Genomic DNA, 72,089 nt, shown 5'->3' with positions numbered 1-72,089 from the left:
AGAATACATAGAGCTGAGGCTGCTGTAGAACCTAAGAGGATGAAGAATCCACTGCTCCGAGGCTGTTGAAATATCTATAGATTTGGTCAGGAGCAGTCCGCCTCAAAAGGGGCGGGGGGAGGGGGGTAAGAGTTGAAATTGAAGAATGTCATTTGATATAGATAGACTGAGGATGAGGCAGGATGGGAACTCCCGAGAATCCATCCGAGTGAGAACTGCGGGAATAGATAGAAAAGCTGTAGTGTCCGAGCTTTGCAGCGAAACCAAACTGGTTTAATGTATAGAGAGAGAGCTTGTGGTATTATACTGCCATCCAGAGGTTATGATTGGAATTACATCATTGACCTGAGTGAATCAGGGTATAATCTAAGAAGTTATTACGATTAAAATCCTTGTCTATGTAGAACAACATTTGCTTATTCCTTTAGATTTGTATAATAAATATTCTAGACATGTTTAGGACAGATAGTCATGAATGGAAATAAGTTAACGCAATATTTAGATGTTATGGTTCGGCGCGTTGAATTCGTCTCTGCCAGTTGTGAAAGTGCAGCAACAGGAAGCCGGAAGATTGCGGTGCTGAGGCGCAGAGCACGCAGAGCCTGATGAAGCTGCCTGGTCACCATGACAACTTACCACTCCCCGCAGTCACTCAATAAGGGCGTTGCCGTGGTAACCATAGTCTGTGAGGCGCCGGTGGAAAAGTTACAGTACAATAGTGGAGTTGGAGAATGTTGTGACCAGTCGAGTCACGAGCCGCCACTAGTTACAAATTGAGTTTAGAATGGGCTGGATACGTCTTTAAAATGTTGAACGTAGCTGATGGAGGTCCAGGGCAGGATCTTCTGATGAAACGGTAATTGTGCTGGCTCTGTGGGAGCGGGGGAGGGGCGTCTGATTACAAGCGAGGAGTAAAGAAGGATTAAGCCGACAAAACTTCGTGGTAGAATTAAATAGAGCTAAGGTAAGGCAATCGCAGCCAACGGGAATGTCGATGTCATGTCGAAGGAGCTTGGAAGTTTAACGGAGGACCAGACTTTCTGATAAAGTTGCAGACAAGTTGAGTATTGAAGCTGCGGTTTGGACGGCTATGAAGCCGAGGTGGAGACCGGATGGAACAGGAAAGAGTAACGTTGGAGCTCTTGGAGCCGAAAAGAGAAGCTGACTGAAAAGAAAGATCACCTGAGCAGGTAAGAAAATGATTGATAATATCTTGGCAGCGATGTGCAGAGAAACGACCTGCGTGAGCGAGGCAACGAAGTTTAGATATTAGAGGTGAAGCACGAAACGACGGCGTCTAAGCGTTTGCTACAAAAAACGAAACACTAGACAGAAAAGGTGCAGGTGATCAGGTCTTAAATAGTAAATAGAACTAATTAACTGGAGATTAGAAAATTGAAAGATTAGAGATTAGCAGCCCCCCCAGCTTCACGCCCCCCGAACCTCGCAAGCTAACATTTAAATGATTACTTTTCACAGGTTTTTACAAAGGAGGACACGGACAACATGCCCGACATGTCGACCTGTTCCTATCCAATTTTAAATAACTTTAGCATAACAGAGGCAGAAGTGTTAAAGGGACTAGGAGCTCTTAAAATAAACAAATCCCCTGGGCCAGATGAGATCCTCCCAATATTACTCAAAGAAATGAAAGAAGTTATTTACAAACCGCTAACCAAGATCATGCAACAGTCTCTTGACACAGGGGTTGTACCAACAGACTGGAAAATAGCAAACGTAATACCGATCCACAAAAAGGGAGACAAAACCGAACCAGGTAACTACAGACCAATAAGCCTGACTTCTATTATATGTAAACTTATGGAAACTATAATAAGATCCAAAATGGAAAATTACCTATATGGTAACAATATCCTGGGAGACAGTCACCATGGTTTTAGGAAAGGGATATTGTGTCTAACTAACCTACTTGACTTTTTTGAGGATGCAACATTGAAAATGGATAACTGCAAAGCATACGACATGGTTTATTTAGATTTCCAGAAAGCTTTTGACAAAGTCCCGTATAAAAGATTAATTCTCAAACTGAACGCAGTAGGGATTCAAGGAAATGCATGCACATGGATTAGGGAGTGGTTAACAGGTAGAAAACAGAAAGTACTGATTAGAGGAGAAACCTCAAAATGGAGTGAGGTAACCAGTGGTGTACCACAGGGATCGGTATTAGGTCCTCTGCTATTCCTAATCTACATTAATGATTTAGATTCTTGTATAGTAAGCAAACTCGTTAGATTTGCAGACGACACAAAAATAGGAGGAGTGGCAAACACTGTTGCAGCAGCAAAGGTCATTCAAAATGATCTAGACAGCATTCAGAATTGGGCAGACACATGGCAAATGAAATTTAATAGAGAAAAGTGTAAAGTATTGCATGCAGGCAATAAAAATGTGCATTATAAATATCATATGGGAGATACTGGAACTGAAGAAGGGAACTATGAAAAAAACCTAGGAGTTTATGTTGACTCAGAAATGTCTTCATCTAGACAATGTGGGGAAGCTATAAAAAAGGCCAACAAGATGCTCGGATATATAGTGAAAGTGTTGAATTTAAATCAAGGGAAGTAATGTTAAAACTCTACAATGCATTAGTAAGACCTCACCTAGAATATTGTGTTCAGTTCTGGTCACCTCGTTACAAAAAGGATATTGCTGATCTAGAAAGAGTGCAAAAAAGAGCAACCAGAATTATCCTGGGTTTAAAAGGCATGTCGTATGCAGACAGGCTAAAAGAGTTGAATCTATTCAGTCTTGAACAAAGAAGACTACGCGGCGATCTGATTCAAACATTCAAAATCCTAAAAGGTATAGACAATGTCAACCCAGGGGACTTTGACCTGAAAAAAGAAACAAGGACCAGGGGTCACAAATGGAGATTAGATAAAGGGGCATTCAGAACAGAAAATAGGAGGCACTTTTTTACACAGAGAATTGTGAGGGTCTGGAACCAACTCCCCGATAATGTTGTTGAAGCTGACACCCTGGGATTCTTCAAGAAGCTGCTTGATGAGATTCTGGGATCAATAAGCTACTAACAACCAAACGAGCAAGATGGGCTGAATGGCCTCCTCTCGTTTGTAAGCTTTCTTATGTTCTTATGTTCTTAAGTATCTGCTTACTGTCGGTAAGCACCTATCAACCATGACTGGTTATTAGGGGTGTGCAGAAACTCACTCGTACTATTATCTAATTATTGTAATTGTTCACGAGTATAGTGCTAATATTGATGCATGAAATGTGTAACAAAAAAAGGAAAAATATACAGTATAATGTACTGCATTCCTATGATAAAACAAGCAAAAAAAAAACTGTGTGGACTCCACTTGGAGAATTGCTGGGAACTATGCTGCTACGTGACGTTTGCAATAGGTTTAGGGAGTCTCCTCATCGGAATAAAAACAGCATGCCACAAATAGATAAAAGGTAATTACCATTATTTAAAATTTAAAATAAATAAAAAAATGTTAATGTTTTTGGCAGATCTTTAGTTTGGTTATTTTTTCTCCTGGATTTGAACAGCATTTGGTTCAATACACTCAGAGCACATTGCGTTTGTAAAATACAGTTATTTTTCAGTATAATAAATAAAACAAATAAACAATAAAAAATAAACACCTTTGTTGATACCATCCAAGACATGCAGAAAAATGGCATGGAAAGCATTTATTAACTAGCCAACACAATGCTGGAAAAGATGGGCAAAAACCAACAAACACAGAAAAACACTGCTCAGAGCTATCATTGTGATCTTAGTTATAGCCCCATACCTTTAAAGCACATTGTGGTACATAAGTTTAATTAAAGGTAAAACAATGTTATGGCTGGGTTCGTTGTACAGGCAGACATTTTGTGTGCAACACGTGTTAGAATCTGAACATGTGTAAGGAGTGTGGTTGTGCACATGTACTATACGTGCCGTTTAGATGGTCTTTTCCTTGTTTGTTTTATCAGCTAAAATCATTTGCGCATGCTCGGGCACGCACAGTACATGGCGTACCACATTTTAATGCGTACCACAAAATAACAACCAACCCGGTACTGCTTTCAGTTTCCATTAAAGTGTATTGTGAAATATTTCAAAAATAATAATGCATGCTATATCATTCAATTGGTTACAAAGGAATTACCATTATGACTCAGAAAGTTCTGAGTACACAAGTTTTCAACATCTCTAATGCAATTAATATAAGTATGCTTTCTGGTTGAGTATGTGGTTGAAAAAAAAACAGAACCCAATTTGCACAGAAACTTAAATCAGGAAGGAAATGAGGAAGATTAAAGAAGTATCTGGGAGTCATACAGTCACATTTGATGTCATTGCATGTAGTCCAATTGATATTGTAGGAACCTGTCCCAGGCATGGGAAAATTCATTACAAGTGGTGACCTACTGGAGTGAGTCAGATTCGTTTACCCCGCATCACGGAGTATTGAATGAAGTGCAATGCGACAGTGATGCATTGTAGCAAGCTTTGATACAGCTACACCTTATTATTCCTGCAAATCTTCCATTAATATTAAGGACTGCCATAATATTTTTTAAGGATTGGTAATATTATTTTAAAAAACAAGTGGAAAAAATGGCATTAAATGTTCAGAAAACTAGGTGTATGTACAATAATTGATCATGATTCGCTGCAGTTAGATTCCCTGTGGCTCAGTTTATACCGCATTTAAATTATCTGGTTTTTTTTTTATAATAAATACCTGTACTGTAAATATATTTGAAACACTAGCATGTGTATTAATATCAATGTAAACTACTGTATTTAATATAGCACTTTAATACATTGTAGGCAATAATGCTTTATTCATAGATCAAGTTTTCATAGATTTCTGAGTAAATTTGAATTAAAGTCTAGACATTTGTAAAACACAAATGTAACACAACCTCAGACCACCACTTTTCATCTCCCATCCACTACATTCATGTGAATTTTGAGGTTGTTGCCATTACTGTACTCATTTAGACCTGCCTGTGTTTCAACCCATCAAGCAAAGTAGAGCTGGCCCAACCCTTCTGTGGCAGAGCAGGGCTCTGCCCTTGTAAATATTGGCAGGGATGGGGTTAAATTCTTCTCCCTGCCCAAGTTTATTGTGTCAGGTGGGAGTATTTAACAATCAATTAGCACCCAGCCACCTGACATAAAAGGAGGCCTCAGCTCCTCATTAGAGAGAGGTAGCTGAGGGTGGGGTTTTTCCTTTGTGTGCTGTGTGTGTTAATTTTGCAATCCAGTGAAGGCAAAGTGCAGCCCGGAAGCATTATTTTTGTAAGTTTTACTTTGTGTTTATTGTCTTTGTGTTTAAGAACCTTTTTGTTTGGCCCTCGTGCCGTTTATTTTGTGTTTTTTATTTAATAAAAGTCTTTTGTTTGAACTGCAGTCTGTCTCGGGGCCTCATCCCTTGCGCCATCCTGTCACACCTTCAAGCAAAAGCATTGAACTGGCTGCACTGTGTGGGTGTGTCGCCACTTGGTAGAAATTACAGGTAGTATACACTGTCTGAGTGATGAAATAGCATACTGTCCTAGCCATGAGGAAATGTATTACTGTAAATATTAATAAACTTGAAATTCTACTTCACAGAAAATCACATGCATCCTCCAGAATCCTGAATTATCCAGCTGCCTCGCTGTACCTATGATGTGATGACTCATAACAAGCATGACCTGTTTAAAAGTAAAGTGTATCATGAAACATTTGCTGCATATTAACAGTAACTAGAGGGTGCATTCAGTTACACTCTCACCTCTATACACACCTCAACATCAGACGAGGACACTAGTCTAGTGAATTGGGTATATAACTCATTTTTTCACAGCTAAAAGGTTCAGGGAAGTAAAATGGGTTTGGTGGTCTCATAAAACAACAACATAATTTGGCACAATTGTTAGCCTTGAAATAGCCAGGGCTGAATGGCAAATTTGTTAGGGGAAACTCACAGGGGATGTTCAGGGCTCAGTCGGCATCATTCTTGATTTTAGCCATTGGCATTTTCTCACAGCTTTCATGAGCTATAAATTCAGAAGCCCCAACACAGCAGAAAAAGGAAAGACAAGTAAAACCTGTCTTGGCGGTCTCAGAGTTCATCCACTCGAAGGGCTGTCTCATTATACACATTGCACCCTCAGATAATACAGAATTACCCCCAAATATTCAAACACATACATATGTTATTCGCGATCTTGTAATGGAACTTTCATTTATATACAGAGACATTATGTACACATACACACATTGTTATAGTCTGCTTACATAAGGGTGTATTTTCTTTACCAGTAGAACTCTTCTGCTTCTGGCTGAGGCGGAGCAGATTCTTGTGAAAGGAATGCTTTGAAGAGGGATCAGGGCCGTGGAGAGAGTTTAGGTGTGGAAGGACAGTTAAGTCAGCCCCAGGGCAACTGGTGTTACACAGAATTGAACACTACTACTCTTCAGCTCCTACAAGATAACTCTCTATTTTGTATGGCACCAACAAGTATTAAACTGATATAAGAAGGAATGTAGGTAAAACTCAATTTAATTAAAGCTCAAAATTCATAAACAACAAATAGATATTCAAAATGTGTATTTATTGCCATACAGTTACAATTAAAGAGGAAGCAGCTTCAATTTGTTTTGAATAGATTTCTTACTATTTGATGGCGTCTGAGTGGTTCTGCAATTCTGCATTTTTCTTTAACTCTGTCTTTACCTGGCTTGGAGCTTGCTTTGATCTTGGCTGGAGATCCTAACTGCCTGGACTGAACATCAATCAATCAATCTTTTTTATTTTAAATAGCACCTTTCATAGTGGACTATACAAAAAAAAAAAAAAAAATGATACATTAAATAGTAGCAGCAACACAGCAGCTAATAGCAGATATCCAGCATTCTTCCTCATTAAATTCAAATCATATGAAGATGTGACCTTTCAACTCTGCCTGCACCGTCTAATCTATGTTTAATTATATAATTGTGTACTTCAGATTCCCTGAAGGCAGATTCCCTGAAAATTGCCTCAAAACAAAACTGTGAAGAAAGAAATTGCACAATGGTGGCATGCTTTATTTACTGTAGAAGGTACCATCATATCAAACACTGAGATTGGACCAGATAAGTCAATACAAGGCCTGTTGGTTGGATCATGGGCATGTTTATCCAGCATTCCATTTTTATCTGCCTGTCATTAGAATACTGTTTTGCCTGTGCCCCGTTTGCATCCTTCGTATCAAATACTTTCAAATAGGAAATCCACAGGTATGATTATCTCTTTGGAATGCAGTGGAAAGCTCTGAGGCAAAACAGGTTGCTGTCAAAGATATTCAATCAGTTCTTCTCATGCTTGGATCAGAGTGGGTGTTTAATATTGATAGTGTTGGATTAGATCCATCTAAATTCAAGTTTACTGTGTAATTGCGCAAATATGTGCATATGCTCATGTAACGGAAGTGTTCATATGCGTGTGATAAGAGCAGTATTCTGTATTGCATGCTTGTATGTGGGACTACTTTCGAAAAGAGTTGAAGAGAAAGCAAAAAGTGAAAATGTATTCAAAATCCATTTTCAATGCTTTAATGATGAATTTAATTAATGTTACCATCACAATGTACCATGTATTTAAACATTTTAGCCCCCATGCCTTGTATTTAAATGGATCTTCCTCTGTTGGGGCATTCGGAGACAGGCGTTTTGTCTAAGCCCATGAACCTATTTGTGTGATTATACAGTACCAGTGTTTTGCTATTTCCCAATCAATGTTCGACATGTTAACCTGCTTCTTTAGGAAGGCGTTGAAAGAATATCTTTAAACTTCCCCCTTCATATCTTGGCTACCATGTAAATGTTATGGAAAACGTTTGAAAATATCTTATCTACTGTAGTTTCCAAGAATAATTGGCTAGATGTACTAAAATCTTGCAGCAAAATTATTTCAAAGTGTGCATTCAAGAGTCATTCTCACAAAAAAATTATTTAAATAATTTAGCTGTGACCATTAGAAACAAATGCTTTTCCATTTGAACTTAAACAGATACCATTTTGATACCATTCGTCTTTATTGAGTAGTGTATAAATCAATTTCCCTTGATGCATAACTGGAGAAATATATGATATTTTGTAGTGCATATATGAAATATTAATATTGTACAGACACAAATATTTCTCATAGTGATGGGTTGGAGGCTATTCAGTATTTCTTGGACAGGCGGGAGGGATTAACTCAATATCTAATAGACTTAGCAGAAGCAGTTCCTGTATTTATGGTTAGATTTGAGTTAAATTATAAATATATATATATATATATATATCTATAACAAAGGTACATAGACTGGATGGGGCTTAACTTGCATAACAACAAGCAGAGGTCCGTGTCAACTGTGTGCCAAGCCATTTTCTCAGAGGCTCTAGGCGACTTAACCCTTGGTTTACATCCTTTAAGGTTCCTTTCTCTCCTAGGCTGGTTCACCTGACTAGGCTCACCAGGATCATTGGTTTTATCACTAGCTGTACTCTTTATCATAACTACTCTTGATTATAACAGGGGTGCTGATATCCTGTGAACTGTGGTGTGCATCCTGTCGCTGGATTTCACTTGTCTGACTTGACCGGCTTCATAGGAAGTACTGATCGATGTGAGGCCCCTGTCTCTTCTCCCTCAAGCATCACTTTCTCCCTTGATAATTCTTCAGACCCCTAATCATTGTCATCTTGGTCCAGCCACAGGTACCCATCTTGCCCCAGAGCTCTCACTGCAGATCTTGAGCTCCAGAATTGGGTTGTCTGTTGTAAAGTAGTATTCGTTCTTGTGTCCATTTCCTTTCCTAAGTGGTTAACTGTGTTATCCAAACTTGAGTCATCTTCCTCATCCCCTCTCTGACTCTAGGGGTATTTTATTCGTATTCAACATACTGTGCACGTCTCAAATAATGACACAATCGGCAGGTGTTTATTTTTTATTGTTTTTTCTTGTCAAACATGATTTTCATGATTCCTTCACACATTTATATACCTAGACTGTAAATTGAACTGTACAGCTGGAAACTGATCAATGCACATTTTATGAGATAGTCAGTTGAAGCAAAACTGTATGAAGCTCTGAACAACTGATTTGTTCAGAAAAGAACCAAAGAAGAGCCAGTAAGTTTCACCAAGAAATGGGGTGCAAGCTGGAATTTAAAGTCAGTTATGAGTGGCTCGTGAACTTCAAGAAGTGACACGGGTAACAGCATCTTAGTATTGAGGGCGAGAAGCTGTCTGCAAGCAAGGGAGCTGCAGACAGTTTCACTGAGAAATTCAAAAATATCATACAAAACGAAGGGTACACGCCCAATGTTATCTATAACTGTGATGAGACTGGTCTCTATTGTAAAGTTCTGCCATCTAAAACTCTTGTTTCTCAGTCTGAGAAATCCACTCCAGGTTACAAGACAAGCAAGGAGTGTAATACAGAGTTGGCTTGTGCAAACATGTCAGGAATACACAAACTAAAACTGGCATACATTGGTAAAGCACGGCATCCTCTAGTCTTGAAGAATGTTTGTTTTGCAAACTTGCCTTTGGTTTATTTGAACCAGAAAAATGGTTGGATGAACGGCCATTTATTTCATGAATGTTTTACAAAGTATTTCGTACCATCTGTGCGAAAGAACAATCTGTCCCCCAAAGCCTTGTTGCAGATGGACAATGCCCCATCACACTCATCAGACAACTCCCTGGTATCGGATGTTGAGCGAATGACACCCAACATAACATCAATGGTGCAGTCAATGAATCAAGGTGTGCTTGAGGCCATGAAGCAACGTTATCACTAAAACTTGCTCAGGTGGCTACTAATGGAAAAGGATGTTGGGGGAAATGCACAGATGTTAGTTGTATTTTGGGATAGCTTTAAAGATGCCCTATACAGTGTTGCTAATGGCACAGCATTACTAAGGACAGTCTCCGCAAGAGTTGGCAAAAGCTTTGGCCACAGGTCTGCAAGGTTAGAAAAGAAGAGAACTTTCAAAACGTAACACTACAGCCTTGGTGCATGAAGGTAACGATGAGGATGATGAGGGGTTTAACACATCGTTATTCATTTCTGGAACTTATCTAGCTATGATGACGTGACGGAATGGCTGAACTGTGATGATGAAATGTTCGAGAGTCACACATGTCAGCCGCCTGGATCTGTACCGATTGATGCTGCTGAGTTGTTTGCGTGACAGAGCCATGTCTCTTTGGTATGGACTGAGTAAATACTGTACAATTAGAAATGTGCCTGAACTATTTTTGGAATGCTGTTTTGTAACTTGCCAACTATAACAGTACAGTAGTTACTTTGCTTTTCATACTGGACCTTTGTTTGCAAAAAACTGGTGGATTACTTGGACTGAGAAAGTAATGTAAGAACTGTTTTAAGAACGAGGTTTTGTAAATTGCCAAATGCTGTTTTACAGTGCTTTGAACTGCAGCAATTTCAACAGAGTGTCTTTGTATATTATTATTATTTCTTTATTTAGCAGACGCCTTTACCCAAGGCGACTTACAGAGACTAGGGTGTGTGAACTATGCATCAGCTGCAGAGTCACTTACAATTACGTCTCACCCGAAAGACAGAGCACAAGGAGGTTAAGTGACTTACTCAGGGTCACACAATGAGTCAGTGGCTGAGGTGGGATTTGAACCGGGGACCTCCTGGTTACAAACCCATTTCTTTAACCACTGGACCACACAGCCTCCTTGTATAGTAAACACTCAGTACTGTACTTTAGACAGATTTACCTGACATTGTTAATTTATAATGCCCCGACTAATAAAGCAACTACATTATAGCATACAACTCCTTCTGAGATAAAGTATTTCACATATCCAATGTATCCCTGGAGCCAATTCAATCGGATATGAGGATCTACTGTATTTATAGTGGGAGCCATACCAGTTGGTTTTGGTACATTAGCATGAACTCTTAGGTTATACAAATCCTGCAGTGTGATAAGTACCTGTGCACACCACCAGTGTAACAGCTGGCAGTAAAATCAAAGATAGCTGGCTTACAATACTTTAGGTCCCATGATCTAAATGCCTCTGGAACATTCTTTTAATCGCTCACGTAACCTGTTGCTGTAAGAGGCACACGGGTTGTATTTTGTGACCCAGTTGTAATGCTTCTGAAGACAGCTTTGAAGTTGTCAAATATTGACAATTCATGTGATGGATTTAGCCAGAACACATGGTTGGGCTGCATGTACGTAAGAAAGGACAAGGAGTTCAACTATAAATAAGACTGGTAGTACTGTTTGTGCTGGCTTGGAATTCACTAAAAGCCTGTAATAGATAGTGGGGTTTAGTTAATTACATGGTTTACAAAATTATGTTAATCCATTTGCGTGTAAGGCAGCAGCAGTTGGTATTTTTAAAATGCATTCTGAAATTATGAAACAGAAAAATCATGTTTTTGAAGCCTGTGTTTGACATAACTACACATGGAATAAATTAAAAAATATCCTTGAAAACTTAATTGATACATAGTGACCTCTATACCATCATTGGCTATTACATCATGCGCATAATACATTGTTTTTCCAAAAAATGTTAACAAAAAGGTGATTGAACCCCCTCATCTTAACCCCCACTCCACCTTATGTAATGAACTTACCCATTATTGGAACTGAATGTGAGGCATATTTATTAATTATGTTTATAACTGATATGAAAATGTGGCATGTTTTGATAATATACAGTATATTAACGTTAACATAACAGACGTTAACAGATATGTACATATGAAAAGCAATAACTTTAACTTTGCATCATAATATCCATGGAGTAATACCCTATGGATGTTCAATAGTGCCAAACTTGCAGAATGCAAATATGTTTGCTACCTAAACTCCAATCAAATAAATAAAATGATTAAATAATACTTTAGTGTGTGGTGCTTCTTTGCCTATGAGGCTGACAATGATTGGCATGTATAGGGTTTATTGTATCTCAATACAAAATAAACTTGATTATACTGCATCAGTATTTAAGCAGTATTAGCAATACAAGGCATGTCTGCAAGCTTTCTGTACGCCTCTTATGGAGAGTGTATGGGAATTTCCTGAAAAATTAATCTGTTCTATTACAAAAAAAAATCCATTACTGCTTAGCAAATTGATATTATTGTTGAAACTTCAAGAAAACGAATGTTTAGCTTAATAGCTTGATACACTATATTTATTTCACCATAAGCTCTCACATTTTGTCGAAAAAGTTATTGATGAAGCAAAATATCGCAACAATATCGATATCATGTCAAAATATTGATGTTGGTGCCCATCACTAGTTATAAATAGTTTTTCCATCACATGAAAGAGCTAAAGATCGAGTCTTAAGCAGCCCTCCCCTTGTTTAACACATTCTATAGTATTGTGTTTAGATGCGATTACATTTCAAAACAGCCTTAGACATAAGCAAAGATAAACATGCTATATGAAAATGTGCCAAAAATAACTGCAACTTTTTCATTTACATAAGCCTAAGAGATAAACAAGCTTCATCGATTCTGCTCTAGTAATTTTGTAATCTAAAAACAATCCAAAGTTATGAACGTCATGCCAGCCATGAATAAATAATTATTCCTCTAATTTGGACCATGTGTTTATGAACCTTCTAGGTCACATCTGTTTTAACAATAGGCCAGATCAAAGGCTTGGATTTCCAGGCAATAACAGCACATGTTCTTTTGGACAATAATTATTTCCGTATGAATTACGAGTTCATAGTATCCTATTGTTACTTGTTACCAGAATTTACCATCAAAACTAATTTAATGTATATTGATTGTTCACCGGAATCTTGCTCTTGAGTGTGGTTTGAGGTCATTGTTATGAGTACCGGTACTGGTAGAGTAGGACTAAGTATAAAATAGCCTACTTGTATTCACTTATCGGATATCTGTTTGTGATCATTGCTTCCATCACAGAATCATGCTTCATAAAAGACAGGAAAAACACAATTGCACGGTATGTGTTATATAGTATCAGTTCATCAACTTGAAAACTGGATTTTTTTTTTTTACAAGGTGCAAAATGCTATTTATTTTTTCTTTTATTCGAGTGCCCAATTTTTTTTATCCCAGATTTTCTCAAGCTCATCATGGGCCTGGCCAGTTGTAGCCCAATGAGGAGAAACAGTCCCTGCTGGTTTTACCTCCCTAACCCACTGAGTGTAACAGCCAATTCAACGCAGCCTCTGGAATCACCAATGAAAACCAGCAACTTCTTACAGTGAAAACCAGCAACTTCTTACAGTGAAAACCAGCAACTTCTTACAGTGAAAACCAGCAACTTCTTACAGCCAGGACACAAACCTACACTCCCGACTCTATGACTTACCCTACACCATGGGGCTCTGGGATCCCCAATATTGCTATCTCAAATTATCCCACAAACTAGGCTCATGAAGATACATGCACCAGCCATTGGTAGAAATGTCACCTGCACTGGAGAGGTAGGCATACTCCACCATAGTGCTTCACTTCCACATACAGCTTCCTCTTCTAACACAAGTTGTCAGAACATGGTTGTTTTAAATCACAAGCAGTGATGGGTACCCTTCGTACTGCAGAAAAACAAACCATTTGTTATGTCTTTTTGGGAAAGATTCATTTGCCATATATAAAACACATCAACAGCACACAATTCATCTTTATTGTTCAATTTATTGTTCAACAAGCAGATCACAGGCTACAGTGATGTCATAATCACAGGTTCATAGAGGATCTTTGTTTATTCATCGATCAGCCGTCCTGGCACTGCTCCCCTCCATCCACCCTCAGATCAGCTCTTCCAAATGCCCTTCATCTTCATCCATTTACTTTGTGTCTGCATGTGTTTCCAGTATCTGAGCATTCATGTGAAATGATGATTTATGATGCCATTCATTTACAACAGCAGGAAGCGAGTACAGACTTCAGCTTCAAAACTAGTAATACAATGCACAGCACTTTCTGGTGATCACACTTAGAACAATAAAGAGTTTGAATTTAAATGCCTGCCATAAAACACTGTGATGCCCTCAGCACATACTGAATCTAAATTATACATGACAAGTTGAGTCAAATAGTCTATTTTAAAGGTAAACTGCATGAAGGCTGATATTCTTTAAACTTTTCTGGTTAACAGTCAAGACGAGTTTTATGAATATCAAATTACCAGTATATTGTATTCATAAAAACTGACTTATCTCAGGCGTTAATAAAAATTGTTGGATTTCCTTGTAACCTCCAAATTCATGCGCCTCTGTTTTCGGTATAGTATTTACTGTATGATGTACAGTCCCTTGCCTACCATTTGCTGCCTACAATATTCTTGGGATACCAAATGTTGGGAATAATGGGCAGTAAATCCCCCATACCCAATTAGAAGTCAAAGCTAAGATTCAGGGGAGGGATTGTGAATGCTTGCTTCCTCCCTTTATCACTCCACCTATGTTATTTAAACCTCAGGTAAACTCACCTGGCTGTTGCTGATGCAATCCCGGTTGCAACCCTATTCTCCACCTCCCCGATCTCCACTTTGCAGGCAGTCCCCTTGATAGGGGGAAAGTGTGTAACTTTGTCACAGTCCACCCTGCTGACCTGACAGTGGCTTCTTTCTCCCCTTGAGTAGTCATAATCCCAACATAAAATTGTTTGTTATTCCAAATTGATACATTTAAGGGTATGTAAGCATTAAACAAACTGCATATATTTCATAAAGGACGATGATCTTTTCAGGGATAACAAGATATTTAGTAAAAATGGTACCCTGGGTTAAAGCTAACAACAAAAGTCTTTGGCACAGTACTTCACAATGATTGTTAAGTTAAGTGGAATACTGTAAAAAGCTTAGTTTCTAAATGATTCACCAACTGGTAACAGTTAGGGCCTTTTTACTGAAAAGAAGGGGGAGGGGTGTCTTATCATTAATCAAATAGGAATAGAATGGTTTCCAGTAATCACCCTACCCCCCATCGCCCAGGGTTAAAGTTTTTGTGAAACAAAACTGAAAGGACTGTATGAAAGTGATAATCTAGTGATTGTAGTGGAAGCTACTGCTGGAGACACACAATACAATAGATTGGAAATCCCCCCTAAAGCAGACCCAACAGGAGGGAAGGCAGGATGAAATTATAAAACCATAATTTGCATCTTGTCATGTGCAAATGACATACCTACCCAAAATAGGTCAAAGGTGTGATACAGTACTATAAAATTAATCTTTGGGCAATAAAATAAAAACTTTTTTTCGCAATACATTTGAGAAAGTAAACAATAATTTGTGCAATATATGGTTAATATTTTAACAAATATACCCTGGTATAAAGGAAATATATTTAATGGTTAACTTAAATTATTTGGGTAAACAAAGTTAAATATTAGACTAAACGTCTTTTACATCTTCAAATATTCCTGGATGTCTGTTTGTTTTGGTTTATTTTGAATTTTCCGGTAAGTCTGACCAAACTAAAGACTAAAGTTCTCTGTTTATCCACAGAGCAAGCAAGACCTTCCATCACACTGCCAATAAATCGTTAGTCCCCATTGTTTTGTGATATAGTGTACAGAGACCACCTGAAACTATATTTTTAATTATTGATACAGTGTGGGGTGTTGTTCATATTACACAAACTCATAATTGGGAAAACTCATAATGAGGTGAAAATACAGGAGAAGTAAATTTCTAGTAAACTTCTAATCAAAATGTTTGTTGTCATTTAGTTTATTTTAGTATTTATTACTTTTATTGTTTTATTTTGGATGCCCCTGATTGACTTTTGGTAATGGTAATGGCTATCAAATGATCATATCTGCAGATATATTTAGAGTTTCCTGCCTGAAACTTTGCATAGCTTTACATTACAATATGATACTGCCCTGAGGCAAGAACTTTAAACAGCCCAATGTTTAACAGTAGAATCTGTCAGTCCCCTATAGAATCTCTCGCTCTAGAAAGGGTAAACCACTTTTTTATGTTAATCTTTTACACACTAGGGGCCTCTTTTACAAAAGGGCACTAAATTTGGAGTTATTGCGCACCTAAAGTAATTAGAATAACGTGAGCGATAAATCAAAATTTTTTTAGTGTAAAATTTAAACTCAGTAGCCAAAAAGTACATGGAGATGTCACGGAAGCGAAAGGTGGAAGCAGAACACAGAAAATTCCAAAATCGTTAGCCAGATGATTATTTGTTCAATGAATAATTTTGACTGCAAGGCAACATGTCTGATTTGCAGTGCAACGGTTGCAGTTATGAAAGATTATACTATACAATATCAGTATTATACGCTGGACAAAGCAACATATTTTGAGTTTACTGCAAATTAAAGAAGCTATGGAGACTCAACGAAAGGACTTTTTAACTTCAAGAAGCCATGGAAAGTGCAGAATTACCTGGAAGAAACTAAATGGTGGGATTACAATAGAGGGAGCACCATATATGACTGAGCAAAAGAGTGGATTGGCTAGCAGCAGAGTGCTGGATAAAATTAAAGAAAGAAATGCAGCAGTACCCATTTTCTTACACTGGATTCTTCATCAACAGACATTATGTGGAGAAGTTGCAGAATTAGAACACGTTCATGAGCATTGTTATCAAGTGTGCCAGAAAAGAAGTCAAGTGTCCAGACAGAAGTCATAAAAAGGTACATTTCACATGGTACTGTTTATTATTTCGCATTTTCACAGCTCATAGTTTGTCAGTATCTTTTTTTCAGTGCTGTTAAAAATGTTATACTTGGGAATATAAGTTAAATATTGAGACTTAGCATGATATACTCGGACATCTTTTTTTTACTGTTTGAGATTTCTATTGAAAGTAAAATACTCTTCTGTTTCCTCCATTATTTTGCTCCCCTCCTCAAAAAACCTACCCTCGACCACACATCTCTCCAGAGCTACCGTCCTGTCTCCCTCCTACCCTTCCTCTCCAAAACCCTCGAGCGGACTGTACACCGCCAGCTCTCTGCTTTCCTGTCCAACCATTCTCTGCTTGACCCTCTCCAATCTGGCTTCCGCTCTGCTCACTCCACTGAAACCGCCCTCCTGTCTGTCACCAACTCACTTAAGTCTGCCCGAGCTGCCTCTCTCTCCTCTGTCCTAATTCTCCTCGACCTCTCTGCTGCCTTTGACACTGTTGATCACTCTATTCTGCTATCATCTCTCGCTGACCTGGGGATCTCTGGCACTGCTCTGGCCTGGTTCTCCTCCTACCTCTCCAACCGCACTTACCAGGTAACCTGGCGTGGAGCAACCTCCACACCTCATCCTCTCTTAACAGGAGTCCCCCAAGGGTCAGTCTTGGGTCCTCTCCTGTTCTCTCTCTACACCCGCTCCCTGGGCCCCCTCATTGCATCCTATGGTTTCTCATACCATTTCTATGCTGATGATGCTCAGATTTTCCTCTCCTTCCCCACCTCTGACTCCACCATCTCCTCCCGTATCTCTACCTGTCTGTCTGCTATTTCCTCCTGGATGCACTCGCATCACCTCAAACTCAACCTCTCTAAATCTGACCTCCTTTTCTTTCCCTCCTCCTCCCCCTCCTCTGATCTCTCTATCTCTGTTCCTCTGGAATCTACCACACTCTCTCCCTCTTCCTCAGCTAAGAACCTCGGAGTGACCCTGGACCCCTGCCTCTCTTATTCCCAGCACATCTCCACTCTGGCACGCACTTGCCGATTCTTCCTGAGCAACATCCGAAGAATCCGACCCTTCCTCACCAACTACGCCACCCAGCTCCTGGTCCAGGCCTTGGTACTCTCCCGCCTAGACTACTGCAACTCCCTCCTGGCTGGCCTCCCTGCGTCCGCCACCCGTCCGCTCCAGCTCATCCAGAACTCCGCTGCCCACCTGGTGTTCTCTCTGCCTCGCTTCTCCCACGCAACTCCACTACTCCGCTCACTCCACTGGCTACCGATCACTGCTCGCATCCAGTTCAAGACTCTTGTACTAGCCTACAGATGCCTTGACCAGACTGCACCCAGCTACCTCCAGACCCTCATCTCTCCCTACACCCCCACTCGACCTCTCCGCTCCGCCTGCACTAGAAGACTGGCTCTACCTCCTCTACGCTCCCCTGCCTCCAGAGCCCGCTCCTTCTCCACCCTCGCTCCGCAGTGGTGGAATGACCTTCCTACAGATGTCAGGACCGCCCAGTCCCTGACCACATTCCGGCGCCTCCTTAAGATTCACCTCTTCAGACAGCACCTGTAGAACTCCTCTGTTTTTCCCCTGGGACACTATCACCCTTCCTTAAATGTGCTTTATTTGCTCTTATCTGCCCCTATTTTACTGCATTTAATCCTGTACTTCAGAGTACTGTAATCTGCCAAGTGTTTAATCTGTAGTATTTGTAATTAATCATATCCTGATGTAACTATCACTGTCACTATTATCTGCTTTATCATTGAATTGTATTTTGTCACACTTGTACTTGCTTGAACTAAAGTCATTGTATTTATCTTGCTCTTAATTGTATTATTACTTGTACTGTGATTCTTGAAATGTATTTGCTTACGATTGTAAGTCGCCCTGGATAAGGGTGTCTGCTAAGAAATAAATAATAATAATAATTGCATTTGTGATATTGAAGTTTTTTTTTTGTCAGTGTTCTAGGAAAGCTGCTTCTAGTTAATGTGTTTTGTGTAAAGTAGTATATTTGAGTATATTGGCCTACATACAATTTATATAGACATTTTCACATACATTGCGATGTGTGTATATATATACAGACGTGCTCAAATTTGTTGGTACCCTTACAGCTCATTGAAATAATGCTTCATTCCTCCTGAAAAGTGATGAAATTAAAAGCTATTTTATCATGTATACTTGCATGCCTTTGGTATGTCATAGAATAAAGCAAAGAAGCTGTGAAAAGAGATGAATTATTGCTTATAATTGCTTAAGATATTCTAAAATGGCCTGGACACATTTGTTGGTACCCCTTAGAAAAGATAATAAATAATTGGATTATAGTGATATTTCAAACTAATTAGTTTCTTTAATTAGTATCACACATGTCTCCAATCTTGTAATCAGTCATTCAGCCTATTTAAACGGAGAAAAGTAGTCACTGTGCTGTTTGGTATCATTGTGTGCACCACACTGAACATGAACCAGAGAAAGCAAAGGAGAGAGTTGTCTGAGGAGATCAGAAAGAAAATAATAGACAAGCATGGAAAAGGTAAAGGCTACAAGACCATCTCCAAGCAGCTTGATGTTCCTATGACAACAGTTGCAAATATTATTAAGAAGTTTAAGGTCCATGGAACTGTAGCCAACCTCCCCGGGCGCGGCTGCAAGAGGAAAATCGACCCCAGATTGAACAGAAGGATAGTGCGAATGGTAGAAAAAGAACCAAGGATAACTGCCAAAGAGATACAAGCTGAACTCCAAGGTGAAGGTACGTCAGTTTCTGATCGCACCATCCGTCGCTTTTTGAGCGAAAGTGGGCTCCATGGAAGAAGACCCAGGAGGACTCCACTTTTGACAGAAAAACATAAAAAAGCCAGACTGGAATTTGCTAAAATGCATATTGACAAGCCACAATCCTTCTGGGAGAATGTCCTTTGGACAGATGAGTCAAAACTGGAGCTTTTTGGCAAGTCACATCAGCTCTATGTTCACAGACGAAAAAATGAAGCTTTCAAAGAAAAGAACACCATACCTACAGTGAAACATGGAGGAGGCTCGATTATGTTTTGGGGCTGATGTGCTGCGCCTGGCACAGGGTGCCTTGAATCTGTGCAGGGCACAATGAAATCTCAAGACTATCCAGGCATTCTGGAGCGAAACGTACTGCCCAGTGTCAGAAAGCTCTGTCTCAGTCGCAGGTCATGGGTCCTCCAACAGGATAATGACCCAAAACACACAGCTAAAAGCACCCAAGAATGGATAAGAACAAAACATTGGACTATTCTGAAGTGGCCTTCTATGAGTCCTGATCTGAATCCTATCGAACATCTATGGAAAGAGCTGAAACTTGCAGTCTGGAGAAGGGACCCATCAAACCTGAAACAGCTGGAGCAGTTTGCTCAGGAAGAGTGGGCCAAACTACCTGTTAACAGGTGCAGAAGTCTCATTGAGAGCTACAGAAAACGTTTGATTGCAGTGATTGCCTCTAAAGGTTGTGCAACAAAATATTAGGTTAGCGGTCCCATCATTTTTGTCCATGCCATTTTCATTTGTTTTATTATTTACAATATTATGTTGAATAAAAAATCAAAAGCAAAGTCTGATTTCTATTAAATATGGAATAAACAATGGTGGATGCCAATTACTTTTGTCAGTTTCAAGTTATTTAGAAAATTGTGCATTCTTCGTTTTTTGTGGAGGGGTACCAACAAATTTGAGCACGTCTGTATATATATATATATATATATATATATATATATAATTTTTACGGTGCGGCCCACCAAGTGAACAGTATTAACTTAAATGGCCCTTGCTGCCAGATTTTTCCATTCAAAAAAATTTTCATAACCAAGTAATTCAGCAAGATGTATTTATTTTGCGTTAGTGAATCAGTGAATCAAACAAACAAATCTGTTGAATTGATTCACTAAACTGAATGAATCAAACAAATTGAGTCAGTAAAAAGAATCGAACCGCACATCACTAGTTTTCAGGTGAGAAAAATAGGTTTAAATAGTGTGCCTATCAGTGGTGTCAAAACTAAATAATTATCGCTCACTTTAATGTGCACAATACAATTATCACCCTTTAAATATGGTGTGAATGAAGCTCATCTAATTATTCAGAGCGGGGTGCCTCATTTAACTACATTATCATGCATTACCATACACATAACATATTCATTCTGATTACCATAGTCTGTCACAATAAAATTATATGCCCACTATTTCGTGTGATAATGAATAAAATTGCAATAGTAATTACAGAAATCATGAACATGCACAGTAATTGCAATTATTGTGCACCATAAAGTTTTGTGCCCTTTCGTAAATGAGGCCCTAGAGGCAAGAAAGTGATGTAATTACCAACAAAAGCACAGAAATGTAGAAGAGAAAACACATGGAGTGAATTATCTGATTAATCTGTAGAAGATTATCTGAGTCAAAACAAAACTAGACAAATCAGTTAAATCACATTTCTTAATCATAGAGAAAAGCTGTCTCAATGACAACAGTTTTAAGATCGCTCTATATGCCAGACTTATAGGACAATAAAGTTACCTTTGAGACCCAGTCCTTGGGGTATAAAAGTAAGGACCCTCCATTGGAAAGCACTGGTGTCAAACTTTAATTAAAGGAAAGATGAATGTCAACTGGAATAATTAACCCAAGAGAGAATGAGTTGAAAGGATAGCGTAACGGCCAAGGCTAGTGAATGGCAGGAAGCAGACCCGGAGTCGGAAAGCTGTAGTTTTAGCACTGATTCACACTTTTATTTAACAATACAGGAACACAAACAAAAGGGTTAAACAAAAACATTTCAAAACAAAACAGCACCCAAACTGAGCTATCATAGTCCTGGGACTGAGAGCACACCCTGCTGCACTCAGCCTCTCCTGCAGCTAACCAACCCAAACAAAGGATCTGGCTTCCTTTATATAGCATGTGGCTGGGCTTAATTGATCCTTCACTGCCAGCCATATTCTGCACAAGGATTCGGCAGGGATGGAATTAAACCCATCCCTGCCAAACTTAAATACAAAAAATAATAAAACACACACAATTTACACAGACCTTGTTAACAAATACTGGGAAAGAAATGGACAGTGTTTGTAAAGAATGATCAGGTTAAAAGCTTGCAAAGTTGAGCTTCATGTAGAACGGAACCTGCCTGTGCTTTCAAGAGAAGAAGACTGATCTACAGAGACAAGTGGACTGGCGAAACTGGACTGGAACCGACTTTCTCTGACTCGTCTTAGAGCAAATGTGGATTTATGTTCAAGCTGCTAGCCTGTGACCTTGGATACAATAACAATCTCACAGGCTCCTGGTGGTGACTGCAGGTGGAAAAAGCAAAGATACAGAGGTGCAAAGACAACCTCACCACTCTTCCTTGCTCCACTATTCAATGACTCAATCCTCAACCAACTTCTAAGGAACTGGTTTAATGAGTATAAACAGGTTCACATAGCATTGCCATAGACTAGAGTACTCTCTAGGACATTAAACTGATTGATTGCTTGATTTAACCCTTTGATTGTTGCCATTGATTGATTACATAATGTAAGTTTGTGAACTGCATAACTGAATCAGTCCTTTATCATATAGCTCTTCTGTATTCAATAAACTGCTTCACTTTACCAGAGCTGTTATAAACTGTTATTGATACACCTTTGTCAATATATTTGAACTTTTGCAATATTGGGTTTCCCAGGTAATTTGAGGCTGCCATATTCCTTTGGACAGCTTAGGCCCAGGGGATGATGCTCTTAAATAATTTTACACCCTGAATCTTTATTACAGATCATTCTGAGTAAACATCGTATGATGGAAATTATTACCAATCTTTATATCAAATACATGGTTTGCAATTGGATTTTAATGAACAGTCTAGATGCGGGTAACACATCCTTGGGGTTATAATTAGGTGTTAAAAATGACCAACATGGTGGTCCTTTACCAGCAGTTATATCTACAAGGGTAGTTTACTAATTTGCTTCAAATTAGCCAGTGTCTTGGTAGCATGGATTAGGCTTTGATATAGTTCAAAAATGGAAAACAACCAAAGTATAAATATGGTTGTGGAAGGGTAGCCATGTGGTCAGGACAAGTGGCGGGAATACCAGAGGTAGTAGACAGGATTGCAGTTCAAAAGGTACTTTAGGTGCACTTTATTATTTAACAAATCCAAGAAAAATAAACAGTTAAACAAAACAGTACCAAGCAAAGGCTATCAGTGCAGGTCAGAGGGCACAGCCTGCTGCTCTCAGACATTATCTAAACTAACACTTTGGAGCAACTCCCATCTCCTCTTTTATAGAATGTGACCAGGTGTAATTGAAAACACAAAACTAAAAGATTATCAAACAAAATACAATGTTTACATGGGCAGGACCTCAGCCCTGCCACACTGGTGCACACCAAATACTGTGTATGAAATGTATGAACAACTATGCAAAATCATTTAGGCAATGTTTAAAAACAAACGGATTGTATATATAAAAATAAAATAAAAGTGTAAACAAAAGCAATTATTAAAGTCTACAAAAGTGAGAATTGCAACATGTGTCTTCTTTCATTCTAGGGTTTAGATTTCAAACAGCTGGACTTTACACGCACTGAATTAGTGAGCTGTTGTATTTCCTAGGGGTTATTGCTATCAGAGTTTATCACATGAATAACAAAAATAACATTAGTTTGATGTAAACATCTACCAACCAACTATCTACTCAAATAAATAAAAAAATTCAAGGCCAAATAAAAGTTAAGATTTGTTTCCTGTCCCCTCCTTTACTTCAATCTGCTTGGGTGTTACTGAAAGATAAGATAGCGTTTTTGGCATGTACTTTTTGTCCCCGCTTTTGCTTTTCATAACTAAAGCAACACCCTGTTTGGAGGTGAAACTACAAACTGAACTCTTCAGTACAGTACTATATTTAATAATAAAAAATACAGCATAGAATTTATATATACACATTACACCTGAAATGTGTTGACCAGCATTCAGACTCAAAAGCAGCAACTGGTAAAATCTACATGGAGGCAGAGAAAATGCTTCATAAGACCCACAGAGCCCTCGAATTCATCCCCTACCAACTACAATCAGATATGATTTGCATATCATGAAGTAACTTTATTACGATCACTGTTTAGATATAGGAATTGACTGCAGTCATCATTTTCGAGAAAATACTGTATCATATACCCTATTCCCACTCAATGCTTGATGAATCCACATGTTTTAGCTTGCAATCAGTGTCTTCTTCGTACACTCTGCATTTTTATTGCAATTTCCCATTCCATATTCTAAGTGGATGAGGTGTTTATTCACCATATATTTATATATACAGCTCTGGAAAAAATTAAGAGACCACTGCAAAATTATCAGTTTCTCTGGTTTTACTATTTATCGGTATGTGTTTGGGTAAAATGAACATTTTTGTTTTATTCTATAAACTACTGACAACATTTCTCCCAAATTCCAAATAAAAATATTGTCATTTAGAGCATTTATTTGCAGAAAATGACAACTGGTCAAAATAACAAAAAAAATGCAGTGTTGTCAGACCTCGAATAATGCAAAGAAAATAAGTTCATATTCATTTTTAAACAACACAATACTAATGTTTTAACTTAGGAAGAGTTCAGAAATCAATATTTGGTGGAATAACCCTGATTTTCAAGCACAACTTTCATGCATCTTGGCATGCTCTCCACCAGTCTTTCACATTGATGTTGGGTGACTTTATGCCACTCCTGGCGCAAAAATTCAAGCAGCTCGGCTTTGTTTGATGGCTTGTGACCATCCATCTTCCTCTTGATCACATTCCAGAGGTTTTCAATGGGGTTCAGCTCTGGAGATTGGGCTGGCCATGACAGGGTCTTGATCTGGTGGTCCTCCATCCACACCTTGATTGACCTGGCTGTGTGGCATGGAGCATTGTCCTGCTGGAAAAACCAATCCTCAGAGTTGAGGAACATTGTCAAAGCAGAAGGAAGCAAGTTTTCTTCCAGGACAACCTTGTACTTGGCTTGATTCACGCCAAAGCTGCCCGATTCCAGCCTTGCTGAAGCACCCCCAGATCATCACCGATCCTCCACCACATTTCAGTGGGTGCGAGACACTGTGGCTTGTAGGCCTCTCCAGGTCTCCGTCTAACCATGAGACGACCAGGTGTTGGGCAAAGCTGAAAATTGGACTCATCTGGGGGTGCTTCAGCAAGGCTGGAATCGGGCAGATTTGTCTTTGTGAAGGACGCATGAATCAAGCCAAGTACAAGGTTGTCCTGGAAGAAAACTTGCTTCCTTCCTTCACAGCTGTAATTGCTGCCAAAGGTGCTTTCACCAAGTATTAACTCAGGGGGGGGAAGATTTATCCAATTATGATCTTTCAGTTTTGTATTTAATATATAATTTTTTTCTCAATAAAAACTTTTCCCCTTAACAGTGTGTAGGTAAGTGGAAAAAAATCCTAATTTAAATGCATGAAACCGAGGCACCGACACAAAATGAAAAAAGTTCAAGGGGGTGTAAACTTTCTATAGGCACTGTATATTATATAGGTAAAGGCATCAAGTGCATAGGAGACTGACTGCACGTGTGAAACTAGTCAAACCCGTGTGCTATTAGTACTGCCTTTTCTTTCTCCAGTCACCATATAATTAGAAATCTTGGTCCAGCTCGAGGGAGATGGATGTATGCAGACCAACTTCTATGTACACACCATAGTATTATGACAAGGGCTCAAGAGGATTCATAAAGAATTTATTTTTCCCACAAAAAGAAAATAAGTTGTTTACAAATATATACACACACATTATTCGCTCACAGAGAAATAAATTAGAGCATACAAAAAAAGTACTTCATACACACACAGCACAGTAACAAACAGAATGCATTGTGTCTTTGCGTGTTGATCTCCGTGGCTTGTAGGCAGCTGGTGTTAAAGCAGGCAGTACACCAGGAGGAGCTCAGTCAGAAGTCCATGTGTAGTTAGAAGTGCCATCCTTCCTCCCAGTTGGCTAGGGTCACTCTGGATCCACAAGGCTGCTCCTTCACCGAGCATACAGTAGAAGCTCCAAAGGACTTCGCAAGTGCATTTCTGCTTCGGTCCCCCTTGGGTATGTGGCTCAGTTTTTTGAAGTGCATTATCCTGATTTAATAGTGCAATCTAAAATGGGGGGGGGGGGGGGGGAGGAGGAGGAGAGAAGTCACTTGTTAGTAAAGCACTACACGGAGAGTTAGATTATGCTTCCTTTAAATCATTCTTATTATAGGGGCAGCTTATTTGAATTTGCAAATCTTCCGCCACTTTGACCCGTGATCTACAATGGGGCGACATGATTTTGTGCTTTCTGGATGATACTTACAGCTTCAGGATATTGGCTTCATACTTCGTTCCATTCATAAGCCACAAACTTTACGTTTCAATTTCACCGGTGTACTTAAAGCAATAGGAAGTTGCGCTTTACCTTTTTCTCGGTTTAACTTCCCATCCATCCCGACACTTGACAAATGTTATCTCATTTCCAGGTGTTATCTTGGTTGCAGTTGGATCTTCAGCACAGAAAGTGAACCTACAAATATAGTAACAGTATTTAGTGTTGAACAGAGAAAAGCAGTTGTGATGTTTCCGAGCATGGACCCTCATGACTTGTATAAATGTGTCCACAGAATGACAGTGAAGAGGTTTTCCCGGCACGCTGTTTCTACTCACTTTTTCTGGGTTTCTCCACACTTGACACGAATGCGCCGCACCTCCAGTACCTGGTTCTCTTTAGTTCCTCCCGAGTACAATACAGACTTCATCTTTTTCCATATCGAGAACAAAGACTTAGGAGCTCCTTCCCAGGACAGTTTGATCTTGAGCAGATCCCCAATGTCTTCTTCAGTGAAGACCAAGAAGGAGTTGGTAAAATTCAGGCCAATCTTGTCAGGTCTGAAAATATATATATTCTCACTAAAGTGGCTGCAAAAAGTTGCATAGTGCAGCTGGAGTTTGTTTTGGCACTGCGTGCTGATGTGAATCTAAACAGTTTCAAAAACAAACATGTTTGTGGTTATATAGTTATGTCTGAAGTATAACTATTCTCAAAGTGTGTTGTGTGCATAACAAATTGGTAGGCACCAAAATTATATTACAACTAGGAAGATTTGAAATGGTCTTTTGTAAAACAAATGAGTCCTCATCAGGTACGGATACTTACAGGTCAACACTGTGGTCTTTTGTGTCATTATGGGCACCATAAAGTTTAACAAAGAACGTTGGGTCTTTGTCCTCCCCATCGGCTTTGCTAAAAACGTGCATCTTCATCTGGTAGTGATAACCTAAAAGAGTGAAGGGGAAAAAAAAAAAAAAAAAAAAGTACAAAATGTTATCAGTTTTGTTACAATACAATGTTTATTTTCATATTAAAATGTACTCCTTTAAAAAAAATTAGGGTTCTATTTTTATTTAGATCATTGACAACTGCATGCTATACTGTAGTATCTACGCTATTGCTGCATTGAATGCCTTGCAAAATAAAAACATTTGTACAAGAAGTCTTTGTGAAGGTCTTTTGTTGTTGGAACACTAATGAGATTAACAGCTGTAAGTGTTGAAAAAATCTCTTAATTTAGTTCAGTTTAAAAGGAGATGCAGTATGAATATTTTATAGGAACAGGAGGTGGCATTTCTCGCTTTTTCTTATTAAACTTAACTCATGCCTTATTTACAGCATAGTAGAAACATTCAGTACATCGACAAATGCCACAATTTAAATTGTATAAATATGCATCTTCATGCACACATGCCACTTCATACCAATTTTAAAAAAAGACACCACCGTATTCCTTCAAATTAAGTTAGAGTACAGTATAGTGATGCATGCAATTACTACTGGAAATGAGAAAACACGCATTACTAATGCTCTGTGTGACAGCAGACGGCTGCAAACTGCCTCCACACATCGTTTGGTTGTGTAACTGAGGTTGCATCTTCGTAAATGCAGCTTTATTTTGGGTTTTATCTTTTCCTCAAATTCAGGGTGGTCTTAAATTTGAAGGAATACGGTACACTGATTTGCTTACCTCCAAAAGGCATATCTGCCCGTGTTTTGAGGTACATCTTGCTGTTTCTCCTGTTGCGCATCTTCTTGATATTGTAGCCCAGGTTGTTGCATCGGTTTTTCCTGCAGCTCAGGCAAATCCCTTTCTTGAAGCGGCTGGGATCCGTGCACCGGTATGCAAAGCTCTGGTGATCTTTATTCAGAAGTGAATCTATAAAAAGATGCACCGAGCGCTCATGCTCACATTTTACAGCTTCCCCAAAACCTGAAACACAAGAATACAACTGAATCAGCAATTTAGAAAAGAGCTTAAGTTACATTTCAGAACCAGGTCGATTGAGTGCATCTTCAGAGTACCGATTCAAAGCAAGGCATGAACATGTAGCATCTCATTCTTTCAGTTACTTTCATCGCTAGTCTGGTGGCCAGTTTATCCAGATGCACGCTTGGAGTGGAAGGGATTTGTTTCAGATATTTAGAATGCGTTTGTTTTAAAAAAAAAAAACAAAAAAAAAAAACTGATGCAGAAGTTCGAACATCAGACCAGCATTGTTGGAATAATTTTCCCCTACAGTACCTTCTACTCCATTTCTATGAATCCCACTTTTGAAAATGGCACCTCTATGACATACCCAAGCAAGTACCTTACTCTTTTACAAGTCTACAGTAGCTATGAGACAAGACAGCTGTGAGGCTTTTCTTGCAATTACATTTAATTAGTGTAGGAAATTCATGGAGCTTTGTGTTCTGTGTTGAACTCTCAAAGGCATGCAAAGCCAAGTGTTTTAAAATTACAAGATATAAGGAAGATATGCCTACCTCCGTAAGCCATTGTACCCAGTATGTCCCTTAAACCACAGCCAGGTTGGCTATCCCCTCCATTAGGATAAATGTCAATGTGACCCACAGGTTGCTGGATGCCAATGCTGACACCCAAAGCCTCCCTTGTGTAGGTGTGCAGAACATCCACAAAGTCAGCGTCATCAGGAGACAGGCGACTGTCCGAACCGACCCCTTCAAACATGGGGCCCGCCGGGTCCAGTCCTAAAATCAAAACAGGGCTTTCCATCAACAGCTATCCTTTAATAATGCCTTCCCCTTTGCACAGCCAGTATAACCATGTAAACTTGGTCATCGAGGGAATCTGCATTTGAACTATAAATTAGAATAATTCTCAGGTTATAGGAATATGCACACAGCGCAATATGTGCCTTCACTTTACCTGTTATTCTGCCGATTGTTCCATTCACATAGTTACCAGCATAACCAGCCACATGAGCTCCCAGGCTGTACCCAATCATGTGCACGTTTTGAAGAGGCAAGTTCAATTCATCCTGCAAACATGAGGCAAGAGTTTTAAATTGTAAGCTTCAAAGGGGATTTCACTCATTTATATTGGCCACCCACATAAGCAGATTGCAGCTGCCAGCATCAAGATAAAGCTACACAGCTGTGCGCCTCATGCACGCAGATGAACGTCACCTGTTTCTAAAGACGAGAATTTTGTTTGTTAGGTCAAGCTAAAGCACATACAAATGAATAAACAGTTTTAAACAGATATCTGGACCTGACAATGCTCGGGGGATGGCGACAGAGTGTATTTGGAATGTTGCCTCCAGCACATACCTTTTACAGTAACTTTAATAAACCTACAAGACAGATTTTACTTATTTTATATATATATATATATATATATATATATATATATATATATATATATATATATATATATATATATATATATATATAATAAAGACATACATACACACTCTAACAAAACCTGGTCATACCTTTAACCATTCGAGGAACTTAGCAATGTCATGCCCGACAGTTTTTGTGTGGTTAACAGCATCTGGATACACTTGGTGGGCAAGGTTGATCCAGTCAACTACAATGACATTGGCTTCCTTTTCACGTTCCTGAATAGCAGAAAGCAGCTTTTGGAGCCACTTTTCAACCATACCACTCATCTGTAAGACAAAACAAATAACTAGTACAGTTGTATTCAGAGGCTTAGGATGAGCAACTTGGACAACAAGACAGTAGAATGTTATGACAGCCAAGTGTATGTGTGCCAACCGGCTGAACAATTACCAAAGGGCGAGCCTACATCCATATCCATGATAGGGTGCAATATAGTTGTTTTTTTACAGAGACTCAGGTAGAATAGGTAGAATGTCCTCTAAATAAACAGATTATGCCAAGAGATTTATGTATTTATTTGCAATTAAAACACATGACACCAGAAGTGCAACATTTAGTTGAATTCTGTAGAAAGTAAATTGCATGTTCTTTTATCAAGTGGACCTTGTGACGCAGCAAGAAACGTATACTCACAGTCCACCCATGGATCACTAGGATAGTCTTGGCTGTTGCATTGAAGCCACATTCCTGTAGACTGTCATTCTGGCCAGGGTTGAGATAGCAACCAACATCCTCAGGGTCAAGAGACTTCTGAAGGCAATACTTCACATCAGGACCAACGACATCTTCACTGAGGTTTTCATCCTTCAGCAGATCAGCAATGGTGCCATCTGTAAAGGTAGCAACCCATTATAACAACATTTCCCAAGCAAACCAAGTCTACAATAGCAATGAGGATGGTAGAAGTAGCAAAGATAGTCAATGATACAAGATAGCAATACCGTCACCAGCTGAATTCTTTCAGTGTCTATCACTTGTAAAACATTAGAAGGGGGTGGGGTGCTAGAAATTCTGTATTGTAGCTTATTTTATCCAACTGAGATCAACTTTATTTGCACTATATTCATAGTAGCGAGGTAGTCTTTTTCATTCATTCAGTGCCCAATGAGAGAACAGGCACGTCTGGGGCTCTTATAAAAGGTTCAAATATAAAAACATTTTGCCCCTTTAGGGATGCATGACCAGACTTGAAAGAGCTGGACCTAAAGGGTCAGACAAGAACTGTAGCCAATTTCCCTTGTGGGTGGGTACACAGCTGGGTCGAGGGGAAGGCATGCATGAGCCACCTGCCAGTACGGCTGTAGCAAGGCTTGTGTTCCCTACAAGACAGCCAATTATCTGCTCAGCCAAAGAACTACACAGGCTGGGCGGCAGCTGCTGCAGCTTCTATGGAGCACGAAATACATGAAAAATACAGGATTCATCATTAAAGCATAGTTTTGTTTAACTCTTCTTGTTATGGGTTGAGCAGAAAGGGAAACAAAGTGAATTACACTACAGAGCATACAACTGGTTACAGCTACTGTATGGCTTTAACAACTGGTTTACAAGTGTCGCTTCTATAAAAATCATAATAAAAAAGTGTACAAGTACAGTAAAAGCTCACTAAAGCATAGAAACTGAGCATGCAACAGCTTGCTATAAAAGTACGATAAAGCTTACAGTTCTGTTGATAAAAGCATGGGCTACTGTGTAATCACCATGGTGATTTATGGTTTTTTTTATGTAAAATATATTTAAACAATTTAATTGGTTCTCAGCTTTATTTTCTTCTAATTATTCAGTTCTGAAGGAATCAATACGGAATATTCCATTCATATAGTAACTAGCTATTTTACAGTATTATAAAGCTCAAGGTCCACCAGGTAAATGTTTCTGCATGCAGCTGCAAAACTGATGAATTAATAGTCCTTCCTTAAAAGTAACTAAATATTGTATGCTTGTGACCTTAAATCTAGCACTGAAATACACATTACATACTTTGTGATAACATCCAGACTACATAGCAAGTTTCTAAATAGCATGGAAGAACCCTTAGTAATGCTCTCGGAAGGCTGATATTTAAAGCCATCCTTATTTAGCAGAAATAGATGGATAGCTTTAAATATCAGTGTTACTGACTTGGCGTTTTTAGTTCTACTTATACATATAGATTTAATGTACTTCATCTGTTGGAACATTTGAAAAGAATAGCTGTGACTTGAAATGTTACCTTGATATATTACTTTATATGTAACTACATGCCAAGTTTTTGCAGTTAAATTCTGAATCACAGATTCACCATACCATCCTGAAACATCCAATAAGTATAACCCTCAACAACATCTCAGTATTTGTTAGCCGGACTGCATCTCCTGATCTGTCTGGTTCAAGCACCAGGGGGTGACCACAAAAGAACTGACAACGCCTAAATGCATCATCACAGTTTGCACAAGCAGTATTTGAAGTATCTGCCAAAGTTGAAACCTGTTTTAGTATCCAAAAAGGCTATTCACTTTTTTTTGGTACAATTACATAAACAAGCGTTTGAGGTGAAATACAAGAGGAAAGCATATGGATAGGATTTGCATACTAAATGCAATTAAACTACCGGTACCCGGTCTGCACTAGCAAAACGTTGCGGCAACGTTTAAACAACATTGGTTACATTTAAACAGCATGTGTATTATTATTATTATTTTAATACAAACCCAAGCTTACACATTTAACAAAACTGCCTTTAAAAAATAAACTATAACCAGTCCTAGTACTGAAAATTCCAGGTCAGAAAACAACACTTTGTCTCATCTGGAGTTACGAGTCAAAAAAAATCACAGCTGAGCACAGTTTCACAGGTGAGCGCATCCTTATTCAGTAGCAGCGATTAACAATCCTTTCCTTTACCTACAGTCTTACCTTTAAAAAGTCCCTCCTTCTCAAGGTCAGAAGACAAGACAGCGGCTACACAAGTTAAAAATAAAATCCACAATGAGAAGGCAAGTTCTTTCATGTCTTTCCTCAGAGGAAATTTACGTTTCTTCAACTTTAATAAATACGAATGTTTTAAAAAATATATATATCTTCCAATAATCCTTTGGAATAAAAGATTTTGATTTCCCCCTATGGACACGTTGTGCTATGTTAACTGCTAAGTGCATGAACTACTGCCAGGGTTCTCGCTGGAGTTTTAAATAGTTCTTTTCTTGATCATCTGATCATCGGCAGACACATTTTCCCGAGATTGTGTCATTTCATTGGTCAAGCCCCCAACTTTTACCCAAAGAAGGCGGGGCACCAAAAATGAATGAATTTGCACTCACTCACAGACTAAATTTGGAGTTAATAATACGTTATACGCTGCTCTGTTGATAAAATAATGGTTTAGATAGGTTATTATTTATCTGGAGTTATTTTTTCTTAATCCCTTAAACAAAACCAAGTATTTAAATAGTAATACAATTGCTACAATGAGCCGGTTGGTGTACTTTTATTTAAAACGAACAGCGGTAACTTTCCAAGATAAACCTTTGTCGGTATGTGGGACACGTAGTTTAACATTCAAAAAGAAGAATGACTGGCGTTTTGTTTTGTTGTTGTTCACCAAATGAGATTATGGCGTTTATCAATTCCAAATTACACAAAACACAAAAACAAACCAAAAAAACCGGCATAATATGCTTGGTGGGTATGATATTATGTAGGCGTATTATTAGAGTTTCAAAGGAATGTATTGTTTAATGCAGTTTCATAACTGAAATAGGATAACTTGCGCAAAAACATCAGTGTGGTTTTAACAACACTAATCCCGAGCAGTAACATAGGCCAGTACCATGAGAATAAAAGCGAATGTATATGCCTGTCGACTGACCGATAGTTACCCCACTATACCTCATTCATTGACAAGCAGGGGTTAGCTCCGGTTTCAAATGCTGCATGGCGGCCTGCCAGCATAGGATCGGCCCACTACTCGTTTAGATGGAGGGGGGCTGGCGCTATAGAAACTCAACAATGCATCTTCTGTCTGGATTTAATACACATTAATTTCATTTCATTGTAGGGAAAAGAGTACCTGCACGTTGACTGAGCCCCGTCAGATCACCCCATCGCATGACGTCATCACTCAATATACTCACACTCCCGAAAAAAGCGATGAAAAGAACACATTTTAAACCAAAAGAAAATACATATCTCCATTTTCCACTTAATGACACACAATTTATTGAAAAGCACCTATTTTAAAACAATAAAAATAATGTTAAAGAATAAAATACATAGCTTTGTTATATAAGTTAAAGTATAATTATTTCTTATTTATTTATTTCTTATTATTATTATTATAAGCAATTGCAAGAATATAAAGCATTAAAATAACTCTTAAATGGACCCAGATATGTACATGCAGTATTACATTAATATATATATATATATATATATATATATATATATATATATATATATATATATATATATATATATATATATTCTTGCAAGTTTCTGTGAGTCGCTCACTTTAATTAAAGTTGATGTAAATTCCCATTCCTATTTCATGCTGGTAGTACTTAAAGATTTTAAATGCTTGAAAGTAATAAACATATATTTTGATTGAATTAGCTATTTTCTTTCTAGTAGCGTGTTTTTAGTGAGCACCTCACAGGAAAATTCTTTTAAAAAAAATAATAATAATACCTTAATGCTTAATTCATTAGGATTACATATGTTATTGCTAGATCTTTTTTCTAACTACCGTGCCTGGACGTGCATTCCTACAGGGGGAATTTCCTGTTTTTTTGCAATGGCATCTTTGCATGTGAAGTTCAAGAGACAAAATGTATTTTCATTACAAAACATGACTATCTGGTAGGACTAAATTACAGAAATCTCTGCAGCCCTTGTTTTCTGGTAGTTTTAGCCATCATGGCCATTTCACCGGTAGAGTGCAATTGTTCCCACCCCTTCAGGGTCTTCTGTCCTGTCAGTAACCAACCAGCTGCTTCCCCCTGATCACTGACATGCTTTTCAACCAGTAAGATGCATGACCCAGAAGACACTGCTGGGGTGAAATGACCCAGAAAGTGTAAGCATAACAGATTTCCTGGATGGGAAGGCTAGCAAACTAGAAACTTTCTTTACCTAGTGTAGCACCAACTGGCATTTAAAAAAAAATAAAATACATGTTTGTAATATCATAATGTTTCTATGGAAACTGCCCATTTGACACCTGTATAGTGAATGGAAGGTATGCTTTATGAGAGTATTTTGTTAGCTGCAAGCACTTTAAATTCATTCAGGTTAAATAGTTGATCATCAAATGCACATACTGATTGTATTAAATTGATCTTACCAGAATCAGATCATAAAAGTGCCACCACTGAAATCATTCAAAATTGACTCTTTAATGACAGCTAACAGTACATATGAGTAGATTATCAGCCGCTGTTTAGATCAGTTTTTAAGGTTACATGCATCAAGGTTACATGTATCTATTCCGTTGCTGTCATTTTTAACCTATGTAACAATGGATCAAATATAATGTGAATCCTAAATCTATGTATCACTCTCATAAAGACTTGATACAATCAGAAATGTACTTGATTGTGAAATGAATATTCATTGAGCAGTAATTTTGGATACAGAGATGGTGTACAATGGCCTTTAGGCACACATTTTAAATTAAAGTATGTTCTTTCCTATTTCAATCTGATCACAAATAAAGAACACTCAATGCAATGTACTGTACTGTATGTACATAATCGTATATATCTATATAATTATTTTTGCCTGGTCACAAATTGCAGTTACAGGGGTGTAAATGTGTGTGCTATGGTGCTAGATTCTAGGTCCAGGGTACCTCATATAGTACCAGCAACATTAAATTCTAGTGCTAATGGACATGTTTAATTTTTTTGTATTTATTTTTTTATTCTTTGGCAGCCATAGATAATAATAGTTTCTCATTGGGTCTCAACTACCCACATGACCCCCCCACACTCATCCACATTTGTGTTGTGTGGGGCGGGGGGGGGGGGGGGGGGGGGGCTTGATTAGGACAGGGTTTGATTGGTGCTAAACTTTCAAGATAGTTTAGCACCAATTTTCAAAATGATTTGTACCCCTGACATAATGTACAGACTGGATATTGTTATAATACAACATTAAGAAGGCAGGATTACTGAAAATCTTTATTGACCTTGAATTGCCATTCAGAATTTTAAATCTGAATAAAGCAACATTTTTAACAGATCATTCTTAATTCAGGATGTGAGCTTTAAAAAATGAGATTCCATTAAGAAATGAGATTCCATTAAAAAATGCAAATACCCACTCAGAATGAAATCTCCTCTCCAAACCTCCATGTGCAAGGTAAGCTGCAAAGAGTTTGTGTTAATCTTCTTTGCTGTATGGTAGATTTTGTTATTTTTAAGCTACTTATATACATTGTTATAGCAACCACATTTTTTAGACTTTGAATTAAATACAGTAAGCAAAGCTAAAGAGGCCATTAAGAGGGTTTTATTGACCATACATGTTAACTGTAAATGGGTTGATTATAACTATTTTGGTATTCAAAATGAAATGAAAAGTAATATTGTGTATAAAAAATACCTGGCTGGTTTCTTCACATGAAGTATCTATAACCTCAGACCTACGGTGAGACATGACAAGGGTACATTTCACTATGTGACCCCTCATTACTGGAATGACTCTCGCAAATACATGTATATTAAATCTCTGTTCACACTACATATATAATGCAGGATCATCACGTGTTGAAAGAGTGATTGTACATTAATAAAAACTAAAAATTCTGTTATTGTGCTTACGTCTGTAGTGTGGGAATTCAGGACATAAACTAAGCAATATAAACGAAGTAAACTTAAAATTATATAAACATTTACTTTGAGAGAAAACATTGAATGCATTAAATCAGACAGACACGTATCTCAGTCCAGTACTGTAAACACACTTCTCACTTTTAGCCACTGGTTACACAGATTCATATATTAAAACATATGGGACAGTGAACCACCAGTAAAAATATTGTGGTAGTGTAGCATGTTGCCCCTCCTTCAACCCACCCTGGTGGTTTGGAGGAAGACTGAGCCTGGGGACCCGGTGGACCAGATAGAGGTCGTTGGCAGTGATACCAGACCATTGGTGGTCACATCTGGGGCATCTCCTGAGGCTGGGGGAATGGGACAGTTTCAGAAACCTGATAGATGTTTAGGGACCCTTGGAGCAAAGGTCAAGCGATGGATAATAAGCTGAAGCCAAGCTTTCCAGCTTTGGGGCACTATGCATAGTGTGCATCAAGGATGACAGCATATAAATATCCCCATCTTGTTACTTGACCATGTTGTCATAAGTCTCCTCACCTTGTAACCTTGCACTGCTCTGTCTACACTATTAATGCTGTTTGCTGATTGAAACATGATAAAACCTGGACTATTACAAATGCACTAGAGGAATCAACATATCAGTGTTATTCAAAGCAGCACCTAACTCATCTAGGGACATTATCATCACGGCAATACCAATCAGGGTTACAAAATATATGATTTGCCCTGAGAAGAACAAAATACATGTTGGGAATGAGTTGAGGTTTTCACTCTCCTAAAACACTATGGGATGTTTTTCATTTCTGTCTAATGCCATGATGATTGCAGCTAAACATATAGTATTTTCCTTATTTCAGATAAATATTTTCCATAACACACAGGAGGTGGGTTTAGGTGTTTATATTGTAGTAATCTGACTGATTCGCACCTTGTAGAGACATGGGAGACCAGCAAAAATCCTTGGTGAAAGTGAATTAATTTCTTAAGAAATGCTGCCATCTAGTGGCAAATTGTAACCAAAACACACAGAATATTTAAAGTCAGTATTTCATCACATTTCTAGTGACGAGGTCTCAGGCAGGTTTTCCAGCCTTTTTCTTAACATATACAACATCAGGGGTATCAAAATGTGTTACACTTTATTCACTTTAATTTTTGCCCCTGATGTCCTCCAAATCCAATAAAAAAACAGAAACAATGGTCAAGTTCCTACCATGCCACTGCCTAGCCTCGAGCACCAAGCAGGGGAGGTTACCCACTTATTTATTTACCACTACACCATCGGACGAGGGAAATCAAAAAGTTTTACACTGGGGACCACTACAGCTTTAACCAACAAGGGCTGATACTGAGCAGGTGTGTTAGCTACTGCAACTGGATCAAACAGTCACAATATTTGTGAATAAAATGCTTGAAGCAGACACCAAAATCTGACCACATGGCACATCTGTCTATTAGGGGCACACACCTTTAAGAAAGAATATACTTTTAACAACTATCTGGAAATATTAATTCACTATTCAACCACCTTCACTGTGTGCTTTAATAAAATGTAAAAAAAACAAAAAAAACAAAATGTATATTTATTTAAAAAAACAACGTTTTTTTAAACATTTTGTCTGACAATGATTTAGTCAGTATTAAAAGACTCTGTGTTTGTTTATATATATATATCTTACTAATAAAAATAGAGACAAAAGCAGTAGCATTAGATATCACCAGTCCGTTCAAACTTCTTGTTTTTCCACCTGCTGTTCTTTCTCTGTGCTGCTGGTGATTTCCTGTTCCTCTGTGCTCCTCTCTGGCTGGGTCTTCACAGCAGGGTCGGTATTGATGGGAACAGTTCTCTCAGTCACAGCAGGCAGTGCCAGACATGGCGCTTCAATCTGTAGCTGCCCGTTGGACAAGGAGCAGGTCACCTCATCAGGGTTCACATCTTGTGGCAGCTCCAATTCCTGTCTGAACTCCTGGTATTTGAAGGCGTAGCCACCTTTTCCATCGTCCTCTTTCTCTTCATGCTTTCCGGTCACTCGCAGTTTCCGTCCCACCTGTTTCACGGTCAGCTCTTCGGGTGAAAAGTCTTTGGTATCCAGCGTCAGAGCAAAGCGGTTTCCTTCCTTCTCTGTCTTATAGGGGATTGGCTTGGCATCAAAAAGCTTAGTGCCTTGAGCAATAGCCTCAATCTTTTTAAAGATCAGCTGATGAACTTGATCCATGAAGTCCATACTTCTCTGCATTTCCTCCATTTGTCTCAGGATGTCATTCTCCATCTGAATGAAGATGGAGCGTGTCTCTGGCCACAGTGTGCGCACTGGCACTGGCCAGTGGAAAGCCATTGGTGTGCAGAAGGAAGGCTGGAACACACGAGAGCACTGCAAATTCTTTGAGTATTCCTGGAGTCTTGTAGCCTCTTGCTATAAGATCTCAGTCTTTGTAGCTTCTGATGTGCTAGTTTGAGTCTGTCTCAGCAGTCAGAGCTCATAGCTTTTATACCCTCACACTGGGAGTTCCTGAACTTTCTGCATGTTACTTACCGGGATGTTATACTATGTGTCCTGTCAGAGAGGAATGATTTACGTAACTTCTGTCATGGTCTAAAACTGATAGCTCACTGCACTGCCAGCTCAGTTCCAAATGCTTCTGGCATTCAGAGGCGTTCTAATTATAGTGAACACAGTGTCTTTTGGCATCACTTCCCAGACAAGCTAGATCATTTTACAAAATGTATTTTATAAATTTAAATACATGTTTGTGATATCATAATGTTTCTTTGGAAACAGCCCATTTGACACCTGTATAGTGAATGGAAGGTATGATTTATGAGAGTATTTTGTCAGCTGCAAATCATTCAGGTTATTATTATTATTATTTATTTCTTAGCAGACGCCCTTATCCAGGGCGACTTACAATCGTAAGCAAAAACATTTCAAGCATTACAATACAAGTAATACAATAAGAGCAAGAAATACAATAAAACAAGTAAAGTACAAGTTTGACAAACCACAATTCAATAATACAGCAGGTAATAGTGATAGTTACATCAGGATATGATTAAATAGTGATAGTTACATCAGGATGTGATTAAATACAAAGTACTACAGGTTAAAAACTTGGCAGATTACAGTATTCTGAAGTACAGGATAAACAGTTGATCATCAAAGACACATATTGATTGTATTAAATTGATTTTACCAGCATCGGATCATAAAACTGCCACCACTGAAATCATTCAAAATTGACTCTTTAATGACAGCTAACAGTGCATATGAGTAGATTATCAGCCTGTCAAAATGGTAACCTCAAAATGGAGCGAGGTAACCAGTGGTGTACCACAGGGATCACTATTAGGTCCTCTGCTCTTCCTAATTTACATTAATGACTTAGATTCTGGTATAGTAAGCAAACTTTAAATTTGCAGATGATACAAAAATAGGAGGAGTGGCAAACACTGTTGCAGCAGCAAAGGTCATTCAAAATGATCTAGACAGCATTCAGAACTGGGCGAAAACATGGCAAATGACATTTAATAGAGAAAAGTGTAAGGTACTGCACGCAGGCAAAATAAATGTCCATTATAAATACAATATGGGAGATACTGAAGTTGAAGAAGGAATCTATGAAAAAGATCTAGGAGTTTATAAAACCTAGCTATAAAAAAGACCAACAAAATGCTCAGATATATAGTGAACAGTATTGAATTTAAATCAAGGGAAGTAATGTTAAAACTTTACAATGCATTAGTAAGACCTCATCTAGAATATTGTGTTCAGTTCTGGTCACCTCGCTACAATATGCAGCAGGCTAAAATAATTTAATCTATTCAGTCTTGAAAAAAGAAGACTGTGTGGCGATCTGATTCAAGCATTCAAAATTCTAAAAGGTATTGATAATGTCGACCCAGGGGACTTTTTCGACCTGAAAAAAGAAACAAGGACCACAGGTCACAAATGGAGATTAGATAAAAGGGGCATTCAGAACAGAAAATAGGAGACACTTTTTTTACACAGAGAATTGTGGGAGTATGGAACCAACTCCTCAGTAATGTTGTTGAAGCTGACACCCTGGGATCCTTCAAGAAGCTGCTTGATGAGATTCTGGGATCAATAAGCTACTAACAACCAAACAAGCAAGATGGGCCAAATGGCCTCCTCTCATTTGTAACCTTTCATTTGTAATCAATCTAAATTGTGGCTGATCTAAAAACTGTGGAGGTATTCAGATCTGCCACAATTTAGATCAATTGAATAGAGCTCCATGTGTCTAATCTAAATAAATCCACTTTCCCTTATTAAGTTGTCTTGAAAATTAAATATCCCAGTATAAGGGACATGCAGTATGAAAATAAATGTTATTTACGTTTAAAGGAAAATATAAAATAGGTTAAATTTAAGAAAGTGTGATAAGCTACATGTTGTTGTCTTTACTAAATAAAATAATTCATGCATTATTATTACAGGACAATGGAACATAGGACCCCTTATTCCAAAAGGCAGTTTGTTTTTTATGTGCTTCAGAAAATTAAATGATTTCATTAATTTATAATGATCGTCCTCTTCTCTGTGTTATGTATAGGAAATGTGTGTTCTACATACAATTTGAGACTTAAAGATCTGTGTCTTATAGGGGATTGGCTTGGCATCAAAAAGCTTAGTGCCTTGATCAATAGCCTCTTTTAAAGATCAGTTGATGAACTTGATCCATGAAGTCCATACTTCTCTGCATTTCCTCCATTTGTCTCAGGATGTCATTCTCCATCTGAATGAAGATGGAGCGTGTCTCTGGCCACAGTGTGCGCACTGGCACTGGCCAATGGAATGCCATTGGTGTGCAGAAGGAAGGCTGAAACACACGAGAGCACTGCATCTTCTATGAGTATTCCTGAAGTCTTGTAGCCTCTTGCTATAAGATCTCAATCTTTATAGCTTCTGATGTGCTAGTTTGATACTGTCTCAGCAGTCAGAGCTCATAGATGTTATACCCTCCAACTGAAACTTCTGTCGTGTTCCTAAACGGAATGTTCACTGCACTGCCAACTCAGTTCCAAATGCTTCAGGCATTCAGATGCGTTCTAATTACAGTGAACAGAATGACTTATTTTGGTATAGAACATGTCATGGTTCAGTTCAGGCAGATCAGGGCTTTAATTTAGTAAATGCTAGTTATTCTTAATATTGTTATATTTGTTACTGATTTGTTTGATTTGGGATATCCTCAGTGTTTCTCATTTCTATTGACTATTTTGTTTGAAATCATTTAATTTTCCTTAATATCTCTACCATTTACTATGGTTACATGTTTAGCCTTTCCTGGACCTTTGAGGGGGCAGGGAGTCGTTATCAAGTTTACCAAGAGATCTTCATTTGATGTGGAGGTGTTAGGGTTTATACTGCTTATATTGGTGTTGTTTTCGTTTAGCCCCTGAATAAATTACAGGACCATGATTAAGAAACCTATTGTTAGACGACTAGTCAGTGTGTCTCTGAATTTGTAGTTTTAAGGTGGTTACTTAGTCTGTATGTTAATGATGGCAATATGACCTTCATATTCTTGTTGTTTTCGTTTAGTTTCTGAATAAATTAATCAAGGAAACCTTTTTGTCAGAAGACTAATGAGAACGTTAGGTTACGGATGTAACCCTGGTTCCCTGAAAGAGAAGACGACCACCAACAATCCTTTTATATCATTTTATATCAGAGCTGTTGATAGGCCCCTCCGGGGAGTGAAGTCCTCGGTCTCGCCTTCCGAGGGAACAGAGCTCACTTCCTCTTTTGCTTCGAACCCATGAAGGCGACCGATGCGACCTTGCAGGTTGGTGGTGGTCTTCTCTTTCAGGGAACCAGGGTTACATCCGTAACCTAACCTAATACAAGGTCCTTGCTAAAAACTACGTATTCACAGCTATTCATTTTTGTAAACCTTTTCTGTAACAAAAGGTCTGTTGGTGCTTGTTTTGCCTCCTAGTCCTTTTAGACCATCTTGTACAATATTAATTGAAAATTGTAAAAACACTGTCCAATTAAAATAAAAATTAAAAAAACACCCACAAAATTATACCAGCAGAGCTTGTAAACATTTACAATATTTGGAAACATTATAAAATGAGTAAAACATATTTTCATGAAATTTACTATAGACTATGTGTATTTTAATCAGAATGATTTAGTTCCTATAAATTCCTATATTAACCAGATTTTGCTTAACTTTTTACTTATAGGTAAATTTTTCATGATAAAATACATTTTGTAGAATTATCTAGCTTCTCAGGAAGTGATACCAAAAAAGACTCTGTGTTCACTATAATTAGAATAACTCTGAATGCCTGAAGCATTTGGAACTGAGTTGGCAGTGCAGTGAGCCTTCAGTTTTAGAACATGACAGTGATGTAATCATTCCTCTCTGACATGAAACATAGTGTAAGTATCCCAGTAAGTAACATGCAGAAAGTTCAGGAACTCCCAGTGTGAGGGTATAAAAGCTATGAGCTCTGACTGCTGAGACAGACTCAAACTAGCACATCAGAAGCTACAAAGACTGAGATCTTCTAGCAAGAGGCGACAAAACTCCAGGAATACTCAAAGAAGATGCAGTGCTCTCGTGTGTTCCAGCCTTCCTTCTGCACACCAATGGCGTTCCATTGGCCAGTGCCAGTGCGCACACTGTGGCCAGAGACACGCTCCATCTTCATTCAGATGGAGAATGACATCCTGAGACAAATGGAGGAAATGCAGAGAAGTATGGACTTCATGGATCAAGTTCATCAGCTGATCTTTAAAAAGATTGAGGCTATTGCTCAAGGCACTAAGCTTTTTGATGCCAAGCCAATCCCCTATAAGACAGAGAAGGAAGGAAACCGCTTTGCTCTGACGCTGGATGCCAAAGACTTTTCACCCGAAGAGCTGACCGTGAAACAGGTGGGACGGAAACTGCGAGTGACCGGAAAGCATGAAAAGAAAGAAGATGATGGAAAAGGTGGCTACGCCTTCAAATACCAGGAGTTCAGACAGGGATTGGAGCTGCCAGAAGATGTGAACCCTGATGAGGTGACCTGCTCCTTGTCTAACGGGCAGCTACAGATTGAAGCGCCATGTCTGGCACTGCCTGCTGTGACTGAGAGAACTGTTCCCATCAACACTGGCACTGCTGTGAAGACCCAGCCAGAGAAGAGCACAGAGGAACAGGAAATGACCAGCAGCGCAGAGAAAGAACACCAGGTGGAAAAACAAGGAGTTTGAACGGACTGGTGATGTCTAAAGCTACTGCTTTTGCCTGTATTTTATTTATAAAATAAATGTTATATACTTTTTTTATACTAACTAAATAATTATCAGACAAAATGTTTTAAAAAAAAGTTTTTTTTTTATAAATGTTTTGTTTTGTTTTGTTTTGTTTTTTACATTGTATTAAACCACACAGTGAAGGTGGGTGAATAGTGAATTAATATTACCAGTTTTAGTTGTTAGTTGCTAAAAGTATATTCTTTCTTAAATGTGTGTACCCCTAATAAAAAGATGCGCCATGTGGTCAGATTTTGGTGTCTGCTTCAAGCATTTTATTCACAAATGTTGTGACTGTTTGATCCAGTTGCAGTAGCTAACACACCTGCTCAGTATCAGCCCTTGTTGGTTAAAACTGTAATGGCCCCCGTGTAACACTTTTTGACACCCCTGGTCCAGTGGTGTTGTGGCATATAAAAAAGTGGGTAACCTCCCTGTCAAAGACGGCCGGAGTGGGTGGCATCAGACCAGAAAGGAATACACAGACAGACGGTGGTGATGAGGAGCTGAGTGCAAATGGTAGCACTCAGCGTTTATTAACAAAGTAAAAGGTTGTAAACAGAACACAAAACAGGACACGGCACTTCACGCCAAAATAAAGAGACAAACAAAACAGACCAAACAGACAAAACACGATGAGCTTCTTTTACCAATTATTACTATTATTATTCTTCTCTTTACCTCCGTCTCCAGTCCCGTTCTCCACTCACCGAACACACAACCCCGGGTGAGTCAAACGTGCATCTCTATATACTGTTGTGCTGGGATTCAATTACTAATTAATTATTCACTTGAATCCTAGCACGTGAATTAATTCTGTGCAACCCCGTGCTCACATACTATACTTTAAATGCACGTGAAGTGATAGTGCAATCCCGTGCCTAAATATAATTATACAATTTAAATACTCGTGCTGCACACACCCATTTATATCCCGTGTACCAACTACAATACACCAACATTTAACACACCACACGCAACATACAACATATAACACAGAAAATACACACAGGGGCGGGCACTTCGTCACACTCCCCTGCTTGGTGCTCGAGGCCAGGCAGTGGCATGGTAGGAACTTAGGTTGACCATTGTTTCTGTTTTTTTTTTTAAATTGGATTTGGAGGACATAGGGGGCAAAAATGAAAGCCATTAAAATGCATTTCTGGCACTACATTCCACAGGGACAGTGACAACACTTTTAAAAATGGTTTTGTAAACAGCAAAAACTAAAGAACACTATCTAAGACAAACATAATTCACACTGAGAGAAGTATTCCCATCAACACCTACACTGCTGTGAAGACCCAGCCAGAGAGCACAGAGGAACAGCAGCGCAGAGAAAGAACAGCAGGTGGAAATACAAGGAGTTTGAACGGACTGGTGACATTTGTATAATATTTGTTATGAATGTGGAACCTGCTAAATTATTATTATTATTATTATTATTATTATTATTATTTACCAGTTACCAGTAAATACTGGGGTTTATGGACTACACGTACTTTAATTTACATTATAACCAAATCATGTTTTTGTTTGGTTTTTTAATAAAATAAATATTGTTTTGACAAAAAAAAAAAAAAGAAATGCCTCTTAATTTTATACGTTTACAAAGTATGCTAAATCATAGTACTGTACCGTACTTGTCAGTTCACTTAGCTTAGGTGCTTCTATTTTTTTCCCAAACCTGTTGGGCGTGACTTGCCATTTTCTATGGCAATTACTGTATCTGGTTGCCTACACATTTCTTTGTCAGCTAAAGCTCCTCTATTGTTTTGCGCTGCCGCTGCTCCAGCTCAGTACCTCTTGAGAAGCTGCGCGGCTGTGCAGACTTTTAAGCCAGTGGATGCGTGACCTGGTGACGTCTTTTCCGGCTGAGTTCACGCAGACGATGAATTTGGACAGGTTTTCCGCAGAATCTGCGCAGACTTAGCAAAGTCTGCGTATCGTGAACGCAGCCACTGTAAAATAAAACAAAAAAAACAAAAAACAAAAAAACAAACAAACCCCCCCCCCCCTGCAACTTATGTGTTGATAAAGATTGACATGTACGTTTTAGCAAGACCAATCAATCAGCAAAAACTGTGTGCCTGGTCCTTCCTTCCTCACGTGATCGTGCAACATAAACCACACCTCTTTGCATCAGTACGCTGTGACGCTAGCGCGCAGGTTTTCTTCCCATCATTCCTGGGCTCTCTCACAGATTGTACGTCAAGATGGTTCCTCCACTGCAGGTCTCGCCGCTTATCAAGGTATGCATTTGAACAGGGGATTGTGAGTTACAGACAAGTTAACTATTTGTGATGTTGCTGGGATCGACTACAAGCTGTTATGTTTCATTCACACATCAATCATTTTGTGGTTAGGCTCAGAGATCAGGCTCAAGCTAGGCCACGAGTCAGTAAAGTGATACCAAGGTCAGCCTGAAAATAAAGTATAGACGTTATGTAATGTCATAGAGCTGGTATGTTTGTCCGGTATTTTATGAATCCGCCTTGTCCAGAGATAAATAAATGTGCCTGTTTTTGCATCAAAATGTGTTCATTATAAATGGTCGTGAGTCGATTGGGAAGGAAGGTCAGGAAGCTAGTGTCAATGTAGCAGTGCTACGCAATATTCTACCGTTAAAGACCGTCAAATAAAATACTGTACTGATTTGCTTTACTGGAGATGCCATTTTATGCATCATTGAAGGACACATTGTTTCTGGTCATTTCTGTTAGGTCACCTTGCTGGCATCTTGTCGAGATGTGGTATATAGATATGTTGTTTATACAGAAGGAAATTCTGCAGTGAATACTGGAAATGTGGCAAATCTCACTTCATTAAATACCCGTAGTTGAATCTGTGCAATGCATTCCTGGCAAAGCTCTGAGTACTATACATAGCAAACTAGAGAACTACTGTAATATTGACATGCATCAATAGAAGTTATGAAGTCATTACTGCGTCCAATACTCAGATGTGTGTTTCGTGTTTGTTTGTTTGTTATCCACAACATTCAATTGAGCTCTTTTTCTAATATGTTGCATATGTCATAACTGCAAACGGGAAAACTGAACAACATGAAGATGTAATACTAACCTGGGAAATGTATTAATACCAAGAAATTAATACATGATTACCCTACTGTAAAATATAAACCAACTGTTTTTATTAAACAAATTCTAACCCCTACTCCAACAACAAACCAAAAAGGCTGTGAAATATTGAAACCTTTCTGTTAACTAATTTCAGACAGCCAGGTGGTCAGCCTTGCTGGTTGGAATGATCTATGGCAAGAAGAGATATGGTGAGTCTTAGTTTCATGTCAAAAAGCTTGCATCAAATGTCACATTGTATTTACCATTGGAGAACATCAAGTAGCCACCATGGAACCAGACAAAAGTGGTGCAAAGCACAGAATGCAACACTTTATTTATATAAATGAACAGGCTTGCAAACCCTTTATCCTGTTTATACTGCTGTTCATAAGCACAAGTTTGGTTGATTTGATATTGCAAGGATTTCTGTACAAAAGTACTTGACCAAGCTTGATAACGTTTGTGTTACAAGTTATGAATTGGCTCTCTTTTGATGTCTCTCGCCTGATCTTGATGAAACTGTGCAGGGATGTTTGTTTTGAGATGATTTTCTACAGAATGCCTTTAATGTGATGGTTATTTGCTTGGTAGAGGATTTGTACAATCCCATCATACATTTCTGTATTGGTTAACCTGGGTATGTGACCCGGACTTTCACTCACTGCTTATACACAGGGCAAGCTCATAGTGACAGTGGGTAACACTGTGTATTCAATTGCTGAAAAAGGCACTGATTTGTTCTCTAAATCACCCAGCTAAATCAGTTGGCTGGTCAGAAAGAAATACAGTAACAGGTTAACAATTGTTTTTTCCTTAAAATTAAATCAAAATAAATGTATATTCATGTGTTCCTTAGAGTGCAGTGTCTTCAGTAAAAATCAATTGAAATATTAAAATGCTGGTCAACCCGCACCTTCTTTTATTGTTACAGTACTCATGCATATAGGCATTTGTTTGGACCAGATCAATGCATAAAACATATCTTAACCTGATGACATTTGACTTGAATGTCCCATGTGAATGTTACTATAAATGTGTTATTTGCATGCGAGACGGTACAAAAGACTGATCGTAAAGTGCATCCACCATGCATATGTCCTTCGCATCCATAAGTGTAATGGTTGTTATATTTGTTACTCAAACATTTCATTTACCACAACATATCAAACACTAGAATTTATTTGATTACTTCCCATTAAAGCAAAATCCTTACTGTTAATGTAGTTTCTGCAGCCTTGGTGTGTGAAGCATATACCCTTATTTAGCTGCATTATGTTTTTCACAATGTAATGCAGATTACCTGAAGCCCATTGCAGAGGAGGAGAGGATAGTGGAGGCTGCAGAGAAGAAGCAGCGTGAAGAAGCAGAGCGCATTGCAAAACAGCTGGCAGAAGGTACCCTTTCTTGCACTCTTAGAAAATGTACAGGGATGTACAAATACAGGCCTGTTTTTGTGGAGTTATGTAAAACATAACTGTGGCACATGGACAGACAGCCTGCAGATAACCCTGGGGATAATAAACAGGTCAAATTGCAAACAGATTTAAAAAAATGTATGTATAAACTATAATATTTGTGCCTATGAAGAAATCTGGGATTATTACCTTAATTCACAATATATTACTTTACATGTAGTTAAGTCTAATTTTTATACATTTCCATTCTTTACAGCCAATGAAGACACCATCCTGAAATGAGCTGTGAATGAAAAAAAATATTTTCTCCTTTCTTCTCAACCAGAAACTTTGATAAAAAAAAAAATGTAATGTTTTGATTTCATAACTGCCTATCGCTACATGTATAAAGTAAAAGACTAGGAACAATAAATCTTTCCAAAACAAACTTGCATGTACTTCAAAACCAGAACTTTTGTTTCAGTGTGTGTTGGACGGGTAGATTCTAAGACCAATTTGTCTCTTGTTGTAAAGGCATGGCTCACAAAGGGTTAACCTGAAAATGGAAGGCGGCACCTCACTACTGTTACATATGCACCAAGAAACAGTCTCTTTCTAAAATGACATTTAGCCACAATCACATTCCAATCCTGTCCATAGCCTTATCCTTTAGAAATTAATACCTTACTATTTCACCCTCCCAAATTATATAAAGTAATGTCCCCAAAATGGTCTGATAAATGCTACAATAGCTTTTAAGTAGTTACAAAAAAACAACTGTCAACAAAGCCAGGGGTTCCCAAACATTTAATCGAGGCCCACTTGCTCAGTAACATGAGGCACTGCGGGCCACTTTTGGCACTTTAAGAAAAATGACATTTTAAACCTGTAACTCTGTAAATAGACTTAATCTAAATTTTTTGTATTTTTTTGTTCATTAGTATTTTAGTGTTTTGTTTATATATATAATTATATTATATAAGTCGGTCAAGGTATAAAGTAACCAAGAAAATGTATTAAATCTACATTTCCGCAGGTCAGTTTCTAACATAACCAAGGAGATGTTAGTTAATGCATATAGCTTAAAAAAAACAAAAAAAAACAGTTAATGCGAACTAAAAAAAACCCAAGAACCGCTGCGACAGCTTGCACATCTGTAATTAGGCACATGGGGGACCAAACCCAACATTGAAATGGTCTGATAAGTCTTGATTTCGCCCATCAGCTCAAACAATAGAACTGCTAAATCTACACATGAACTGTAAAAATACATTGAATGTCGTTGCTCCTGTGGCCCACTCAGGACTACATCCCACAAGTTGGGAACCCCTCAACTAAGCTTGGTTTATAGTATGAAGGGTTTATCATACCTCTAAAGATTAAATGATGTGGCTTTTTATTATTTACTGTAGTTTTCAGTGTGATTTTTGTATAGTTTATTTCTTCTGTCCCTCCTTGATAAAGTGCGGTTTTATAAAAACATTTATTTTATATCAAGTTTTATATTGTCACACTAGCATTAGCCTGTTCACAAGGTATACTGTCATTGCCAGCACATCACAGTATAAACCCAGCACAAACTTAACAGTATGATGAGTAATTGTTTCAGTTCAACTTTATTTTATATTTGGTAGGTTTATATTAGACAATATGTGCTATATATATAACTATCTTCCCTGCCCTTCAACTATGAAAAGTGCATAGACTTATCAGGAAGGAGGCATAATCCCTTACTAGTTGCTATAAATCCCAGTATTTAGGTCATTGGCCAGTATAAGAAACTGCTGCGTTGTTTGTTTTAAGAGGACTGCCTTAGCCAACAAGATCTAATGAATACACCAATATATAATTACCAGAAGACAAATAAAACACATTAAAAACATCATCAATTTTTAAAGCAGTGCTTGAAAGGAAACCATTTGGTACAGATAAGATGTCTTGGAGATATATTTGTTGTAGAAGTCCAAGGCTTCTTGTCAACTTCAGGCTTTAACTGTCAGAAATTTAATTAATGAAAGCCATGTTTTCGATTGCTTTCCTAGAATCCATATTTTAGCCAATTTTTTTGCTGGTGCATTTTCATTTTAAAGTTTAGATATGAATTGAATTTTAAATAATCGTACAAATTAAATTGAAGATAAATGAATAAAAGAGTAAATGTTTCCAGGTGGTGTGATCCCTAACTAATTCCAAACAGTAATCTTAGTACTGATCACACAAAGATGCACTTAATGAACATTGTGATCAAGTACCTTTAATAAAATGGTTAAATCTAGGTAGCCCCCAGGTTAACATAGTAAAACTGAACCCTGTGCATTAAATATTGACCTTCACAGCTTAAATATGATTACATTCAGCAGCAGATGCTTGGAAAGTGCTGATTGTTTCTGATGGATAAGAAGATTTATTATTAGCTGGTGATTCACAGCTTGAGACTATCAGTCCTCCTTCCTACAACTGCAGGGCACATTTGTCCTAGGACATGCATTCAGAAAGATTCTACATTAAGCCATGATAATATTTAAAGGATCGGTGTCTATGGTAGGAAATTGGTCCCCTGCACTACGTTTCTATGGATACTTTTAAATTTTGGTAAAACTGGTCAGCCAAGTAACATTCTTTTTGTTTTTGGTAAACAGCCACTGCAGGTATGAAATGTTTAGATACCCACAAAAAAGATAACTACAAGTTATTATATAAAAAAAATTAAAACAGTGATAAGACACAAAGCAAAGGACAAGAAAAAACAAATGCATTGAAAGTTTTACATATTTATTTTTTCAGTAACATGTTCACTTTACATGACACAGATATACCAAAGTTATGCTAGTTAACAATCATAGCGGCCTTGTGAGTAAATCTGGTGTTATCAGGGGTGTCATGGTGTGGCGTATAGGGAGGGCAAATGCCCCAATAAAGTACCTTTCTTCCCATATTCGGAGCAGAAAATCAAAAAGCATCTCTTCACACCTTACATCCCAATATGTTCTCAACGCCTTTGGTTTATAGATTATGTTCACATACAGTTTTTGTCGCAACCAAAAAGACAATTATAATACAAAGTATCAGATGCAGCTTCTAGCAATAGGCTGTTCTGATCTTGATGTGTAACAAACCTAAAATAGCTTCAATGTACAGCTTTAGAGAGAGACTAGGTATTGACCAATCAATAGGTGTAACTTGACTCAGTTAATAAAACAGAAATCTTACATTCCAATACTAATATTTGGTGTGAATGCCTGATATATTGTTTATAGTACACATTCCTTGAATGTCTTCAATGTCACTGTTATCAGCCTGCTGTAGATCAGTATTCATATATTCCACTGCAAGTTCCACATGAAGTCTCTTCATACCATTCTATTACATATTTTACATCAAATTCCAAACTACAATGTCAATTATGGAACTCCTTAATATGCTTGTTATACTGAAGTGCAGAGATGAGTACCTTTGTGTATGACACTTAAAATGGAGACTGCAGATGTTCAAAAATCTTGACTACAAGAATTTGGATTAACCACAGCGAATAAACATCTTTTAAATCATTGTTTCAGAGCTTTGAAAACATGTCTACCTCAATAGCTAGAGATACTTGCCAGGATCTGCAATCCCAAATGATTAGCCAGACACATTGTACCATACAAGAAAACTGAAGTTGCAGTATCGGGTATCTAGAAACACTGCATTTTAAAGACTTGGTTTATGTACAGTGTGCATCTTTTGATTCAAATATTTAAAAATGAAAACTGGACTCCACGGTAAGCCACCATCTAGCCAAATTTACTTTTAGCCAAATTTACTTTTATTAGCCAAATTTACTTTTACTCATCTGGCTAACAATTATAATAATAATAAAAAAAAAACAAGACAAAACAACAAATAAACAAAACTAATTTTAGTTAACAAGGGGCCATGGAGACCTGGAGTCAGTTTAACTGCCACTTGAACTTTTCTCCTGTGAGGAAAGGTCCTCCGGTTCGTGTAAATACATTGAGACTGGAAGCAAACTGGAGGAAAGGCAGTCTGTTTAGTTAAACATAAACCTTTTTAAGGTCCAAGTAAATCATACAAAAGCACGGGTAGAAACTCATTAAGCTGTAAGAAAAGCATTATACAATTACATGTGATTTACGTACTACCCACACACTGTAAATAAAGAACAAGTAAGGAGTCTTAGAAAAATATTACTATGGGAAGTGCAAGTGAACAAAAAGGTGTGTTATAACCAAGGTTAGTTTATTGGCTAAAATAGGGTGTCCATGGTTGTAAGTTGTTACCTGAAACGTTTAAATTCTTTATTTCTTTTCAGAATGGAACAAGACAGTTTAACTTAATTCATCACATCCCTCTCAGCCAAACAAAACGTTCAATCCTGCATATTCCTCATCTTATTTTGAACGAAAAACAATGACAAATTATATTACAGGCACATACCAGGGGTGACAGTAAAATTCTTACGGAAAAAGTTGTGAGGGTAATACTTACAACCTACACCTTATTTTACCTAAGGATGATTTTTATAAGTTAACATGTATAGTTTATGGTACAGGATCAACTAAATATGAAAAATAAATAAATAAATGATTACTGCACTAAAGCAAAAAGCATCAGCTGGACTACATTTTTATTTATAACAATGTAATCTGGATTTTGCTCTAATAAACTGTTTCAAGGTAAGAACATAGGAATTAAAAAAAAAAATCTTTTTACCTTGACCAATGATTTAGAACATAAGAAGAACATAAGAAAGTTTACAAACGAGAGGAGGCCATTCAGCCCATCTTGCTCGTTTGGTTGTTAGTAGCTTATTGATCCCAGAATCTCATCAAGCAGCTTCTTGAAGGATCCCAGGGTGTCAGCTTCAACAACATTACTGGGGAGTTGGTTCCAGACCCTCACAATTCTCTGTGTAAAAAAGTGCCTCCTATTTTCTGTTCTGAATGCCCCTTTATCTAATCTCCATTTATGACCCCTGGTCCTTTTTTCTTTTTTCAAGTCAAAGAAGTCCCCCGGGTTGACATTGTCTATACCTTTTAGGATTTTGAATGTTTGAATCAGATCGCCGCGTAGTCTTCTTTGTTCAAGACTGAATAGATTCAATTCTTTTAGCCTGTCTGCATACGACATGCCATTTAACAAAATGTGACAAAAAATATATAATTAATTTATATAATTAGTTTATGTAGTGACCAAAAGTAAGGAAAAAAAACACTGAAATAAAATGTGCAAGAGATAATAATGCTGAGATGACCAAGTCCCTGCGTGGTTATGATGTGTAGCCTGCATCAGCAGAAGAGCAACCGGAGCATTTGTAGAAGGAAACTTGGGATAAATCATTTAAAACAAAAAGGGGAACATTAGAAAAAGGTCTAAAAAGATCAAACCGCAATAATTCCTGTTTATCGATTTAGCCAACAGACTAACCACTTTGAATGTAAACTACTTCAAATTTAGTGTTGATGAGAATGGTTATAATCTCAGTGTACAGGTTTTACTTGGAATTATGGGTTTTTAAATGATTCTAATTACAAACTTGCAAATGTCAGTGTGCTGGTAAATCTACATTAATAACCACAAGTAACCAGGCTTCATTCTGAGAGGTCTCACCCTTGACAGGTAGGTTGTAACATTTGAGTAAATTGAACACTAAGGAAAGTACACATTAAATAAATCCTTTTGTTTCTAAAGCTCTTGTCATGGCACCCACTTTCCTCCTCCACCTTACATGGAATAAAGTGCTGATGAAAATGTAAACGGAGGGTGTCTGGTGTGATGCTTTAGGTGCCATCCTGGCTGCCATAATTCTAACGGATCCCCCACAGGATTCTGCAGCAGGTCCTGCAGCTTGCAGTGAGTACATTTCCCTGGTTCAGTCAGTTTGAGGGTTTAGGTCTTTATTGTGCTGGGCAGGGCCTGTGTACCCCAGAGAGCAGCCAGGTTTAGCATATTGAGCAGGTCTTTGACTGTGTTCCTCCTCCGCCACCTCCTGCAGCAGCTATGGAGCAAAACATCACCACTTATTATTACACCTGATTTTTACTATTATAATATTTAGACTGAAGGAGGTATTTTCAAAGCATGGCCATTTTATGATGAGTAAATCTGTTTATCTAAACAACATAACCTGAGCATTGCAGAACATACAATTAAGTAGAACTATAAAATTAGAGTTTTAAACTGTAATTATTTTATTTGCCAGTTCCTATAATTTACAATGTAAAAATATCAAAGCTATTCTGGTCCCACAAGGTCTTACACATGTATTAATTATTTGTCTAATTCTAAATTATCACTTGCAAAAAAATCGGAACCCTAGAACTTGAATTTCTAGCCAGTTCTATTTAAATGTGGCAAGCTTCCTTATTGGTCAACAGCAGACGCAAGCACACACGACAGTTACAGGTTAAATATGATTTTAATCCATGATGGCAAGCTACCTATGAGAGTGGAAGCCTCAGTGGGTTGTATGTGGCTCAGGTGGAACAATTGGGATTAAAATCCTATTATTAGCCTGTAATCACCTTTCCGGATTATACCATTTACAGTATGTAATGGAATTTCTTTTAAAGTTTTGTTCAAGATATTGATATGCTATCGTTCAGATATGTGATTTCAAGTAAAAACTTGCTTGTCTTTTTCTAGCAATCCATCCATGTTTGTTACAGTATAACTAGTACATGTAATAACCAGTAAAGTTAATAACTTTACAAAGCATTCAAAAACACTGGTATGCCTCTGCATGTGCTAATATTGATTCATTTCTCAAAGAGTAGTTATGGCATGGGTATGTTGCATATTAACTATCTTAGGTTGTATCTTCCACAGATGCATATGTCATTTTCATCCCAGTTACTCTAAATTTACTCCAAAGAATGGCATAGAGGTTATCATCTTTGTAGTTCCAGCAGCTACAGATGGTCCAGCTTGCTACAAGATTTGACCATGTGGGATAAACAGTCACAGGCAACCATGACAACCACTGAGCAAAAGCACTGTTTGCAGTGGAATTTATTATCACTGATATCTCCTAACTTTGCCACAACTGGAGGAGTCAGCATTATTTCAACAGAAGTGTTTCACACTATCCTGCTATAGCAGAAGGTTATTTTACAGGAGGACAGTGAAGTCACACACACAGTATGAGTTAAATGGCTTCAGTGCAGAGTCTGTGCAAGTACTGTAAAAGGGCACATAGTGATACGTTGTTCTCACCTTGAGCTTTTGCAGCCTCTGCCTCTTCTTTCTTTTTCTTCTCCTCTTCAACGGCCTTCATTTTCTCATCGTAAACGTCAGCCTGTGCCTTCCACTCTTTTCTGTTGTTCAGCAGGCCATCATACATAGGCAGGATTGCCTCGTGGAAACGGGAGAACTCCTGGTACAGACAGCAATGAAGCAGTGGAGCATTAAAGTAAATGAATACATCTGCTCTTGTCAACACACCTGGCTCCATACATACAGATTTTGTTCAAAATTGGGTAAGAGGCTATGACAAGTACATATTAGTATAGGTAAGCTTTTGTTGTTAGAATCAGAGTGATCAAATGACAGCTTGAATTTGTTTTTCTTAATAGAGGGCTATTTCATAGGTATAAGTCCAACAGGTCCAAAAAGAATCTCTTTTAAAAAAAATGGTGATGCAAAGCACAAAATGGGGATATATTAAGAGCCATATAGTTATACAGTAGATATTATTTTTAGCCAGCACAGCAGCACTGAACAATTGGCAGCCCAATCAATGTATTAGTACTGTAAGTCTCCGATCAGTGCTGGTTTCAACCTGTTACCATGTGTCTCATCCCATTTGGCGAGTGTAATTTCCGTATGAAAACAAAAACTGAAGAGAACTGAAAATGTGCATATTATACCTTATACACAAACGTGCAGACAAAGTCGATGAAACCACACTGTAGCTTCGGGAGTTCCGCTGCCTTGTTTCTATCCATCATAGGCTAGAATCGGCAAAACAAACAGATTTGCCATCAATTTAATGTATATTTTCACTTATGGTTAGCCAATGAAAATAATAATAATAATACATACAGTATGTTAGTACATACAGTACATAAATCATGACAATTACGGGTAGACATATATCATAAAATGATATATTAAACTTCCCACAGTATAAAACCATACAGGCACTCACAATGGGCTGCTGATCTAAAACAGTTCTTTCCAAGTCACCTTGCTCCCAGAATTCTGCTGCTACTGAAAGAGCGACCTGTGAAATAAAGACGCCATTAGCTTGATTTACAATTTACACTAACAACTGAACATAATGTAGCAGATTTCCATTACACGAGAGTAGATGTTAAAACTTCATGCTGATTTGAACTCGGCTCTCACCAAGATAAGCACCAACTAAGACGTAGCTTTACAGTAAACTAATGTGATCCATATGTGTCTCCCTCCATTTACGTTTCCTTCCATATGATGATGTAGATATCCTTCTGTCTGGTGTTAATGGCTGAAGTGTAATGCTGGCTCCAGGGATCAGCTTATTTTGCCTCCCTGGCGCATCAGCACACACAACGGCTGCGATGCTGGCTCCGGGGATCAACCAAAGTGCGGCCTCCCCAGCGCATCAGCATGACAACCGTCTGGATTGAGCTAAGTAGGGTACATCTCTGGGGTTTTCAAGTGGGCACCTTCCATCCTCAGTGTTTCGTCGACTAGCCCACGACACCTCAAGAGGGCTCGACGGTGATTCTGGCGTCCCAGCATCACCCCCCTCCGTCCCCCACTCAACTCAGCCCAGCTTACTTACCTGTCCCCAGCCAGAATCTTTCCGTCTCAACCACAGCCAGTTGCTGCTCCTCTCTGCTGCTTCAGATAAGTTCTTCACTGTGCGACGCAACTCTTGGCCACTGAATCCGACGTCTCTGAGAAACCGGGTTGTAGAGTGTGCCACAAATCCTCGACAACCCACTTCCACTGGGTAAACCCGAACTCTCCATCCTCGCTGTTCCGCTTCAGTGGCTAGTTGAGCATACCGCAGTTTCTTCCTCTCATACGCCTCATCTACAGCATCCTCCCATGGCACTGTTAACTCTACCAGGTGAACAAGGCGTGCTGATCCAGACCACAAGACAATATCTGGTCGAAGGTTAGTGGTGGCAATCTCAGGTGGAAAAATAAGCCGTTGACCAACATCTGCCAGCATATTCCAGTCTCTAGCAGCTTCCAGTTGTCCTGGGCGAGGATTGGTTTTAACACCTTTTCTTGGTGGTTGCTCTCCTGGGCGGAGGAATGTTGTCTTTTGTGTGTAATGTTTTGATGGAACAGGTGGCAACTTATTGGTCATGTTACGCTTGTCTTCCAATGCTAAGGCCAAACATCGCAGCACCTGGTCATGGCGCCAAGTAAACCGTCCTTGGCTAAGAGCCACCTTACATCCTGTCAAAATGTGCCTTAATGTTGCAGGTGATGAACACAAAGGACATGAGGGATCCTCTCCTACCCAGAGGTTTAGGTTCTGTGGTGATGGGAGAACATCATATGTTGACCTGATGAGGAAACTGATCCTGCTCTGTTCCATTGACCATAGGTCTTGCCAGCCAATCTTGCGTTGTTCCACACTCTCCCATCTCATCCATTCTCCCTGTTTGGCCTGGGAAATGGCCTTTATACACCTCATCCTCTCCTCCTGCTTTTGCACCTCGTGGACTACCAGCTTCCTCCTTTGAGCTGGGGCCGCCTTGTGCCATGTAGGAGGAGTTGAACTGAAACCAAGACCCCCTCTTCCATGCTGAACTTGCCCCATGATATCACCAATTCGAAGGGCAGCCTTTGCATCTTCCACAGCTTTCTTTGCAGAGAGTTATAAAGAGTTACAATTAATCAGAGATGAATTTCAAAGTCAAGAATAAGTCCAAACAGAAAGTACAAGTCCAAAAACACCAGATTATCACAGTGCTTTCCAAGATAGCCAGTGTGACCTTCCCATACAATAACATTTCACCCCATACAATAATATTGCTTGACTCACCTTACTCTGGACCTCCCAAGGTTTTGTAATAGCAGATAAGTCACATGCTGTCATCATCATGGCCCTACATAAATATACAAATACAGAGTATGTTGTATATATTAAGATGAATTAGAAGTTAAATGTTCAAATCCTACCAGGAACGCACTGGTTGGATCTCATGACCTCCATTTCTTAGCGCAACACCAACAGAGCACAATGTTTAAAGAGGTAAATGCCAACCACAGTGTGGTTCCCACTACTTTCATTAACTTACATTACGATCTCTTTCCTGGTGGTCTCCAATGAGAGGAAATCGACCCATTTGTTGTCATCTTCATATGTTTTGGACAAATCTACAATCTTCTGGAACATTGTTCTTTTTCTGCAATGTAAAAGTAACACGAGGCATTACATTTATATTTCATACAATCAGTCTCAAATTGATCTCTCTATAAAATAACATGTTAGGCTTAAAACAGAATTGCATTGCATAAACTCTGATTTGAGGCTTAGATACCATATAAAAAAGCCCCTTGATATTGCCTTGGGGTTTGGTGGTGCAGTGAGCTACTAGTCTTTTTCTTCTTGAGTCTTGTTCACGTCACAAGTGAAGTTTGTTTGGTAGTCAGCATAATAAAACCGCCTCCCAGTATGGAATAATTGACACTGGACACGTGTAGACTTTTGAAAACTAGGGCAGACACCAATGGATGATCCTTATAACAGTTTAACAAACAATATCTAACTGAAGACATTGAAAAAGACTTCTAGTCAAAACATCTGTCATTGAATGCATTTAGTTTCTTTTAGTATTTATTCTATCAAATGCAATCCAATGAGGCAAGTAGTCTATGACTACTTGCTTGTGTCAACCCTGCTCAGTGAATAAATATAATGGTTTCCAGTGCTATACTACCAATCCATAACAACATATGTACCATTATAATATGGTGATATTGTGGTTTAAAATATTGTTGTTTAATAATTTATATTGTTGCTAATAATTAAAGTCAAGAAAAAATGTAAGATCTTAAACCAGGTTCAAAACACATTCTGATTCTAGTGTGTTCTTGTGTTTGTTTGTTTGTTTGTTTGTTTATTGAAGAATGCCATTTACACTTACTTGAAGTAAAGTGCCAAGTCAGTTGCAATAATGGCAATATCCATGAGATGAATCACATGGTCCATCTGCCTCCTGTTCAGGTTTTGGTAAATGTTTAAACTCTGTGGAAAAGTCAAAGGATAGTCTTCTACTGTATTTCACACAACTGCACTAAATGTGTAACAGGAAAAAATTGAACTGTATTATAAATAGACAGTACACACCTCTTCCGAAAGCAAAAATTTGCCAAATTCCAAATGGTGCCTCTCTAGAATTGATGACCCGTGAAGTTTTGCCAGTGGGTTTTGAGATCTGAAAGAACATGTAATTATATTTATTCTCATAATGCTTTATTGGAAATGCAGAATACACTGCATCACTGGATTTCACTAGAGACCTTCCAGTTACATAAAATGCACTGATTTGCATTTGATTTCACTCAACTGCCTCAATGCTAAAGCATAGTTTTTCAATAATTGTTTTAGTTATCACATGCACCTGGTTATAAAGTATGGATACTGTAGTTGTGTGTAGGTTTATAGTAACTCCACAGTCTTCAAAGATAATTCAAGCAGACACTCAACTAATTGTTTCTGAGAGCACAGCAACAAAAACTCTGAAAGAACTCACCTTAACGAGACTACATCGGCTCTAGATTTCCATTTCAGTTCTAAAACATACTCACTTTATCTGGTACAGGTTGTTAGTTCCTCTGTGATCGATATCATGCAAGAAACCAGCTGTAATCATAGCCATAACCTCCAAATCTGTGTAATATCGCTTCAGCTTCCCAGTCTGTTAGAAGCAAACAAAACATGTGCATACCCCACTTATTGTCTTTGCTTTGATGTTACCTCACCTTACCAGCGAAACCATTAAAAATGCACCTGTAGTTACTGCAGAACAGGAACAAATAGAGGTATGTTGTTACCAGCAATGTTCTGGTTGTTACTACAGGATTACCATTTTTAAAAATAAATATTGGCATTTGACATGAAAACAATGCAAGTTCATTATAGGCTTACCGTTAGTAACGTGAACATGGTTTGTCCAACATTGAAACCATGGCGCCAGTTGTGGTAGGTGATCTTCCTGTAACCTTTACTCACTGAGTACATAAACCGCACCAACACCTAGAATAGAAGTCGAGGACATTAAATGCAATAGAACCTAAATGTCCAGGAAAACGTGTGTTAACATAGTGCTTGTTTTTATTTTATTTTAAACAAAATGCATTCATGCATCTTGCTCATTCAGCTTTCTTTGGCTTGAAAAAAAACAAAAAACTGTGCTTTGTTTAAAACTAATATTTACTAGTAAAGTTGCCTGTACTTGCTTTGAAATCTGCTTCACTTTTGTCTGGATCTTGTGCAGTTATGTTATCTGGTTGCATCGCGCGCATGGTCGAGTGATTGCATACTTCCGGTTGAAAGTGGGGTGTTAGGTTGACCGGTCAGTTCATAAGTTTGCTGTTCATAACTTTGAGGTTCTACTGTAGGTGTATTGACGGCTAAATACTTAGATTAAACAGACCCTGGTATAGAGCATTTGTTAAGAATAGTATTTGTATATAAATGCATATTCACTTAGAGGTAAACCATCAGTTCCCAAAATAACTGAGTCAGTTAGCATTTCCGAAACGAATTACAACACATAGTATTGTTGTAATCAACTGCATACCTCTTGAGGAATTTGGAACTTTTTCACCACCCCGACCTCGTAGTACATCTGGATACCACACTTGACCAAGTCCAGTTCTGTGCAGTCAAAGTCTGAGAAGTGAAACTCATAAATCTCAAATTTGGTAGGTCCGGGAAGTTCCTTTTTCTGTAAACAGTCAAACCCAGAATTGATGATTATGATTATGATTATGATTATGATTATGATTATGATTATGATTATTACTGTTAGAAGGTACAATATTTTCATAGATTCTCCCTACCAGGATGCTGGCAAGTTCATCCTCCTCACATTCTGAAGGCTCTTTTCCATAGACCTCTCTTGTTTTCTGTATGAGTGTAAAGAGTGAAATCACCATTGCATTTCAAGGACAGAAAAAAAATAGAAAAGCTTTCTTTCTCTGAGACAATAGTACCCAAGTGTACCTCCCATAATTGCAAAGATTAAAAGTTTGCTAGCCTGGGAGCTTTGTTAAAAAAATTAACTTGTTATTGAATGCGTGTCCATTGTACAATATTAGGAACACTAATTATAATGATTTGTTTATTTAGCAGACGCCTTTATCCAAGGCGACTTACAGAGACTAGGGTGTGTGAACTATGCATCAGCTGCAGAATCAATTACAACAAGCGACTTGCTCAGGGTCACACAAGGAGTCAGCAGCTGAGCCGGGAGTCCTTTTCTTTAACCACTGGACCACACAGCCTCCATGTTTCATTTATTAATTATAGTCATATTTTCTCTGCTATTACCTACCAAAATGTTTTGGATTTCATCATTGCGGCATTTCACGTGGTAGAGCACCATGTCTTGAGCAATGTCTTTACGATTCTCCAGTCTGTTCATCTTGTCGTAAGTGTCTGTGTTGAGTACTGACCAGCCGAGGAACTGAGTAAGAGACTGAACCAAAAGAAAATGAGTCACCGGAATGTTACATCAATGAAAAGTGTTCACTTGAGTCTATAGTAACATTTTTCAATTGCTTCAAAAGGCTAATACAGGGAAGTGTTAGTGATCCCTTCAATTCTCCTCTTCGCCGTCTATTTGGATGTAATAAAGGATAGCAAACTCAGTCTACTCTACCTCCATGAGTGTTTCATCCTGTTCATCAAATGGCTTGCCATCTTTTCTGTTGTAGAAAGTGGCCACACCAACAATTTCTTCTTTCTTGTTCACGATGGGCAAAGACAAGACATTCTTGATTGTCCAACCGCTGTCATCTAGTGGTTCACTCTGAAGGGAGAGGTGCACATGTTTACTATGGGTCACTCTGACGGGAGAGGTGCACATGTTTACTATGGGTTTCGTTAAAGAAAGCAGACTCTGAGTTAAACAAACTACTGACCTACTTACTACGAAGCTCCAACAAACATACTCATGCTTCTTTTCTCATAGAATGCATTCACATTTCTGTCATAGGTTCAAGGAAAGCTTTGTACCTGAAATTTAAACATATCTTCTGAAGGTGCGTTCATAAGGTTACAGATCTGAAAGACAAAACATGTGTTATTGACATTCACCAAGAAAACAGACAGTGTTTCCCTCCAATATTTCACAGAATTATGAAAATTTGTAATTTCATTTTAGTATCTACATCGAATTAAAAAAAAAATCTCTGTAATATGAATTTAAGAAATATGAATAACCATGTTGGCCAAATATGTTTGTGACATTACATATATTTCTAAGTACAGCTATAGTCTCTTTCATAGATTTCTATCCATTATACAATAATGCAGTACATTTGTCTTTTCAACTGAGCTCAACAAAAGTCATTCTGAAGACCATAGAGTACCTTTAGATGTATTTTGGGCAAATACAAAGGTTCCACATGCAAACTGAACTGATCCCCAACACATTAAAAAAGTTACATTGGTCCAATAACATACACATGTTTAGTATGGAATGTACAGCAACTTACAAAACCACTTTCTGCAACATATGTAGGTAGTCCACTAGCGAGTGCCCAGTGATCTGGTGTGGGATTCCTGAAAGCAACATGACAATGAATAACATGTTATGCTGTCCAAGATTCAAAATGATTCTGACAAACAATAGCTGAAGGTTAGCTTTGTTAAGGTAAAATACTGTAGATACATGGTTAGCCAGATTTTTAAAAAGGCACCTACGGAATAACTTTAATGTCCTCTTTTCCATGGAGAATATAGTCAATTACTTTGTAGAAGATGATTTCCTGAAAAAGAAGAAACCAATCTTATAAATTGATTTATTCTTAAAAAGATTGATTGATAACAGATACAGTGTGAGACTGTGGTATATTACACAGAATAATATGAAATGGCATGATATAATACAATGTTTTATTGTCCCAGCTCTCCTTATTGGTGAGCAGAGTGAGAAAACATTTTCTAGTTTTCAGAAATCTTCTCTGACAAGTTCTGATAAGACTCAAAATAACTTATCAGCCCTCATCATAATTTAGTAGTTGTAAAGTTTAAAACACATTTACCTTCCTTTCCCATTGTTTACTATGTGTTTATATTACATATATTTTGGTAGCATGGACATTTCCTGATCCTCGACATTACTATGTAATTACATCATATAACAAAATGGTGTTTTCAAGGTGATGTAATTACACAGTAATACAATTTACCATGTAAGAGTCAGAAACTATGGTAATTACCCAGTTTTATATGGCATGTCTATTCATGACCTGTATTCTAAAGTTCCACCGAAACTTCTTAGAAAGATCACAAACCCTTTTAAAAGTTTATTTTTCAAAAGGAACATCTAATTTGTGTGCTTTTAAATGTAATGCTCATGAAGGTGAAGGCCAATGGTAAATAGGTGCCCAAGATGTTCCCACCTAAATGTCCTCTCATTCAGTCCAGGGCTTCTTTCCTTTTGATGTGGAGTAATGTCCACTGGGGCAAAGCTGACACTACCAAACTTAAAAATTTCTAAATTAAGCTAAATAATTAGCCAGTTGCTATTGTTGTTGTTGTTTTTTAATGAATTAATTAATTTATTTTTTACTTACCTGATAATATTCTTGCATTTACCATGGTATAACATAGCAGTTGTTTCATGACAACACAAACTTTTAGAACCGTGAGTGTTTTTTACAGACTTGTACACTGTACAGTGCTAAATAAATTAATTGTACGCTTACCCTCCCATCTGGTGTCTGAGGTCCAGAGTATGGTGGAACTTCACCCATTAGGATAGGCCACAGGTCAAAGAATTCCTATACAAGACAAAACAGGTATACAAATTGGATGATAAATTCATTCTTATTCATGCTATTACAACATAGACATGACAGAATCACAGTTGTACTGGCAAAAATCCCCTGCACCCTACAGTTCATATGATTTAAATAGCTTAGAAACATATTTATATAAATTTAACTTTAAAATAATAGCTACAACTGAATATGTCCCTCATTTTGAAGCAAGGACAGAATCATAGGCAAATTCCAGAGAGAAAAATAGAGTTAATTCTATAAAACTAGCAAAAAAATAAAATAAAAATCAAGCAATAATTGTACTGCCCTTTCCTGGAACTACGTTGTTTATTACTAGTTTTATACTTTTTACTTTAAATTGTTTTACTCCTCACAGATAATTTGGCTTTTGCCTGTCTATGCTAAACTATTCTAATTACTTTTTGACCTCACCTGGTATATTGACTTTTGAATGCTTTGGCACAAAACCAAAGTGTTCCATAGTGACAGATTCTGAGATTTACACGCTGCCATGGAAATTCACACAGCTGTAATAAATGAAGCGATCCTCTCTGCAGCAGCTCTTAAGGTGTAAATGTTTTATAGTGAATCAACAGAAGCTGACGTACCTTATCCTTTGTCATGTCCAGCAGCCCTACTGAGTATCTGTCACAGTTTAGGTATGCCCTCACTGTGTACAAGGCTTTGTGAAACTGTCTCTCAATATCTGTCAACTCTTCAAATACCTTGTTAGCAGACCACAAAAGAACCTATGAATAATTAAAAAAAATAATAAAATCAATTGATTGACACTGTTACAATATTTGCATTGATCACATTGCAGGACGTATCTGTCAGTAATTTGTTTTTTGATTTATTTTTGTACCTGGGTCAGTAAACTATTGCACTTCCAACTTTTTACAGTTTAATCACTGCTTTTACCTATTTTGGCTTCCACAACCCACCCAGCTATTTCAGGGTCAACAAACAAGTTTTCAGTTTGCACTTATGGAAGGGATGAGGCACTAACATTTTAGGTCTGTACAAAATCATTAACTTATTGAAACTAGTAATTGGACTTGTCAAGCCATATAGCCTAGATTCCACAAAAAAAAGTCCTACAGTATAAATATATACATTACATAAAACATAGATGAACGTCTGACTCTAGAGGCACTTCCAAAACCCCTGTACCAGCAATATTTACCTGTCCTTTACGTGTCTCACAATTGTGCAGGTAACTCAGGTGGTAAATTTTGAGGTTTAATGAGGCAAAATTTAAATACTTCAGAAAAAGCTGCAAGAAAAAAAGGAAAACATTGGCTAGTTTATTTTAACTGAGAAAACAGCATAACACCAGATTTCCATGGTGGAATTTGGTGCTACAAAGTTATCAAAAACATGGAGTATAACTTTTATGCCACATTTCCGTCTGCACCACGAGACTGTAAACTATGATCTCATCTTGGGATCTACTGTTTCCATCTGATGTCATTCAATAATTTATTCACCTTCTTCCAATATTTCCCTGTTGTAAAACCAACTGACAGCCCTTTTAACAGTCACATTTAGGTTCCTTCACATTGAATGCACATTAGGTAACTTCCTCCATAAGAAAAGGATTGGGAGACTACATTCTGATGGTCCACAATCTTAACTGGGGATGATGAAACCTCAATTTAAAGTGGTTTTATCTGCTGCTGATGGAAACTAACAGAACTCATTTCAAATCACCTTGACATTGGTCACAATGGCAGATGGGAACATGACATTAGTGGTCTATAGGGTCCAGGGTTCTGAAGCACTGACCTAAACCATAATCTGAAGTGGACTCGGTACTTACATCTTCATCCTCCTGAGAGAAGCCAGAACCCTCTATCTTGTTCACAGCCATGATCACTGCCACAATGTCTTTGCCGTTCATGATGGGAGTAGCCAGTATGCTTTTTGTTTCATAGCTTGTGAGGGTATCCACAAAAGAGCTGAAGTGGCTGGACTGGTTTAAAAAAAGAAAATCTGTTAAATTCCCTATGAATCTGAAGTTTTTACGTACAGGGTGGATTTCATTCTAATGATTTATTGTCCTGCTGCCATTGGGTTGGCATATGTAGGTAGGGAAGGGGTACCTTCAAATCTAACTGGGTTTGAATAAAATGTTCAGATAGCAACAGCCAGTAAGTTATTTTTAGAATTTAACATGTGCAAAATTGTGCCACTAGGTTTTTGACCACAGATGACATCTGTAATAATAAGTACTGTCACAGACAAAAGTACTGACACCCTACACTTCATATAAGATAATTCAAGAAAACATGTTTAATACAAGTGTTTAGTGAACATTAGCCACTAATTAATATGACAAATACCACATACACAATTTCTGGTAGTTAAACAAACAATCTTAATCAAAGCACTTAATCAATTTCAAATATGTTTTCATAGCACAAGTATTGGCACCCATGCTTTAGTAATTTGTGTGTCCTCCTTTTGCTTATGTTATGACTTTCAGACATGCTAGATAATTCTTAACCAGTATGTTACATCTTGGTGGAATCTGGGCCCATTCTGTCTTGCATATTTCCTTCAGCTTAGACACATTGGATACACAATGCTTGGCTACAGCTTTTTTTCAGATCAGTCCAAAGCATTTCTCTTAGATACAGAACTTTTATCTTCATTTTCTTCAATTCCAGAGTTGACTTAGCCATATGCTTTGGGTCATTATCGGGTTGAAAGATAAATTGTCTACCAATCAGCCTATGATGGCACCATTGTCATGTTTTGATACATGGCTGCATTCATTCAATCTTCAATCACATGAATGTCTCCAGTCCCTGAACTGCTAAAACACCCACATATCATGATCAAACCACTGCCATGTTTAATAGAAGCAACACAGTTTTCATACTATGGTCCATTTTTGGGGAAAAGTTCTATTTTAGTCTCATTGGACCAGAGAATTTTGTTGAAGAATGCTTTCGATTCCTGTTCCATGTCTTGGCTTATTTAAGACGGTTTGTTTTATGAATTGTCTTTAAAAGTGGATTGTAGTGAGGTCTACATGTATACAACTACTCTTTGTTCTGCGTCATTGTGCACTATTGTGCCTGATGCTGCTGAATCTTTCTTTAAGTCCTTGGCTTTTAATCTTGGATTTTATTTAGCTGCTCGGAAGATTCTCCTACTTGATGTGCGCATAATTTTCAAGCATTTTAGGTGAATTTGTTCTGTGGTACTTCTTGATTATTGCTCTGATTGTGGATTTTGGTATTCCATATTACTTTGCTACTGCTACCAGTGCTTTTCGCAAATGTGAATCCTACTCTTTTGTCTTGACCATCATCTGCTGTGTTGCCAAAACTTTATTCTTGTTGGAAAAACTGCTTGTTTTTTTCTGGCTATTGATTTTCTAAAGCAGCTTAGATACTGTGTAATGGTTTTCAATCAATGAATATATATATATTTAATTGGTTATATTAAATGTTTACAGACTTTTAATGTAAAGGTTCCAATACTTTAGTCATGAATAAATATTTGTAATTACTCAAGTGCTTTTTTAAAAATATATATATATAAATATTGTTTGTTAAACTACCCAAATGTGTGTATTTTGGTCTTTGTCATATTAAATTAGTGGCTAATGTTCACTAAATGCTTGTATGTTGCATCGTTTCTTGAATGATCTTGTATCAGGTGTAGGGCGCCCAAACTTTTGTCTACGACCATCTTCCACATTACAAACTAAACAGTCAACAAATGTTTCTTAATACATACTTCACAAAACATGTTCAGTAATACATTTCAAAGTCTTAATATGATGCCTACTGTAAAAGGGGCATTCACTTTACAGATACAACCTGAGATTGCTAGTATCTAAAAATAAAAGGCTATGGGTTTTCAGTGAGAGTTATGAGCAATACAAAATGAATGCTAGATAAACCCTTGATATCTTTGGTGGAATGGACTGCAGTCTGGGTTCATTTCCGTGTCACTTTCACTTGATCCACTTTGTGATTCTATTTTGGCAGGGCTTACCAAAATCTTCTATGCAGTGGATTCCAAATACTGCTACAGTGTTTCTTGTTAATAGTCATGTAAAAATAACATTACTCACTCTTGTCTTTCCAAGGTTTTTCCTATTAACAAATTGACTGAATTCTGAAATAACAGAACACACAGGCCCAATTTTATAAAGGGGGAAAACCGACCGCAAAAAGCCACGTATTGTGCGTGTTCAGTACGGCCGCACTCAGTGTCAAAATAACAACCTATTTTATAAGACTAATTAGGTGAAGCAGGTGACTCCTCAATCAAACAATTTAAATACCCCTCACCGCAATTAGCGGTGGAGAATTACACACCTTTCACAATAAATAGCTGGTTTGGGTCAACCCTGCGCGTGTAGGCTACACATTCCAAAAGAAAATGAATGGCACACAAAGACCTCAGCCTGGTACTAGCCATGGTGATGAGGATGCTCAGAAGCGAAAACTGAAATTTACCAATATGGAAGTGGAGATTTTGGTACAAGCAGTACTTGTAACACATGAAGATGTGTTACAAGCTCGAAATACATCTCCAGGACAAATTAATAAAATATGGAATGTGTGGTGGCTTCTTAATAAACAAATGTACCACTTCAGAGTTTGTAGTCTAGGTTGCTTATACATTACGATGCATCATCCAGTTACTGTGCTTCGCATACTAGTTCAACTTCTTATTTCATATTGAATAATTACAAGCTTATAGACTTTTCAAACTTCAGAAACAATCCGTTTTATTTACTTACATCCATGGCAGTCAAATATGGGAGGTGAAAGTAACAAAAATTTAATAATGAATGACAATTCATTAAATGTTAAATTTAAGCAAGTATCGCATATTGAATTTTAGCATCAAATAATAAATACCAGCATTAAATATTAAATTCATGTATCAAATGTTAAATTTTAACATCAAATAACAAATTCAACATTGAATATTAAATGCAAGTATTGAATGTTAAATACTACCATCGAATGTTAAATGCAACAGTCGAATGTTAAAAACTAGCATCAAACATTAAATATGAGCTTTATCCATTCAATGTACCTTATCTATTCAATGTGGTTTTTATCTATTCGATGCATGCACTTGCAAACTGTCAATCAATCCCATCCGCCCCGCCCATTCCCACCCCTTCCACATCAGGGAGATCGGTGTTCCTCCTTATTACCCGTTAACCTGTTCATCCAATGAGAGGCACCTGTCTTGTGCCGTCTGTAGAAATTAAAGTGTCTTGTTGTTTTACCTGTTTTGTGTGTAATGAGTTGCATATTAAATAACGTTATTAAGACTTGCGTTTGTTTTTACAACGGTTTTTATTTTATTTTATTAGGTTCACATGGCTGAAGCTGCTAGGCCCAATGTAGCGACCCAGCTACAGAACTACGGTCGACACAAAATTATTCTATTGAGAAATATGCTTGAAACTAATACCAGTGATGATACCGTTTTGCTTAGACTGGCATGTTAACATTTTTACTGCCGTATCAAAAATATTCATTGTCAGTTCACAGGCTTGGTACAACTGTACAGCAGTAAAAATGTTAGCGCCCCGGATGAGCGGAAAATTAGCTTCACTCAATAATCAGTATAAACAACAGGAAGAATGCATTAGTTAACTAATTCCATATCAATACCAAGTTGGCCTTAAAGCAGTAATATGCTGCTAGTACACTAACTTCATATTGGTAGCAAAATTTGTATTATTATTACACACAGCAGAAAAGAGTGATGTTAAAGGGATGCTGTATAACGTATACAATTTTGGAATATTTAATTTCTTATCAGTTTAAAGTCCTACTATTTCAGTTCTGTTTAATTCTCTATTGCGGTTTCTGGTTTGATTTCCATGCTTACAGACTAGTGTCCTTTTTATACTACAGGGGCTGCTTCTGAAAAAAAGCAAGATTCTAGAAATGACCACTAGGGGTCTTCAGCTGTAAATTATGCCCCTCTGCAACTATGGCAACTGTGAGTTTGTAAACAGAAAATGGTCACAGCATTATCTAAGCAGAAGCAACAGCAGATATTAAATCAGATGCTACACACTGTATTTCCCTTGTCTACTATCGTGTGTATTTAGTCAACCTTTGTTGACCCACTTGCTCAGGTATAGCTTGAAGAAAAGTAATCCCAGATATTATAACTGGGCGGCAGGGGATGACAGAAGTAAATTAGATTACACCAATAGGATTGTAATGATCTCAATATATATTTAAATACTCTATATTCTGCTATATATCTTTCAACACACCACTTCCCATACTTTCTGCTCTATAATTGTCTTCAATACTTTTGTTTAACGTATTAATAAAGAATATGGATGCTGGAATAAGATTGTTATGAGATAAATTCCCAAAGAAGTCTCATGGATTGTTGCTGAGATATCTGGGAAATCTTGCCAAATGTTATTTATGTTATAATTTTCATAACATTTGTTCTGGTTTAAAAAATGTTCAGATTATAGAATAGGTATTGCAAAAAGGTCATTAAGATGATTTGTGGAACATTACAACAGTTGACATTTACCAAAAGATGACCTGTAGAAAGGACCCCAGTGTAACCAAAAACTAAAACAATCACAAATGTCTTACACTCGATAATCTATAGTATTGCTTCTAAAATATCATTTTAACTGTGACTACCTAGTTGCCACTGTTGTTTAAAGTAACAAGAATCAAGGTAAACAACATATCAATACGAATAGATAGTTCCATGTTATATTTTACATGTCTGCTTTGAAATATAATTTTTTTTTTGCTGAGATTACAACTAGCACGGTTTGTTTTGGACCTGTTCTTTCACTCTCTGAAACATACCACTATATTCCAGTGGGAAAATACTTAGCTATTTCAAAGTCCTACTGAAGATAAGGGATTACAGTTAATATGGGGAATATGCAGGAGAAACAAAAGGGCAGCTTGTTGGAACCTTTAAACCAAAACCTACCTCTTTGACATCTTTGATGTTTACGGTTTTCTTGGTTTGGGCAACGTTTCCTACTACGCCCATATCCAGAGGGAAGACAATTTCTGAATCTGGCTGGACCAGACAATCATCCATATGTGCATTATAATGGACATTAAAGAGCCTGGTGGCCAGCTCAGCTACACCATTCCTTTGGCGGTACATAAAGAGACTGCATCTGTCTGCATGGATGAGGAAGCTGATCCTCTTCAGCGTCTTGAAGACAACTTTCTCCATATTGATGCTTTCCTGCATGTCTCGAATGAGCTCAAACAGAATCTCACTCTCCTCCACCTGACTGAGTTCCCTGAAAGATGTAAAATCCACCAGGGGCTCAGCCCTGCCTAGGACACTGGCAATAGCCTCAGGTCTCAGCTTTTTGTCAAAGTACTGCCGGGCAAAAGACAGGTTTCCATCAAGGAACTTCTCCACATCTTCCTTGTTGATGCTCATTGTTGACTTTGGCTTTTTCAGCCCAGTCCTCCACTATTTTATCAAAGTTGATTCCAGATTTTTTTTAGATTTTTTTTATTATTATTATTTTTTTTAATAAAACCCTGAAAAAAAATTAAAGGGTATATTCCATGGACTCCAAACAATTTGAAAAAAGATCCCAAACAAGACACAGCTCTAAATCCTGGCACCTGCGGTAAAGACGCTGGGGCAAGCAGAGACCAATCTTACTGTCATCAGCAAGATATTTTCTTAATAATGTTGAAGGTGAACCCTAGCTCGAGCAGATCTTCTCAAGCAAAACTGATCAGGTGATCTGTCCCAAAGCTGATAACCAATCTAAAAGGCACAGTTAGTGCCTCTTGCTGAATTTACCTGCAAAAATATTATTTTAATTTTCTTTTGATTTTCATTCATTTGCAAATACCACGCTTCCATGAATTTCGTTTTCTTTCACGGCTCCCCTTACACAGCTGCCTTGGCACAGGTCACAAGCTCGTTGAGTTCTTATTTAAAAACACACTCCTTACTCCTAATCCCTATTTAACTAGGTGACTATCTGATTATATCTGCACCAATAACAGTAGGGCTAACTTGCAGTGACACCCCTTAACAATTCCAGCTGCAGTTCTGCTTGTTTAAGTAGTCAGTGTAAAATGTACATAAAGAAAGTCTAAATGAATTTACATTACTTTTTAGATACTGAAAATATAGACTGGCTC

At 37.9% G+C, this 72,089-nt stretch overlaps 4 protein-coding genes across 4 annotated transcripts; 1 reads left to right on the top strand and 3 right to left on the bottom strand.

The window, feature by feature from the left end:
- Window positions 1-25,382: 25,382 nt before the first annotated feature.
- Window positions 25,383-32,546, bottom strand: LOC117421551 (endothelial lipase-like). The gene is made up of 10 exons (XM_034036076.3): window positions 32,288-32,546; window positions 30,026-30,222; window positions 29,479-29,658; window positions 28,911-29,022; window positions 28,508-28,732; window positions 27,711-27,953; window positions 26,846-26,966; window positions 26,356-26,577; window positions 26,111-26,215; window positions 25,383-25,809 (listed from the first exon to the last, which is right to left on the bottom strand). The coding sequence occupies exons 1-10, from the start codon at window positions 32,379-32,381 to the stop codon at window positions 25,797-25,799; spliced, it is 1,512 nt and encodes a 503-aa protein (XP_033891967.2). The 5' UTR covers window positions 32,382-32,546; the 3' UTR covers window positions 25,383-25,796.
- Window positions 32,547-37,775: 5,229 nt separating this feature from the next.
- LOC117421489 (heat shock protein beta-11-like) lies at window positions 37,776-38,723 on the bottom strand. Its single transcript, XM_034904068.2, has one exon. The coding sequence runs from the start codon at window positions 38,541-38,543 to the stop codon at window positions 37,935-37,937; it is 609 nt and encodes a 202-aa protein (XP_034759959.2). The 5' UTR covers window positions 38,544-38,723; the 3' UTR covers window positions 37,776-37,934.
- A 3,938-nt stretch (window positions 38,724-42,661) lies between these two features.
- On the top strand, window positions 42,662-43,733 carry LOC117420528 (heat shock protein beta-11-like). The gene has a single exon (XM_034033976.3). The coding sequence runs from the start codon at window positions 42,789-42,791 to the stop codon at window positions 43,437-43,439; it is 651 nt and encodes a 216-aa protein (XP_033889867.3). The 5' UTR covers window positions 42,662-42,788; the 3' UTR covers window positions 43,440-43,733.
- Window positions 43,734-50,713: 6,980 nt separating this feature from the next.
- LOC117421467 (rod cGMP-specific 3',5'-cyclic phosphodiesterase subunit beta) lies at window positions 50,714-71,870 on the bottom strand. The gene is made up of 22 exons (XM_059024249.1): window positions 70,897-71,870; window positions 65,747-65,899; window positions 65,111-65,200; window positions 64,533-64,673; window positions 63,850-63,924; window positions 62,843-62,907; window positions 62,635-62,701; window positions 62,153-62,200; window positions 61,797-61,946; window positions 61,470-61,613; window positions 60,976-61,041; window positions 60,714-60,860; window positions 60,059-60,166; window positions 59,719-59,828; window positions 59,258-59,345; window positions 59,055-59,155; window positions 58,206-58,313; window positions 57,950-58,013; window positions 56,108-56,182; window positions 55,827-55,910; window positions 55,174-55,333; window positions 50,714-53,956 (listed from the first exon to the last, which is right to left on the bottom strand). Exons 1-22 carry the CDS (start codon window positions 71,365-71,367, stop codon window positions 53,901-53,903), a joined length of 2,571 nt encoding a protein of 856 aa, XP_058880232.1. The 5' UTR covers window positions 71,368-71,870; the 3' UTR covers window positions 50,714-53,900.
- Window positions 71,871-72,089: the final 219 nt, after the last annotated feature.

Source organism: Acipenser ruthenus, chromosome 1, assembly GCF_902713425.1.
Source record: "Acipenser ruthenus chromosome 1, fAciRut3.2 maternal haplotype, whole genome shotgun sequence".
NCBI lineage: Eukaryota > Metazoa > Chordata > Actinopteri > Acipenseriformes > Acipenseridae > Acipenser > Acipenser ruthenus.
Note: the sequence above shows the minus strand (reverse complement) of the source record. Positions and strands in the feature narration are given on the sequence as shown.

Coding starts and splice junctions, on each gene's coding strand:
- LOC117421551 (XM_034036076.3), bottom strand. CDS start 32,381: ATGAAAGAACTTGCCTTCTCATTGTGGATTTTATTTTTAACTTGTGTA. Junction 27,954..28,507: donor GGGTACAATGGCTTACGGAG/GTAGGCATATCT, acceptor CTTGTGTTTCAG/GTTTTGGGGAAGCTGTAAAA. Junction 26,216..26,355: donor TGTGGAGAAACCCAGAAAAA/GTGAGTAGAAAC, acceptor CTATATTTGTAG/GTTCACTTTCTGTGCTGAAG.
- LOC117421489 (XM_034904068.2), bottom strand. CDS start 38,543: ATGGCTTTCCACTGGCCAGTGCCAGTGCGCACACTGTGGCCAGAGACA.
- LOC117420528 (XM_034033976.3), top strand. CDS start 42,789: ATGCAGTGCTCTCGTGTGTTCCAGCCTTCCTTCTGCACACCAATGGCG.
- LOC117421467 (XM_059024249.1), bottom strand. CDS start 71,367: ATGAGCATCAACAAGGAAGATGTGGAGAAGTTCCTTGATGGAAACCTG. Junction 62,908..63,849: donor CTCAGACACCAGATGGGAGG/GTAAGCGTACAA, acceptor CTTCTTTTTCAG/GAAATCATCTTCTACAAAGT. Junction 59,829..60,058: donor CCATGTTCACGTTACTAACG/GTAAGCCTATAA, acceptor TGCTTCTAACAG/ACTGGGAAGCTGAAGCGATA.